Consider the following 70,803-nt stretch of genomic DNA (forward strand, 5'->3'; position numbering starts at 1 on the left):
ACTTTGTTTATGAATGAAGCTGAATTTAGAAAAAAATCTCAAACTGGAAATAGGTGGTACTAGCAGATTACAGCACTTCCTTCCTAAAATATATATGTGTCTCAGATAAATGGTCTACAGAATAGCTGTCAGAAATGTATGGTTGTGCATGGTCAAGACAATCTGCTGAAGTTCAAACTGAGCATCAGAAAGAGGACAAAAGACCAGCCTATCTGGCACCACAGCCATGGTACATTCAAAGTTTCTTAAATCACCTTTGTTCCCTGTTGTGATGCTTTGTTTGGACTCCAGCACATCATCTTGAGCATCTCTACATGCCTTCATGCAGTGTTTACTGTCATTTGATTTTCTTATCAGTCTTTCTTCTCAGCAGTTGAACAGGTGTGCCTAATAAAATGATCCATGAGTGTAAATCATTAACAATAAAGTTCTTAAACGCAATTTCTGTGGACGATAAACAGCTTATTCAACCCTTTTTAATTTGCCTTGTCCAACAATATCAACTTTAAATAGTTGAAAGTAAATCAGTGGTTTAACCTTGGATGAAGGACTAATGGGAGGTCTGCTAAAGATCCTTGGTCTGCTGAGGAAGCTGCTTCCACCATGACAATGAACACACAAAACAATCAATCAGAATGTATTTCTTTATTCTGCACCACAGTTTACCACATCACCACAAGAGACAGACAGAAGAGTGTTTGTGCTGAACTGGCCTGCCTGCAATCAGAAAACATTTGGAACATCATTAAGTGAAAAATCAGCAAAGAAGAACTAGGACTGTTGAGCAGCTAGAATCTGACATCAGATAAGAAGGAGACAACATTCCTCTCCCAAAACTCCAACAACTGGTCTCCTGACTTTCCAAATGTTTACAGATGGTTGTCAAAACAGTGAATGTTACACAATGGGAAACATGGCCCTGTCCTGAGTTTTTATGAGATGTGTTCCTGCCATCAAATTCAAATGAGATCATACTTTTTATGAAATAGTAAAATGTCATTTCAACATCTAATTAGATGAGAGCCATTAGAACTTTAAGGTGTGAAACTGTTACTTTTTTGGTTTGAAGTTCAGTTGCTTGGTGAGCATTGAGGCAAAGCAAGGTATCTGTTTCTTCCCAGCGATATTCTTGTCACTACTGTTAGCACTTCTCTTTGACACCATCATGTTGACCAGTGTGAGTAAATCTGTGAATTCAAGGGAGGTGCCGTGCTTTTGAAGCATCTCACACAGAGCCTGGATGTACCAGGAGCCGTCAGCCTTCCTGAAGGACACGTGACCTTTGCAAAAAAAAAAAAAAAAAAGTGGAGAAAATAGTTATGAAACAACAAGGGAAATCAAATTAGTAGGACTACTGTTTAATACCAAAATTATGAACTGAGTGTATCTTATTTAAAAAAATCAAGAGCAGGTTAACATCCCAGCCATCTCACCTTCAGCCACAGAGTAACACATGATGAAGTCTGCTCCAGCAGGGAGGGTGTATATGGCACACTCTTCTGCCACCAGCTCTGGTTCACTTTCTCCACCACAGGGTGTCACCACTGGATCATCAGCGATCTCTCCACGGCATGCCTGATGACAGACACATTCATGTTTACTTTGCCTGTATAACTAGGAAAAAGGATTTTTGTTTTTGTCTGCATGCACCTGTAATATGAAGATTTTTGGTTTTCCTATGAGGCTCTTGCACTTCTCTTCTTTAAATGGGGATGTGATGTCTTTAATGCTGATCTTGTCATCATAGGTAAAAATATGATCTTTCTCTCCATGACTCAGGAAGACGAGAACAAAGCAGTCTGCATCTGAATGGTCAGCATTGGCAGCTGTTGACACATCAAGAATGTATTAAGCTGAATAAAAGTTATTGTCTTATAGCACAAATCATGTTGAAATTCACTTTATTATTTACAATGGAAAAAGTAAACCCTCACCTCCTAAAAATGTTCTCATAAGTGCACGGTTGTGGTAGTGGGGTGTGAATGACTCCCAGTGGCCAAAATGGAGGGAGAGACCCTTATGGTATGTTTAGTTTTCTTTCTTTCTTTTTGGACATGTTGAGTTTGTATTTGAATTCTAACCTTCAATGCAAAGCATTAAGTTCAACACTATTGATACATGATTCACTAGTCTCTATCTTTCTCATTTACTGCCAGCATTGTTTGGGCAAAGCACCTGAATGGGTTGAGCCTATCAGTTGTGGGTTACCAGTCTTTCAAACCCCAGCGCAGCTCCAGCAAAAGACTGTCAACATGTCTGGGCTGCTGGAAATTCCTGCCCACTGAAGGGAAGATTTTTGTCGCTACTGTAACACAGCTAAGACTGCTAGCGCTGTGCTAATGACTATTCACGCTGGTCTTCACTTCACACAACAGAGAGCGGTATAGGCCTGCCCTCTCTGTAAAGTCTGTTAATGTATCTTCGGTTGTGAATTGGCACCACAAATACAAAGATTGATTCATTGTTTGATGGATTATTCTTGCACTGTGTTCAGTGCTCGGGCAGCCATTTTTGTTTCCATAGCATTTAAGTGGGACATAGAATGTTCGAGGACAGAACAGAATGTTGAAGAACAGTTAACCCTTTTCAACTGAGCTGGTGCTAGTGCTAGTTCCAGGCTAGTGCCTGGGTTAGCACCGGTTCTTACCGTTTCCACCAACAAAGCACTGTCTCCAGGTGCTAAAAACTGGTGCTTTGCAAGCACCAACTCTTTGCTGGGCCAGAGCAAGGGCCAGAGCGAAGCACCAATTACGTCGGGGGGCGGGGTTATCGTGACGCGGTGGAAACCAGTCATTCTGAACTCGGCCACAGACGGAGTACATGCTGGTCGGCTCCGTCCTGCAGACCACCGTTACTGATCCTGGTAAGTTTTATTTCATCCTGTTGTTCGCCTATGATGAATACGCTTGCTACAATATTCCCTCATCAATATTATGAACGTTACGCCAGCTAATGTGGTGCGTATTATTGTTTGCTAGCCAGTTAGCCGCTAGTAAGCTAACAAACAATAACAATGCCTGAAGAATTCTGAACAAAGCAGCAATATTTCACTGCAAGACCTGTATTCAAAACTTGACATGACACGATCTGTTTCTACAGAAATTTACTCGTCAGCCATTATTAGTAAATATCCTTTAAAAATGGGTTAAGACTGGCCGAAATGTTGCAAAAATGCCTAGAGTAAGGGATGAAAAGGGGTTAAAGTGGCAAAATATGCTTTGGAGTGGCACAAAGGGGCAAAAATATGCAGGAAAAGAGGTCAGAATGTGGCAAAAACAGGTAAAAGGAAAAGGGGGACAAAAGGTATAAAAATGGGTTATAAATGGCAAAAATAGTGCAAAAATTAATGAAAAGGGGTTAAACAGCAAAAATGCATACAAGAGTGGCACAAAGGGGATAAAACTTGCAGGAAAAGTGGTTCAAAAGGAGTTAGAGAATGACAATAAAAGAGGCAAAAAGCATCAAAAATGGGTTAAACAATTTATTGAAACAAGTCAAACAACAGCTGAGGGTACAAAACAAAAAACGTGAATGTCACAATAACTTGTCACGAGTCCTTGAGCATCAATTACAGCACCAACTAAAGGTGAACAGCATGATGGAGAGGACTGTTTAAATACAAATATCTGTACATCTCATCACAGTTTATTTGGATAGAACAGCATGCCTTCAGTCACACAAAGAAAATCACCGATCTGCATGGTTAAATATTATGGAGTACTGGGGAAGGTCAGCCACATTTTCTTGATCAGCTCCAGCTTGCAGTTACTTCTTTTAGAAGGCACCTCCTCACAGTCAGCCTGAAGACCATCTATAACGATAAACAAAGATATCACTGTCAGTTTATTACGTTTGTTCAACTGCTACGTACTTGATGCAAGCGTAGTCGAGCTAAGTAGACTAGCAAAGGCTAACACTAACACGTTCATTGTTATGAAGCAAAACGTCTTTGATAATTACCTGTATTCTCAAACGTAGTCGCTGTACCCTGTGACTCCGAAGAAGACGGATAGCCTGTAGCAGTTGTTTTATTTTTGGCCCTGGATCTTTATGCAGACTTGCAAAGCCAGGATCATCACTCCTCCATAGTTTCTTTGTTTACTTCGTCATGGTGCGAGCGTCCTTGGGTAAAATGCAATGACGTACTGACGTTTTATGGTGACGCAATGACGTGGCTCCAACTTGGCTCCTCGCCGGTGGAAAACCAAACCAGCTCTTATGAAGAACGTGATTAGAACCAACTAAGCACTGGCACAAGCACTAGCACTGAACGAGCACCTGGTTCTTTTGATGGAAAAGGGGTAACTTACCCCTGACATCAAAGGCACATTCTGGAACTCAAAGGCTTTAAAGTGCAGAGGCTTTAGATGGGCTGAACACTCTAAGACACTCACAGTTCACAGAGCAGTTGATCATCAGACCGTGAGACACTTCAACAACTTCTACTTCATCTACGAGAACAAACTTCAATCAGGAAGAATGACTGAAAATACAGAAACCAGTCACATGAGCTGGGGTGATCTCATGGATATGGAGGATGAGATGATGGCAAACACGATGCCAAAGGCCGACAGTGGCGACCAGACCCTGTCTGAAGCGATCCCCAACCAAACCCAATCTGATGCTCAACCACAAAGCCAGAATCTGGATCTCCATCCCTGGTTTCAGGAGCAGGCAGATCTGAAAATGAAGTTGAGAGACCGAACCGTCCGTCTCAAGGAAATGTCTCTCCAGCTGGAGGACATATCCTCTCAGCTGGTAGAGGAAAAAGCTCTGAGAGTAAAGGCTGAGAGCAATAATGACATTTATGAGCAGAAGATCCACGAACTACTGCAGAACCGCATTCATCCTCAGGAACAAGCATATCTCAAAAGTCATCTAAGAGATGTGCTCTTGCAGATAAAAGACGTGTCGCTTCAACTCAGGGAGGAGAAAGCCTTGAGGATCGAGGCGGAGAACAACAATGACGTCTATGAAAAAAAAATCTGCGAGCTTCTGCAGACGGTGATGGCAGAGCATGACAAGAGACTGGCGGGAGAGCGGCACATCAGGTTGCTAGAAGAAAAGCTGGAGCGCCTGAGTCCGTCCGCCAGTGAGCAGAGCTCGGCTGTTCAGGAGGAGGTCAGTACCACGCAATTGGAAGTATTAAAGACTGAGCTGCAGAGACTGATGGCCAAACTCGAAGCTAAGGGGGAGGCCAGTCTAGTGATGAAAAGAGAGATGCGAGCACTCCGAAAGCAGCTCCAAATGCAGACTTCCAGCATGGCGTCTCTCACTGACAATCCTCTAAAAGCTCCTAAAGAGACTCCTCAAGAGGTCCAAGAAGAGCCAAGTAACACTGCACAGATGAGAGAGCTCTTAGAGCTAGTTTCCTGTCAAAAAGACCGTCTGCAGGAGGAAATGAAGAGGTCTAACTCTCTCCAAAAAGAGGTCCAGGAAGTCCGGCAGAGGCTGACTGCAGAGATCGACTCCCAAAGGCAGGAGATATGGGACCTGCAGGTAAAAGCCTCCCGCAACACCTCTAACCTCCTGAAAGTAGAGGAATTAAATGATCAGCTGCTGCTCCAGAACAGCAGCATCCAAAAACTTCAGTCCAAACTCCAGGTGGAGAGAGAGAGAAATCAGACTCTGAAAAAGGAAGTCCAAAACACAACTGAGATAATTGCATGCCAGAACGACCACCTGCAATGTGAAAAACTGAGGGCTGACTCTCTGGAGAAAGAGCTGCAGAAGGTCAAAGGTCAGCTTCTCAAGGCAGCCGACAGAGATCGCACCATTGAGCAGAAGGTGAAGGACCTGCAGGATGAGGCCTTGTTAAACCGCCAGCAGCTAGAGGAGAAGACAACCTCCTGCATGGTGCTGCATAAGGAAGTAGGCGACCTCCAAAGAGAAGCAGAGGAAAATGTTTCTATGTGGAGGAAACTGAAAAAAGCCCTAACTCCATCATGGCGCCGCGAATATAAACTTCAGAGGAGGCGGCAGCAGCAGCAAGACCAGGACCAGGAGAGAGACGCCTCAGTCAGGCCTCTCCCGGCTCCAGACCCACAGAGGCTGTAACGGGCCGGGCGATGATGTGGACCACAAAAGTCCTGACAAGCAGAGAGGCACAACTTTGTGTCTGTCAGGATAACGTGTGATCTACTCTGTCTGCCTGGGTTTTCAATAAAAACTTCTACTAGAAGTTAATACACTTTTGTTAACAGTGTTTATTTTGAACATAGCTTTACTCTTTTCATAAAAATGTAATTTAGTTTTAGTCATGGATTTGTTTAAACAATTTAAAAATTTACAGGCGTCTCTTCAGTAAGTTAATTCATAGAGGTGTGCTGTCTGGTGTTCGAACTGAAGCTTCTAATGCCCTTGTTTTAACACATTTCTTCAGCCGATGCTCTCCCATACTCGTGTTTGATGATGACTTTACAATGCGCATCATCATCAACGAGCCAAACACATGGATCACATTTTATAATAACGTAAAACTGAGTAAAACTTGTCCAAATGCGAGTGTTTTATGTGATCTTAAATGTACTAATGATAAATACCGTCAAAAGGGCAGAAACAGAAAAATGAAAGCAACAAACTGGCAGAATCTGTGAGGGGGAGCTGCAGGTGTGAGGCAGGGCCAGTTTTAGCTATTTGGAGGCCTAGGGCAAAGACCAATATGGGGACCCTCCCCTTTAGTTAAAAGCCATTATAATGAGAGGAAACAAAATAGAAAGCATAACTTTAAGGTAACAGAGTCACAGAACTACAGTAAATGTCCAAATATGAAAAATAAATACCCAAACAGACACCCATGATTCACCAGCTCTTTGAAAAGCTTCTCATAGCTCTAAGTCGGCACATTCTGATATTAAAAAAAAAAAAAAAAAAAAAAAAAAACTTAAGTCCAGCTGGAACTTACAGAAATAAAAACATATGCTTATCATCAGTGAAATATCCTTTCTTCTGATACTGTACAGACATTTTTATTTAGCCTATTTCATCCCATTTAACAACACAATAATCCACCAGTTCACTGTTTCATTTCAACTATGGACTGATTGATCATCACATGCCTGGTTTTGGATTGAGGCTCTCACAACAGTATTTTTAAGACAATGTAGCTCCTGGGTAGAATAAGGTGGAGTACTGCTGTTTTAGGCTGTTTTCACATTAATCTGCTTAAAGTGGAAAGTTTCTCTGTGCTCATTGAAAGCCAAAATGATTAGTCAATGAATTGATTTGTTGCCATCTATTTTGATTATCTAATTGTTGCAGCTTTATACCAGTTTGTTTAATCATTTTTGTATTTTGAAATGACAAAAAATTATTTGTACTTTAATTAACTATATTTGTCATCCTATATTTTCTGTGTATTTTGTTACATTTCTAGCAAGTATTTGTAACAAGATACTTTCTGATGTATTTGTGCCCATCTCAACAGTACAAGTAATGCAGGATGGGAATCCCGACGTGAAAACCGGGGGCTAATTAAACAGTGCCGATCTGCTGCAGTTTAATACATAAATGGGAAACCCTGTAAAGGATCAATGAGCCAGGCAGGACATACTCAACTAAGCATCCCTGCTCTGCCCTGACAGAGAGGGGAAGGCAGGTCAACAAACGGGACACATTCTGGTCATTTTGCTAACAAGGGGGACATCATCCCCCCTCATCCCCACTCAAATCACCTACTGACTACAACTATAGATGTTCCAAACACTAAATACTGGGCAATTTCTTGTTTTCAATTTTAAAAATTGAACGTTTGTGATACGGTGGAAAAGACAGTCTCTTTACCCTTTGGGACTTAATACTATATCCTTTTTAATTCCCCTGTTTGAAACAACAAAGATGTTATTGTTTTAAAATGGTGTAATATAAAGCACAGTCTGGTTGCAGACTGCAGCTCTCAGACGCCCCCTCTCACAGACCGTGACTGTGAGACATTGTCTCAGTCCGTCTCTTCACTGGAAATCTTACTCAGCACTTTTATTTTCATTTTTCGACATTGGTGTGTTGTATAGTTGTCTCTGTGTTAGCACTATCCATTATCTACACTGCTTGACTCTTTAAGACGCCAAGGAAATCAAGAAAAAATTCCTTCAGGACACTCCCAGCACCTGATTTTGTCACTGATGCTTGTGTGGTAAGGGCATGCTATAATGGACACGTGGTTAAAGCAATATCCCAGGGTTGACTGAGGCTATTTTGGAGGGGCCCGGTGTGAATTTGCCAGAAATCCTCACAATCCCTGTCAAAATGTCTTATGTGATCATGCATGTGCTTACCTTCACTGATGTTTTTTAGGACAGCTGATGTTGTGCAGTCGTCGTAAACTTTCACTTCAAAGTTTAGATCCTTCAGGCTAAAGAAAAAAGTTTGACATGTTGAAAATGCAAAGCAAAGTTTTGCATGACTTACATTCTTAACAAATGACAAGATGTTGGACCTCTGGCTGTCTTTTACCATTATACAAAAGTCAACAGAGTTATAGCTGTATTGCCGTCTCCCACTACCCTGTTTTAGTATGATTCTCCGTGGGTGTGGTGAGTGTCATTTGTTTACTTTGGTTTGCTATTGCCATCAAGCCCCCTATTTATCACAGTTTTATTTAACTAATGTTTAACCCGATATGCTTCATTTCAGATGTTATTTTGCTACATTTCCCTGTGTAAAAGAGCTTAAATCAACACAGAGGTTCTTCCATGTTTATTAGAATAAACAGTGGTCAGACATAAAGTCCTAGTGTATAATGTACCAGCTTCTTTCAACCCATTATAGCACAGCAGGCCACTAGTAACACATGTACACTGTCTTTTTTGCAGCAGCTGACTAGTGATACCTTTTCTCCAAGTTTCTGCGGTCAGCTTGGGTTCCAGTCCTGTAACTGAAACGTTCCTCATCAAATCTTTTCTGATTAAAAATGAGTGCCATGCCTCGTCTCTTGTGGTCCATGTTGTACTCCTCTCTAGGATCCAGAGAGCTGCTTCAGGGCAAAAGGAACAAAAATAACAAAGACAATACAAGGTGGAAACAAAATTATAAGAATTTTAAGATAAGAATCAAGGAGTTTTTACCTGCTGGTCACAGCATCAGTCTTTTTAAAGCATTCTGTAGAAAACAACACATAATTGCACATAAATAACACACAATTAGGCTAGAAACAAACATTGATTATTCTGAGTGTTTTAAGGTTTTAAGCAGCACAGCTACAGATGCATGAATTGTTCTATTGCTGGCATTGGGTTGAGCAGCCATTGTTGCATCAGCTTTGAGTCTTCATGAGCTTCAATGGGGGCTGACAGCTGGAGAAATATTAACCTGACATGGCAGATAGACTACTTCACATATCCATGGCATATGGCATGCCACATCCATTGGGGTAACAGCCCATACATTGTGTTTGGGAAGGGCAACACCTTTCACAAAGATCTTCAAGAGTGATTTGACGAGTACATCATCTGTCACATTCATACGGGCGAAGTAACAAAACATGACATAGGGCTATCGCTGCCGCAGCGAATTAACTACATAATGTGAACTTGACAGGCAGCTGTTACTGTTGTTCATGATCTGTGGAGCTAGTGGATAAATTAATCTCTTGGCAAAGAGCAAAACACATTTTCAACCAAGAAAACCTTTTAGAAAGTTTCTTTGCTCTTACTCCGATGATGAAACATTTTAAGTTCGAATAAAACTGCTGCTATAGCTACATCAACACAAATTGACATTGAGGCCTGAACCATCCCGTCTTGCACAGAGCACCCCGACCTCGACGTCCCAACATGATGGCATAAAGTATTAAGTGTAGTAAAAATTTTTTACCTGTGTTTAGGTAGCAGGGGCAAAATGTACTTCTGTAGTTCAGTATTGTTGTTATAATTACACAAAATTACCTAGCATTTAGCTGTTTTGTATCAGCCTGAGAGAAACTCATTAATCCATGATGCACTGTGTTGTTGTTTGTAGCCCCTCCCTCCTTTGTTTTCTTCTTCGTTGGTCATTTGTATATATTCTTTTTGCCCCCCCCTCCTTTTGGATGAATCCCTGTGGGAGAGGTGGGTGTCCATTGTTTTGTTCAAGTTTATATCTGTTTCCATCCTTGTGTTCAACGTCATGTCTTGTAAATATTTTTAGTCCTTATAATATCCTTACTTATTTTTCCACCTGTTTAAATGTTTACATCATTTAAATTTCTTGTATCATCACTTTTATGGATGTTCGTTTGCTGCGCAGGTTGGACTAGCTCACATGCACATTGTACACAGCTAGCTTACGTGCACATTATTTCAAGCTAACATTTTATGTACTGTATTTCAGAGGTGTGGACTTGAGTCACGCAACTTGGACTCGAATCAGACTCGAGTCTCAATTTTGATGACTTTGGACTCGACTTGACAATATTATCAAAGACTTGCAATTCGACTTTGACTTTGACATCAGTGACTCGGGACTTGACTCGGACTTTAGTCCAATGACTTGAAAATACTTGAGATTTTCAGTGAGTGTGTTGAGTAAAATGTGCCCCCATTCAAAGTATTAAACTAATGCAGTGATACTCAACCCACGGCTCTCGAGCCGCATGTGGCTCTTTAGTGACCAGTTGCGGCTCTTTAAGGCTTACTTTAAAAATTCCTCTCGAAATCCTCTATAAATATAAGTCCACACAAAGAAGACAGACTTTAACTGCCAAATTCAAATGAAAACTTGTATTTTATCACCGTCGGGTGCACCCAGTGCGTAAAAGAGTGCAGAGGAAGTCTGCTGGTAGCGCGTCTCTTCAGTAAGTTAATTCATAGAGGTGTGCTGTCTGGTGTTCAAACTGAAGCTTCTAATGCCCTCATTTTAACACATTTCTTCAGTCACTCCCTGCCAGTGCTCTCCCATACTCGTATTTGATGATGACTTTTACAATGCACATCATCATCAATGAGCCAAACACACACAGATCACATTTTGAAATAACGTAAAATTGAGTAAAACTAGTCCAAATGTGGGTGTTTTATTTGATCTTAAACGTACTAATGATAAATACTGTCAAAAGGGCAGAAACAGAAAATTGAAAGCAACAAACTGGCAGGACTGAACGATTTGTGAGGGGGAGCTGCAGGTGTGAGGCAGGGCCGGTTTTAGCCATTTGGATGCCCAGGGCAAAGACCAATACGGGGACCCTCCCCCTTTAGCTAAAAGCAATAATAATGAGAGGAAAAAAATTAGAAAGCATAACTTTAACAGAGTCACAAAACTACAGTAAAGGTCAAAATATGAAATATAAATACCCAAACAGAAACCCATGATTTATCAGCTCTTTTTTTTGTTTATTCACTAGGAGGCAGTCATTGTGGTCACATAACTTGAGGTCTAATAACTTAACACATAACACATGACTTGATGTTAAGAACTGGTTATAACACCTTAGACCTAATGTTGACCAGTCAAACATGTTCACTTACAAACACACACAAACCCTATATATCCACTCACACACCTATACATATACACATACTCACCACACAGACACACACACACTCACATTAGATGAGTTAAAATGACTGTACGTCTTCAGAAGTTCATTTGTTGTTGCACCGCTTAGCACTGATTATATCTTGAATGCTATGTCAGCACTTTTTTTCTGTGTGATTAAGTTCTGTCACACTGGTCTTATTTTATTTAAAAAAAAAAAAATTCAAAATGCATTCATTGTATTTGTCAAATTTAATAGATTGTTACATTGTTAAAATATCATTTTATTTGGTACACAGTGCTCATGACTTGTAAGGACTCGAAAATTTCAAGCCTATGACTTTACTTGAGACTTGACTTGAGACTTGGGATTAAAGACTTGAGACTTACTTGAGACTTGCCAAACAATGACTTTCTCCCACCTCTGCTGTATTTTTGTTTTGTGTAGAATCTGGAGTGGGCTGGGATATTCACGGGAGTTTTTCTGTTTGATGTTATCTTTGCCAGGTATGCACTGTTTATTTTGTAAATATGTTGTTTTATTCCACGTGCCCTTTTGTACGAATCCCTGTGGGAGAGGATCTGAGGTGGGCTGAGACATTTAAGGGAGTTTTTCTGTCTTGTTATCTGTTGCCAGACATTAAATGTGGTCAAAAAGAGCGTTGCAGTCTCCTTCCCTACATCATAAACACAACACAGATATTTCCACCGGTTACATATATACAAATTAATACACTATACACATGGGGTACCTAGAAATTACATTAACATATTTAGGGATTCCCTAATGTCCAGAGTTTTCATTGCTTTTCTGTGTTTCATTCCATGTAGTGAGCTCATATAATATTCTATTTCCATTTTAAATTGTTGTGTCTTTTGTAACTTTTGAGTCCATTTACACTTAGGGATATAATATTTATCGAACAATGCAAGTAAATTCAAAATTTAAAGCTTTTGATAGTTTCCATTTTCATTGTCATAATAAAAAATGCAGCCTTTTCTTTCAACCAAACTTTGGAGCCGGTTTGTACATTATAGAGTTGCTCTACATCCAACCAAAATAGGCAACTATGGAGACACTTATTTTTCCCAACTTGTAGTGGATATGACAAACAGAACGCAAACAACTGGGAAATCCATATTTGCAATGGAATGTGATGTCATTCCCAGTTCCGACTTCCAACCTCCGAAGTAAATGAGTCTCCCAAAAAGCCTTTTGTCCCCACTTCCACCAGGTAGAGTCTTGTGTTCCACCTGCTTTCTCTGCATTCTGCAACACGATCAGAATACTTGAGCATCTTCCTTTCATTAGCTGCCTCCTCTCTTTCATCCCATGTGTCAGTCAGCTAAATCAACAGCCCTGATCTTTCACTTCAGGTCCACAGAACCATGTCTGGCTGCAGTGTAGTGCTAGAGATTTCACAGGTAAAAATACTGGCTAATACTGGGCCATTGCTAACTCAAGTTTTGGAGAGGTTCCCTGTAGGACATAAAGTCATAAACGCTAGTGTAGTTGATGATTAATCTCACCTTTACTGAATCAGCTGATTCCTTCATCGGTTTGACTTTTGCTTTGTGAAAAGCGAACATTTCCATTTGTAAACAGTTTGTAGCTTAATTTCAAACACATACATACCGTCCCTGTTGGTCACTGATTTGCTGTCTGTAGCAATAGGTAGGGGAAACAAAAGCATTAAGTCCTGTCACTGAGAACACTTCACTGACAAAGTTTTTTACATGCTGAACTAAAAGGGAAATTGACAGTAGAGTAAAAAGCAGTTATGTTGAAGCGTTATTTAATTGCACTTAAACATTCGCTAAATGGGGGCCTGAATTCAGTCTGAGGTTAAACTGAATTTTAATGTCCAATTTCAAAAATCCATTCACAGGAATCCACAGCCAAAAAGAAAAAAAGAAAAGAAAAAAATACCAAAAAACCCAAATTTACAGTAAATTAAGTTGTTACCTCCACTTCTGTTCTCAGCCATTTTAGACACAGTTGCAGGCAGTCCTCCCTCCTCCGCAAGGATGTCCAATGATCTATTGCATCACACATCTTCTACTGATAAAGCAGCCTTTATGCCCTCATTCTCATTGGCTGTCACTCCTGGAGAGCAACATCGATGTTCACTCCTGCCAGGTGGCACTGCCAGATCTCTTTGTTACTTGTTTGCCTACATTTCCCAGAGATCAACCAAAGTTTATTTCCCAAAGCCTCCTTTAACTCCTCCCACATTCAGGTTTTCAGGAAGTGTACTTAGCTAAATACTAAGTGAAAAACACCTAAAGGTTTATAAAACATTCAAACACACAGGTAAAATACACTCATGTCATTTTATTAGGTACACCTGTTCAGCTGCTAATGCAATATCTAATGAGCTAATCATGGCAGCAGTCAACACATTTCAAAACAGTCTGACTGCAGACCACATGTCTGAGACGCCAAATATCTCAGAGCAGTAAGGCATGCTAAACTTTAAAAATGAAATCTGACTAAACTTTTGGTTATGTTAGGGTAAGAGTTAAGGTAAGGGTTAAGTTACCAAAAGTTAAAAGTCAAAGACCTGCAAAGCCTGACAACAAAACATTTGATAAAGTGGAGTTAAGAAACAGGAAAAAAGCTTGTCCTCTTTGAAAACCATAGACTGTAAAAAGAATTGGAAAAGCCAGTGTGACATCAGCCATCTGCTCACAATAAGCGGACTCAATCTGCCTCAAAAGCCAATCCGCAGCGGCGTCCGTATTAAAATCGCAGTCTCAACCAAATATTGGATCAACGTAGCGGCCCACCCACTAAGCTCTTCCTCTCAGCTAGCTAGCTAGCATTCTGGTTGACAGAAACGTATGTTCTGCCTGGCAAGCTATCTGTCAATCAAATGAGATGCCCCAGTGAGGTTTTTCCTAAATATAATCTAAACGATTGTGGTACAAAAAAAATTCACCCCCCGTACAGTGAGAGCACATGAATACATTAGCTAACGAGACACGTTTGGTTTTTTGAACCAGGCTTTAAACCAGTTTATTTCTAGTGTAAAAACCAGCTTTTTAAGAGGTGTTCAGACAGGACTTACTTTCTTCCTGCAGCCAGCCTCAAGTGGACACTCGCGGTATTGCAATTTTTGCACTTTCACTTTGGCTTCATTTTTCAGGACTGGATGTTGCTACTTGGTGAAAACATTCACAGTCACTGTTTCTTATGTAGCTCTGTTAGCAGCATAGGCTACACAGATAATGGCGATATCTAGCTAACAGAGCTGTGTAGCTAAAGCAGCTACATAAGCTATGTATCTACATTATCTGCATGGCTAAGATAGCTTCAGCTTTGTTTTCTAAAGATTACGTTGCTAAAGTTAACTTAGCTATAGATATAGGAGCTTTGTAGCTAATGTACTTTAAGCTAAGCTTACAAAGCAGCTATGTAAGCTACATGTCTACATTATCCAAACAGCTATGTTAGCTTTAGCTACGTTAATTATCTTTATTCCATTAAAGAGCAGCTGAACAGTTGTACCTAATAAAGTAACCCATGAGTGTAAATCATTAACAGTAAAGTTCTTAAACGCAATTACTGTTAAAGATTAGCAGCTTATTCAACCCTTTTTAATTTGCCTTGTCCAACAATATCAATTTTAAACAAGTCAATCAATGGTTTAACCTTGGATGAAGGACTAATGGGAGGTCTGCTAAAGATCCTTGGTCTGCTGAGGAAGCTGCTTCCACCATGACAATGAACACAGAATGATCAGTAAGAATTTATTTCTTTTTTCTGCACCACAGTTTACCACATCACCAGAAGCGAAGACAGAAGAGTCTTTGTGCTGAACTGGCCTGCCTGCAACCAGAAAACATTTGGAACATCATTAAGTGAAAAATCCAACAAAGAAGAACTAGGACTGTTGAGCAGCTAGAATCATACATCAGAGAAAAAATGACACAACATTTCCCTTAACTCCAACAACTGGTCTCCTGACTTTCCAGATGTTTACAGATGGTTGTCAAAACAGTGAATGTTACACAATGGTAAACATGGCTCTGTATAAATTTTTATGAGATGTGTTCCTGCCATCAAATTCAAATGAGATCATATTTTTTTATGAAATAGTAAAATGTTGTTTCAACATCTGATAACAGTAGAGCCATTAGAAACTTGAAGGTGTGAAACTTACTCTTTTGGTTTGAAGTTCAGTTTCTTGGTGAGCATTGAGGCAAAGCAAGGTATCTGCTTCTTCCCATCTAAATCCTCGCTTTTACTGTCAGCACTTCTCTTTGACACCATCATGTTGACCAGTGTGAGTAAATCTGTGAATTCAAGGGAGGTGCCGTGCTTTTGAAGCATCTCACACAGAGCCTGGATGTACCAGGAGCCGTCAGCCTTCCTGAAGGACACGTAACCTTTGCAAAAAAAAGTGGAGAAAATAGTTATTAAAAAATAATGAGAGGGATATCAATAGGATTACTGTTTTTATACTAAAATTATGAACTGAGTGTATCCTATTTTGAAAATCAAGAGTAGATTAACATCCCAGCCATCTCACCTTCAGCCACAGAGTAACACATGATGAAGTCTGCTCCAGCAGGGAGGGTGTATATGGCACTCTCTTCTGCCACCAGCTCTGGTTCACTTTCTCCACCACAGGGTGTCACCACTGGATCATCAGCGATCTCTCCACGGCATGCCTGATGACAGACACATTCATGTTTACTTTGCTTGTATATCTAGGCACAAGGATTTTTTGTTTTTGTCTGCATGTACCTGTAATATGAAGATTTTTGGTTTTCCTACGAGGCTCCTGCATTTGTCTCCTTTGAATGGGGATGTGATGTCTTTAATGCTGATCTCGTCATCATAGGTAAAAAGATAATCTTTCTCTCCATGGCTCAGGAAAACAAGTACAAAGCAGTCTGCATCTGAATGGTCAGCATTGGCAGCTGTTGACACATCAAGAATGTATTAAGCTGAATAAAAGTTGTCGTCTTACAGCACAAATCATGTTGAAAGTCACTTTAACATATACAGTGAAAAAGTAAAAAGCTAAGAGTTTCAATCACAGTATTGATGTTGGCCTCACCTCCTTAAAATGTTCTCATCTAAGTGCATGGGTGCACACAAAGTTTGATTTTTTTAGAGCAGCCACTGGAGCAGAATTTTAATCTTCAATGCAATGTTAGTTCTAATTTAACAATATTGATAGATGATACAAACAAATACCAACATCCCAAACACTACATATTGGTCAATTTCTTGTTTTTAATTATAAAAAATTGAAGGTCTATCATGTGGTGAAATAGACACAGTCTATTTACACTTTGGGACTAAAATACTAATACTTTTTTAATTCCCTATTTTGAAAAAAATCCCTCAGAGATGTAAGTGTTTTAAAATGTTGTAATATAGAAAATTCTAACAACCTTCTTTGAAAGCTTCCCAGGCATCACACAAAACATGACACCATGTCCTACGAGGACACAAGCATAAAAACACTTCCCATCAGCACAGTCTGGCTGCAGACTGTAAACCTCAGACGACCCCCCTCATAGACCGTTACTGTGAAACACCACCCCCGTCGGAACAGAAGTGCCATCATTTGCTGATACAAAGTATTTCCAGTTTTAGAATTTTTTTTTAAATCCAGCTTTATTCATAAACAAAGTGTAGCAGTTACATTAATAAAATAACATTGCAAACGTTACAGACTAAACATTTCATAAATAAAAGACAGAAAAATGTCAGAGGTCTAACCCAGGGCTAAATTGCATAGAGACTTGTTTTTGAAGTAAATATGCAAATGTTGGCTTGTTTTAGCTTTGTTGGTTTTCACTAAAGCTAATATAGCTATGCTAGCTAATTTAGCATTACTATGTAAGCCCAGGTAGCTAAGTTAGCTTTATCAAGTGTAGCCAAAGCTAAGGTAGCAAAGCTTAGGTAGCTAAAGCAAACATAGCCAAAGCTAACATAGCTTACCTGTACATAGGGCTGGGCAATAAATCGATAAGTCGAGTTTTTGAAAATCAAGATTTTGAAAATTGAAAATTTAGATTTTCTGTTAAACTTTACTGCTGTTATACCAAAGTACCAGTTACTGTAAGAAACTTTAATTTTTTGTTAGTTCTGGAAACCCTGTAAACAAAATGATCTATTTTTTTTCTTACATATTGCTAATGAGTAACCACAGTGTTCTCACATAAAGAAAAACATCCTGCTCAGTTTTAATAATCATTCATTCTGAATACTTTCAGTAGAAATTGAAGTTAAAAGTAGTTTTGGTCTGCTTGACAACATTTTTTTTCTTTTTTTGACACTGGTTCTGCATCAGAGTAACCTCACATACCATCTGGATCAATAGGAAACATTTGAGAAAAGGCAGAGGATTTGAAAAAAACTTGGAGTGTGATTGGATGAACGTTCTGTCTGTCACATCTCTACGGGCCAATAAGAGCAACAAAACACATGATATAGCCGCTATCTAGCTGCGCGTGCGCAGCTGCTGAGGAATAACTGAATAACTGCACCAGCTCTTGCTGCTGCTTGTTTACATCACGACTCTGCTGTGCCTGAAAGTACTGCCCCTCGTCGCTGAATGGCCCTTTCACTTTCTAACCGGGCCCAAACGGTTCAGATGGGAGCTTTGCAAGATGGATTCACCAGTGGAAAAACAAGGAAACGGGCGTATCTATCTGGTTTGCAAGGTTAGTAGCAGAGACGACCAGAAATCAAATAAAGAAATAATCAGTATTTCTCTAATGCTCTTGTTTACTTGCATACATCATGGAGAGACTTTAGCATTACTTTCTGTCTGCTTCTTAAGCAGATAAGACTTTCAGAGTCTGGTAAATAACCCTCCACAGTGCACTTTTAAAGACAAGTTTACAGTTCACACTTTTACCTTTAAACAAACATTCAGTTCAATTTTGTTACAAATAAATATTATAAAAACATTATTATTTTTATTAATGTGGCGCCAGTGCTATTATTGCCTCCAGTTATGTTTAAATAATGTCATTATAGTCTTTAATTATCCTCATGTTAGTGTTACCTTGTTTCCGGAACTACGCAAGAGGTCGTTGTTTTTCTAGTTCCTGTTGTTGTACAGTTTCCTTGGTCCTGTTCGCTCGCCTGCTCCGGTGTGGACTTTGAAAGTTCATCTGCACTGGAGTTAGAGTGATCCATACTGTAAAAATGTCAACATTGCCATCTTCAGCAGTAAACGAAGATAAATGTTATCTCCTGTGTCAAGATTCATCCTTCCTCCTGCACGCAAACACCCCGACGGTCCTTGTTTAACTGAAGCTAACATCATTGTTATTGTTATTATTGTTGTTGTTGTTATTATTATTAGTATTATTATCGTTGTTGTTGTTGTTGATAAAAGTGAAAGCAACCCATTCAAGTGTTTTTCTTTTACATTTGAAAAAAAAAAAAATCAAAATCGTAAATCGAGTTTGGTTTGGTGAGATTCAGTTTTTTAACCATATCGCCCAGCCCTACCTGTACATATCTTATGTTACCGTAGACATCTATTAGTGTTGTAAGATTTAGCTACAATAGCTATGAAGCCCCATTGTCAACATAGATTACACAGCTAATAAAGCTACATAGGTCACGTCAGCTACATTGAAATATTGTTATGGAGAGCGAACTTTTCCCTGTAAGCAGAACGTTTACTCAGCTTTATCAAACGTTTTGTAACTAGGTTTTGTAGGTCAGCTTTTTAGTTTTTAGGGTTTTAGCTTTTATGCGTCGGTATGTATGTGCGATTTCGTCGTTTGCCAAATTGGGCTGACATCATTAAAAGAAATTCTTTCATCACCTCTGAAGCATCTTCACACAGACACTTTTTTTTTATAAACGTGCGCTTTTTTAAGCAGTACTGTCTTCATGACAGTGTCTAAAGCAATAACATGGCTGTTTATTAATACCCCGGCATATGATGTCACTCATTTCTAGCTGGAAGTGACTTTAAGTTGAAGCCTTTGCTTTCACACCTTACAGGCAAGAAGAGATAAGGCAGAATGAACCCATCCTTCGTCTCCTTTTTCCTCTCTCTCTCTCTCCCTCGCTCTATCCCGCGGGGTTATTTTGAAGGGCCCAGTGTAACAGTTTGTAAGAAATCCTCACAGCCCCTTGTCAAAATGTCTGATGTAATCATGCATGTGCTTACCTTTACTGATTTTTTTCTTGACAGCTGATGTTGTGCAGTCCTTGTAAACCTTCACTTTAAAGTTTAGATCTTTTAGGCTAAAGGGAAAAAAGTTTGACATGTTAAAAATGCAATGTAAATATTTACATCTCTGTCTTGTTACCATTATACAAAAGCTAACCTGATATGCTTCATTCTAGATGTAATTTTGCTACATTTCCCTGTGTAAAAGAGCTTAAATCAACTCAGAGGTTCTTCCATGTTTATTAGAATAAACAGTTGTCAGACATAAAGAAAGTCCTAGTGCACCAGCTTCTTTCATCCCATCATAGCTCAGCAGACCACCAGTAATACACATGCACTGTCTTTTTTTGCAGCAGCTGACTAGTGATACCTTTTCTCCAAGTTTCTGCAGTCAGCTTGGGTTCCACTCCTGTAACTTAAGCGTTCCCCATAAAATCTTTTCTGATTAAAAATGAGTGCAAGGCCTCGTCTCTTGTGGTCCATGTTGTACTCCTCTCCAGGATCCAGAGAGCTGCTTCAGGGCAAAAGGAACAAAAATAACAAAGACAATACAAGGTGGAAACAAAATAGTAAGAATTTTAAGATAAGAACTAAGAACAATTTTACCTGCTGCTCACAGCATCAGTCTCTGTAAAGCATTCTGTAGAAAACAACACATAAATACACATAAATAACAGACAATTAGGCTAGAAATACTCATTGGTAAACCATTGGTAAATTAAACTATTGCCAGGGAGCAAAAACATCTTTCAACAAAGAAAAGGTTTCTGATTATTTCTTTGTTCTTACTCCAATTAAGAAATTTTCTCTAGTTCTGATAAAACTGCTAATAAAGCTGGATCCACACAAATCAACATGGAGGCCTGCACCGTCAGATATTAAGGTTTCTAGGAAAGCATTTGTTGTGTCACAAAATATATTTAAAGAGATTTGACTGAACAGGTGGGTGTTGAGGTCTGCTGCACCCCCACCTCTATCGACCACCTTATCAGCTGGAAACCACCGCTCATACGTTTTTCATCCCTTAACCCAGGACATCTCCTGGTGGTGGGGCAGTGAACAGGGAAACTCCCTGCAGCTTACACTCTTCAGGGATTTCTTGCTCCACAGAGAGACAAGCGTGCCGTCTCAGCTCCCTCTGAAATCCCTGTTATTGTTTTATGCAGGCTGGCTCTTTCAGCAGATGTGTTACCAAGTATCCCAAAAATCCAATTGTCCCCACTTCACACAGGTCAGGGTACTTGAGCCTCTTCTTTTCATGAGCTGCCTCCTCTCCTTCTTCCCATGTGACAGCTAAATCAACAGTGCTGATCTTCCACTTGAGGTCCACAGAAGTATAGAAGAACATATTGGTGATTTTGAAGATTCCTGCTAAAAAACCTAATAAATACTAGGGGCTTGTTAATTGTAATTTACACTGATGTTATCTGATTGTACGTTACTCTGGTGACCAGTCGACAGTCAGAGTTACCCTGATGATAACTCAACATTCATGGGGTTGCTCTGATGACCACTCAGCTGTCACTGCAGTAACCTTGTCTTTGTTTCACTAATACACATTACTGACCCAGTTAACTTCATATTCCTCTGTTTATATTTTATTGATATGTTTACATTTTATTTTATTGTATTGCTATACAAACTTTGTTTATTCAGTAGAGGTCCATTTCACATCTCCCTGTTTACATGTATAATTTTTTTTCCAGTTGAAATCTCTGTCTCTTTGCACTATAACCATCCTTTGATTTAAGTTTTTACTGTAGTTGTACAGCTTGGGTCATATATATTTAAAGATCATTACTAAAAATATCTGAGAGCTATATTTAACATTGTCTGTTTATAGCATCCATTCTTGTGTATAGATCTACATATACTGCATAAATACTGGGCCATATACTCAAGTTTGGCAAAGGCTGCTTTAGGACATAAAGTCATAAATGCTGATGTAGTTGATGATTAATCTCACGTGACTGATTCCTTCATCGGTTTGTTTCGCTTTTGCTTTGATAAGAGCAAACATTTCCATTTGTAAACGGGTTGTAACTTGATTTAGGACACATACATACCTTCCCTGTTGGTCATGGGTTTGCTGTCTGTGGCAACACTTCCTGAGAAGGAAGTAAGAAAGAAAGAAAACCGTTAAATCCTTTCATGTACAATATTTCCCTGACAAACTTTCTTACATGTTGAACTAACAGGGAAACAGACAGTAGAGTAACAAGCAATTGTGTTGAAACATTGTTTAATTGAACTTTTATAAATGTGGGGCCTGAATTTAGTCTTAAGTTACAGGTAATTAATTTAAATGTCTAATTTTTAAAAAGCCTGTGGCTGATTATTTAAGAAAAAAACACGCACAGTAAGTAAACTACTTACCTCCATTTCTGTCGTCAGCCATTTTAGACACAGTTAGAGGTAGTCTTCCCTCCTCTGAGAAGATACTAAATTCTGTATTGCAGCATTTATCTCCTACTGATAAAGCAGGGTTTAGCCCCGCCCCTCATTCTCATTGGCTGAATGTCACTCCTGTAGATCAGTATAGGTGTTTACATGTGCCAGGTGACTGGTCACCAAAAGGATTTCTATGCTACTTTTTTAGCTTAGTCCCCATATTTAATGATCTCCATCTCTCAAATGATACAGCCGTCACCCAGATCGTCTCTTTACTGCATGTTTGTCTTCATTTCCCTGAGGTCAACTAAAGTCCAGTTCCAAAGCCTCCCCTAACTCTTCCCACATTCAGGTTTTTAAGGAAGTGTTCTTAGCTAAGTACTAAGGATTCTTCTTGGTTGATTAATAGGGCAACAGCTGCTTCTAAAACATTCAAGTACAGGGATAAAATACACTCAGTGATCACTTCATTAGGTACACCTGTTCAGCTGCTCTTAAAACTTTCTCACCAGCCAATCAGGTGGAAGCAGCCAGTACATTTAGGGTCATGGTCAAGACAATCTGCTGAAGTTAAAACTGAGCATCAGAATGGAGAAGAAAGGGGATCTGAGAGACTTTAAGCGTGCCATGATTGTTGGTGTACTGGCAGGCTTTAGTGTTTATGTTATTTAAATATTTGAATATGGTAGCAGAAATGGAGAGTTGTCAAAAGCAGTTATTGGGAGAGATTAACATCGTATTTAACATGTTTTTAATCTGCTTTATCCAATAATATTTGTTTAAAACAGTTAAAGGCTAAAGGTAAACTCTGGATGAAGGACTCTCCTAAGGAAGCTGCTTACACCATGATCATATACACACAGAATAATCAATAAGAGTGTATTTCTATTACCTCTGCCAAGGAGGTTATGTGATCGGGTGGGTTTGTTTGTTTGTTTGTTTTTTTGTTTGTTTGTTTGTTTGTTTGCAACATAACTCAAAAAGTCATGGATGGATTTTCATGAAAATTTCAGGAAATGTCAGAAATGGTATAAGGAAGAACTGATTAGATTTTGGGACTGATCTGTCTGGATACAGGAGTGTTTTAAAGGATTCTGTACTATTGGGAGATAGGGCTAATGGCGGAGGTCTGCACTCTCTGAGTGCTTTTCTAGTTCAGAATGCAATGATTTGCAAACCTCGGGATACATATTTAAGTCATATTAGAATAAAGACAACATATCAGCTGCTGAAACTGGGAGATTTTTATAAAATGATAACTCATTTTGAATTTGAAGGTAGCAACAGATCTAAAACAAATAGGAACAGGGCAACAAAAGGTTAGAAAACAAAGTGGCGCAAATGAAAAAAAACACAGCTGGAGGAGCGTTTTACAATAAATAACAGGTTAGCAACACTGGGCCTGTCTAAAGTAAAGATTTTCCTCACACAAAGTCCCAAAGAATATCCCACTATTTAGAGCACATAAAATCATCAAACATTCAAAGAATATGGAGAAATCTCAGAGCACAGTTTAACAGACTCTCATCCAAAGTAAAAGCAGAAGGAAATATAGTAAGTGTCAACATTGGCATGGTTTACACATTCAGAGAAAAGCACAGAAATGGCATTCAAAAATATTAACAAATAATCCAGCAATAAAAAATATCAATACAGGAAAATAGATATAGCAAATGTTTAGCATTAATATAGAAAATACAAGTGCAACTGACCAGAAACAAAGCTACAACAATTTGATCAGACTGTTTAAGTAGATAAGGCTGCACTATGTAAAATTCAAGAAATAATGAAAGCTAGCAAGAGCCATTAGAACTTTAAGGTGTGAAAGTGTTACTTTTTTGGTTTAAAGGTCAGTTGCTTGGTGAGCATTGAGGCAAAGCAAGGTATCTGCTTCTTCCCTTTGAGATCTTCGTTGTCACAGTTAGCACTTCTCTTTGACACCATCCTGTTGACCAGTGTGAGTAAATCTGTGAATTCAAGGGAGGTGCCATGCTTTTGAAGCATCTCACACAGATCCTGGATGTACCAGGAGCCCATTGCAATATTCCTGAAGGAATAGTAGCCTTTGCAAAAAAGAAAATGGAAAAGACACATTAACGGGAGGGACGTATTAGTCTCTTAAAAATCACAGTTAAAATGACTGAAAAAATCAATTAGATTAACATCCCAGCCATCTCACCTTCAGCCACAGAGTAACACATGATGAAATCAGCTCCAGCAGGGAGGGTGTATATGGCGCTCTCATTTGCCTCAATCTCTGAGTCACTTTCTCCACCACAGGGAGTCACTGGATCATCAGCGATGCCTCCACGGCACGCCTGGTGACAGACACATTCATGTTTACTTTGCCTGTATTCTAAGAATCTTTTTTTTTGTTGTTGTTTTTGTTTGTACCTGTAGTATGAAGATTTTTGGTTTCCCTATGAGGCTCTTGCATTTGTCTCCTTTGAATGGGGATGTGATGTCTTTAACGCTGATCTTGTCATCACTAGCATGAATGTAGTCATCTTCTCCATGGCTCAGGAAGACGAGAACAAAGCAGTCTGCATCTGAATGGTCGGCATTTGCAGCTGTTGACACATTAATAATTTATTAAACTGAATAAAAGTTGTCATGTTAAAGCCCAAAACATATTGGAGTCACTATAAAATTATTGATGAAAAGGTTAAAATACAAGATTCAATAGAAAAATAGATGTTCTAAACATTAGACATTGGGAAATTTATATTTTCAGTAATAAAGACTGCAAGCAAACGCCTGCACACTGTCGACACTAAAAAGTATACTGTTTTTGTACAGATTAAATTTTACATATTTGCTTGCTTTGTTTAATGGACTCATTCCTCTCTCTTAGTTCTGGCATGTAGTGTAATAGAAGCAGCCTATCAACGCTTTGGGACGCCCCCCCATTCTCACAGACCGTTACTGTGAGACACCATCTCTGTCAGAACAGAAGTGTGCTAATTTGCCAGGACAACGTTCCAGTTTGAGATTCATAAAATAACTACAAAGCAAACATTGCAAACATTCAGTTTTTCTCCAATATTTCCCAAGAATGTAGAGTTTTTAACACAGCTTTTCCAAACATCCTAGTTTTATTTTGGATGCTTAGATTATTTTACTTTACTGCAAGGTTACAGACCAAGAAAAACTCAACATTTGCAGAAGAGACCCCTTCAGGCCAGACTGAAGTCTGGCACAACCTGGAGAATGATTATGAATACTGGAAGTGTGTCCTTTGGTCGGATGAAATTAAACTAGAGTTCTTTGGCCACAGAGATGTTGGTGATGTTTGGAGAAAGAAGGGAGAGGCGTATCACCCAAAGAACACCGTACCCACAGTGAAACATGGTGGCGGGAGGATTATGCTGTTGGGATGCTTCAGTGCATCTGGAACTGGAAACCTTGTCCAGGTGGAAGGAACCATGAAGAAAGAAGGACATGTGGAGATTAAGAAAGAAAACCTGAAGCAGTCAGAAACAAGACTGGGTCCGGGTCATCACTTTTTCTTTCAGAACGACAACAACTCAAATCACACGCCACTCCTGGTGAAGAACTACCTTCAGAAGACCAAAGTGAGCGTTATTGAGTGGCCTGCACAAAGCCCTGACTTAAATCTCATTGAAAATGTGTGGGGTGAACTGAAGACCAAGGTCCATGCCAGAAGATCATCAAATCTGGAAGAGCTGGAGAGATTGGCCAAAGAAGAATGGACTGGGATTCCTCAGAAGATGTGTCTGCTACAACAAACAACTACAGGCTGTTATCCAGCAAAAAGGAGAAACTATTTACTATTAAAGCCAGGGGGGCTAATCATTTTGACCCTGGTAGTTTTTGGTTTTAATTGAATATTTTCATTTCTGTGTAAAAAGTGAAAAAAATGTCAGCATCCAAAATAAAACAAAGATGTTTGGAAAAGCTGTGTTAAAAACTCTCCACTCTGTTTAACAGCACTTGGGAAATATTTGAGAAAAACTGAAATTGTCACAGGGAGGCTAATAATTTTGTCCTCAAGTGTAAAGCCGTTTTAGAGGTGGATACCAAATGTTTTGTTACTGGATTTTACAGGTCAGGTTTTTAACTTTTAACTTTTGGTATCATAACCCTCACCCTAACCTAACCAAAAGTTTTATCTGATTTTATTTTTAAAGTTTTAGCATGTATTCCTATCTTGACAGGTGCAGAGCCTCACAGTGTCGGATCATGAGAAGCTGTAATGGAGACGGGTTAAAGCGATATGTTTTATGTGATCATGCATGTGCTTACCTTCTCTGATTTTCTCTTCAACATCTGACTTTGTGCAGTCATCGTAAATCTCCACATCAAAGTTTAGATCACGCAGGCTTAAAGAAAAAAGTTTGACATGTTAAAAACTGCAGTGCACAATCAACTAACAGAGACAAGAATTTACATCTCTGTCTTGCTGTTGTCATTATACAGAAGTCTGCAGCTTTACAGCCTATGTGACTGAGGAAACTCAAAGCTGTGTAGAGATCATCCCTCTGTATGTATGTTCTATAGTTCCTCTTTCACTTTTTAGTATGATTCTCTGAGGTTGTGGTGAGTGTGATTTATTTACTTTGATTTGATGTCCACATCCACCCCCTATTTATCACATAGCTGTATTTATTTACTTATTTGATTTTTCTATTTCCCTCAGTGTTACACCATAGCATGTAAACTACCAATTTATTGATTTCAGTCAACTGTAAGTTATGGCAGCTGAGTTAACAAATGTGATGCACCAGTGTAGGAGGAATAGTGGGTATTTGATTGAACGTGTTTTACCTGATGCTTCATACTATATGGAATTTTGATTCATTTTGATACCAACAGCCCAAATATTTACAAATGTTCAAATGAGCTGTAGCAGGCAGTAAAATTGATACTGACATTCTGTGTCATCATGTTAAAATAGCATCAGTAGTGGTCTACCATGAGACAGTTCTGATATGACTGCGTCTTTCTGCATACAGAAGACTTCTAGAAACAAAAGTGAGACCTTTTCTCCAAGTTTCTCCCGTCAGCCTGGGTTCCTGCCCTGCTTTTTAAAGTCACACTATCAAAGTGCTCCTGATTAAAGATGAGTGCAAGGCCTCGTCTCTTGTGGTCCATCTTGTACTCCTCTCTAGGATCCTGAGAGCTGCTTCAGGGCAAAAATGACAAAAATAACAAAGACAACACAAGGTGGAAACTAAATAATAATTTCAAGATGAGAACAAAAGAATGTTTTACCTGCTGGTCACAACAACAGTCTCTGTAAGGTTCTCCATGCCTGCTGTAGAAAAAAACACATAATTATGATAGAAATAATAAATATTTATTATGACTATTTATAGGTGTTTGATTCTGTTAAGCAGGACAACTACAGGTGCATGGATTGTTCTGTTGCTGCCAGTACTGAGCCAAGCAGCCATTGTTACATCTACTTGGAGTGAGCTATAATGGGTGGCTGGGAGCTGGAGAGAACTGAACCTGACATGCTAGATAGATCATTTTACTTATCCATGGCATGGGCTACTGTATATTTCACATCCACTGGGGCAACAGCCCATACATGGCGTTTGGAAAGGGCAGAATCTTTAAAACTCTAAAATACACTGATGGTCCATACTTAGAAAATGTTTCTGACTGAAGCTTTGCAGGATGGAGCAAACTGATGACAGACATGGAATCTGGCCAATCCACTGGCTATTCAATGGGGTATTAGATAAGTTAATGATTATATTTGACTAAAATAAATCGAATCAAAGCTCCTGCGTGGAAATTGTAACTCGTGCTGATTTTGGTGCCCGCTGTAGACAAAGTGGTGATTTTCACTCACTGCAAATTATTGCTATGGAAAATGTAAAAAAGAAGGGCAGCAGGGGTCAACATGTTGTGAATCTTCCTGTCTGACACCTAAACCACAGCAGTAGCTACAGTCATTGAGAGATACGATACAGAACTAAAGAGATGTGTTGCTGAAGCTCTTGTTTGCTTTTGCAGCTCATAAAAAGGCTTAATTATTTACATCTGTCTATCCCATGAAAACTTAAAACTCCCCACAGGGGCTTAAAATTACTCAGTAATTCATTAATCTTATAATAATACGTTTTATCTATGAGGTGTTTTCAATCAAAGTTCTGTACATGGAAATTTAAATAATAAAAATAGACCCACTTGACAATAAGAAAATGTAACAATCTACAAACATCTAAAAACATAAATCTCTGAAAAGGACATCAGAGAAACAAACAACAATTTAAGACTCATATGCAACAGTAAACAAGTAGGTTTTCAGTTCTGCTTTTAATACATCAATGGAAGATGTCTGCCTAATGTCTACAGACAGACTGGTCCACAATGTTGGTGACAGAAAAGCCCAGCTCACAAACCATCTTTTTATGGACTTCAGGGACACCCAGAAGTCCAGTCCTCGTGAAACATAAAGCACACGTAGGTAAATATGAGTTCACCAAATCATACAAGTATGACGGTGCAATGCTATTCACTGTTTTATAAATTAGAAGCAGCACCTTAAAGTCCTAAACTGACCAATGAAGAGAGGCCAGCACTGGAGAAACATCCTCATATTTACTCACACTCTGGTCAAACATGAGCTGCAGACCTCGAAAACTCAAGAAATTCGTTGGTAACCAGCTACTAGCTGCAGCCAGACAGGCCTCAAGTTTATTTGTATCAGATCCACTTTGAAGGACAACTAGCATATATAACTGTTAATCATCTGTGTAGCAATGAAAAGTGATCCTAAAGGAATGTAAAATTTGACCCAAAGGTGTCAGATTGAATTGAGTGATTGAATGAAAACCAAAGGTGGACCCAGTACAGACCCCTGTGGCTCCCCATGCTTAACGGCACATTGTTGTACATGATGAAATTTTCTGACAGACCTCAATCACTGGAGCACCTGGCCTGACATGCCAGAGTCAATAGCCAATAACAATCACTTTTGTAAGCTTATTTTCTGTGGAGTGATTGGCTCAAAAAGCTGACTCAAATGGCTCAAAAAGAATATTTCATGACAAATAATCTTAATGGTTATTACTTAGTGAAAGTAAAAAGTTAAATTTCTCTTCAAATGGCTTCACAATCATAATCAGATTAAAAATGTCCTTGGATGATGACTCGTTTATTGCCAGTAATGACAGGGTTTATGGCAACTTGTCCAGATTTACAGGAAACTGTGACCAAAAGTTCTGAAATTCTTCAACCGCTCATACGATTTTAATGAAAAATGTTGCATTGTGTCTCTATGATGGACTAAAACAAATCAAACCCTGACTTTTCAGCATATTATTTATAAATATCAACTGGCACATGAGGGACAACTTTAAAACAGGTTCCGATCATTTCTAAGAAATCTCTACATTCAGAGTAGAAGGCACAATGTTTTTCATTTTGTGTTGAAACACAGGAAACAATCACCTGACATGATAGCTCTTACACTTCTGGTGTCACAATCAGCAGATCTCACTGTGCCACTATCAGTCATCATTGACTTAATAAATGCACCACTCTAGCTCTTGTTACACATTTTAACTACACATTTAAAGTCCCATGAGCCTTTGCTCTGACCTAAAGGTTTTAACTCCACACTGTTTCTTTATTCTGGCACACATGGTGACCCACATTTGACCCACAGGTTGGGAACCACTGGATTAGTGACCTTTAACAGTGTGAGATAAAGCAACAATTTGCCTTCATTATTGGTGACTGATGATTTTTTTTTTCAGATTTAATAAGCTTATTACTCAGTCCTTTGCTCTTTGTCATAAAGGAACTAATCAAAGTCTATCTACAAAGACTGCTTGATGTGCTTTCGGTATTTAGGGTATGAAGTAATGAACGCTCAGCAGCTGATGATTCATCTCACCATACAGGAATAGACAGATCCCTTTATCTGTTTGTTTCACTTCTTGCTCTGATTGGTACATATTCTTCTAATTCTATACAAGTTTAATAAATGGTTTGTAACTTGATTTAAAACACATACATACCATCCCTGTTGGTCACTGGTATGCTGTCTGTAGCAACACTTCCTGAGAAAGTGAGACAAAGAAAACAGTTAAGTCCTTTCTAGGGGTTTAAGGGCAAACTTTCTTACATGTTGAACTCATTTTTAAATGGACAGTAGAGCAGCAAGCATCATTTTATGTTAGTTACAAACCTTATAAATTACATGGGGCTTAAATTTGGTGTAAACTTAAAGGTAATTAAATTTAAATGTAGCCTGTCTTCTTATTTTAAAATAAATGAATAAATAAGCAAACAAAACAAAAATCAAAAAAGAACAGTAAGTAAAGCTGTTACCTCCACTTTTGCCGTCAGCCATTCTAGACACAGTTGCAGGAAGTCTTCCCTCCTCTGTGGTTCTAGTCAATGATGTATTATATCACAAACCTCACACTGATAAAGCAGGGTTTATCCCCGCCCTTCTTTCTCATTGGCTGACTGTCACTGACAGGTGTTTATCTGCCAGCTCAATGCTCACAAAACAGATTTCAAACCTACTTTTTCAAACTAAATCCCTATTAGTAAAACTGTTGAATTACCTAAAACTCTAAATGACTAACCCGCCACCCAGATGATCTCCATAGTACAAATGCCAACATTTCCCTGAGGTGGACTAAAGTTCATTCTCTATAGCCTCCCTTAACTCCTCCCACAGTCAGGTTTTAAGGAAGTGTCCTTTGCAAAGTACTGAAAATCCTCTTGGCTGTTTAATATTTGCCTATAAAACATTCAAATACAGAGATAAAATACACTCACTGCTCAGCTGCTCCTTCAAACTTTCTCACCAGCCAGTCACATGGCAGCAACCACTGCATTTATGCACATGGTCAAGACAATCTGAGGTTTAGACTGAGCATCAGAAAGGGGATCTACATGACTTTAAACATGCCACAGTCGTTGATGGTCTGGCAGGGTACAATGTTGTTTAGGCTAAATTCTGACCCGACCATATGAATGTGACATCAGAAATGAAGTCATCAGACTAAGCAACATTTTATGAACTTTTTTCCAGTTCTGGTGAGCTTGTGTGAATTGCAGCCTCAGTTTCCTGTGCTTAGCTGACAGGAGTGGCTCCTAGTGTTGGTTTTTGTAGCTGTAGCCCCTCTGCTTCAATTGTTCATCCATTCTCATCATTGGCCTCTGATCTTTGCCGTCAACAAGGCATTTTGGCAAAGAGAACTGATGCTCACTAGATATTTTCTCCTATTTGGACCTGGAGATGTGCATGAAAAGCCTAGATCACAAGTACTCATACATAAACTCAGACCCAAGAAAGCTGTTGAAAGCACTTATTGGGAAAGATTAACAGCTTATTCAACCCTTTTAAAATGTTTCCTTATTCAACAATATTAACTGTAAATGGTCTTAGGTAAATCTATGGTTTAATCTTGATGAAAGATTAGTCAGAGGTTAGTTAAATATATTCGGCCTCATACAGATGTTGCTTAAACCATGATAGTGAACATACAAAATGATCCATGTAGTTCTTTATTCAGAAAATACAAGTGCAACTGACCAGAAATAAAGCTACAACAATTTGATCAGACTGTTTAAGTAGGTAAGACTGTAGTATGTAGATCAAGACACATCCAGACACATCCAACAAGTCCCAGTCAATCCCGCACCCAGCCTACCTCACTCTCACTACGCAAAGGACCACAACAGAGTTCTCTAGCTCCACCTTGTGGCTTGATGCTCTCACTTCATCACAGCTCACTGCAACCTTCTAACTCTGAGCACCATAAAGGTTCCCCTGAGAATGTAAAGAATAATAATGGATCAAAGGTGATAAAGCTGCCTCTTACAAACAACTGGTCAGGAAATAAGGGTGGTCTTGCAAATGATGTTTTAAATAGTACCATCTTAACACCTCTTACATTCAAATCAAGAAGACATGGGATGGGTTTGTTATGTTTAAATGCTTGAAGTTTACTACCTAAAATGGATTTTATTAGAATCTGGGCCTCTCAAACTGAACCTGATATATTTGTAATAACAGAGTCATGGTTATTGGATACAACACCAGACTGTGATGTTAACCTGGTCGGTTATAATATTTATTGATGTGACAGAAACGACGGGAAGGGGGAGTAGCAATTTATGTTAAATCACACCTCTCTGTAACAGTTTTATTTAACACCTCTGTCCCTAATCAATTTGAATGTATTGTTTTAAATGTCCTTACAGGATGTACAAAATTTGTATTGGTAGGAGTCTACCGACCTCCAAATGCTCTCACATCTGCAACTGCAAACTTACCTGGGATACTTTCAAAGTTTCTGAATTATTAGTTATGGGCAGAGGTGTCAAGTAACTAAGTACAAATACTTCGTTGCCTTACTTAGGTAAACATTTTGGGTATCTTTACTTTTCTGGAGTAATAATTTTTCAGCCTACTTTTTACTTCTACTCCTTACATTTTCAAGCAATTATCTGTACTTTCTAATGCTTACATTTTAAAAATAGCCTCGTTACTCCTGTTTCATTTCAACTTGTTTTCATTCCGGCTTGTCATTGTTCAAAAAAACACAAATAAAGAACCCAAAAACCTATCCGGATAAATTGCGAAATCCGGATAGAGTGAATTTGATTGTGGCTGGATGAGAAGTATAAACATAATACCATTCTGACACAATATTGGTTTGTACGTGAACCATCGCAACTGCGCACGACACAAATCACGTCACCCTCCAGCAAGGAAATAGCAGACGTACAGTGCTGAACAAATTTATTAGACCACCCTAACCCTAACCATAGATAAGGACACGTAGATGATGCGTCCACAGCTGTTAAAGGTGCGTCTGCCGGTCCGCCATCTTGGAATGGGCAGGATTAGCAAACGCTCAATATAAATAACCCACTTCGCCTGTAAAATCTGCCCTACCTTGCTTAAACCTGAACCAATCTACAAGAAATTTGTTTTGTTACAAAGCTGAAAGCTTGAACATGATACTGATTACTTACTGGAGTTAAATCAAGGTACTGATTGTGGATCTGATCAACTTTAAATTAAAAAACCTATTATGTCTTTGATATGTACAGGGAACATCAGGTGTAATTGAATATTTAGAATCTATAATTAGATAGTTTTTGTTTCTCCAAATAGATTTATATGGCTAGATAATTTCTCTCCCTCTCATCTTGCAACTGGCCTTTAATCTATAGGCAGGCATACACTGTGAGTCGTCACACCTTTTCTCACCTGATGATTTTTGAGTTTGCAGTGCATATTAGCCATGTGACACAAAGGCCGATCTCGGCTTAATTACTCATGCAGGGGATGAATTTCTGACTTAAACACTCACAGAGCCAGCAGATTCCAAAACGTCAGGGCATTTTTCCAGTAAAATTTTCTGAGCGGATCATCAGATGGGGGGCAGAGAGAGGGCTACATGAGGAAAACTAAAGTCTCAACAGATAAAAGTCCCAACAGGATGAGTCAAGTGATTTCTAATTTCTCATGATTTTTTCCTTTATGGTACAACAAAAAGTGGCAAAATAAAGAAGGAAAGACCAAAGTTAATGTTGTGTTTGTGACAACAATATTCAATAATGAAAAGGACACGGAGCTCAACTTTAGCGTGTTGTTTACTGCAGGACGGCAGGTCACAGACAGAGCAACATAGGTCTTACTGCGCACATGTAACTCCTATTAGGTGCACTGTAAACAAGGGAGGCTATAACTCCGCAATGAAAAGTAGGTCCATACACTACACTTCCTCCCCCTCTAGATGAATGCATCATAAAAATTTTATGCATTATAGAACACATTTAAACATGCCTTTTCTCAGTGCGCGCTCTAACAGTCAATAACAGTCCCTGTGTAAAACAAAAGAACATTACAAGTCCAGTCTTTTGGGGTGCACTCTGTGCCTCTCTGGATAACGCCTCTGGACCAGTGGAGTAGCTTTTGGGGTAGCACTGATTTAGTCTGGGGCAAGAGTCTCTGTTGCAGGTGACAGGCTGACAGTCGTTGAGTGATTGTCACTGGGGTGCTTCTGGAGATGGTATAATGTTTTTTTTTCGGTTGAGCATCCAGAATTTGATCCACATGACGTCTCCATGTTTGTTCTCCAACATTAACTGCATATGTCAGCGGTCCTGTTCTGGTAGCTATTTTTCCAGGGGTCCACTTGTCTCCTCTGTAGTCACGTGCCAGGAAGTCCTGTCCTATGTCAGTCTCTTGCTGTCTGAGGTTCCTGTTCAGCAGCAGCATAGCAGGCGTTTGGTTCGTTGTCACATGAACCGAATTTCTGTATGTAAAGAGAAAGTTGTCTACCTTGTGCTGCAGAGAAATGTCCTCTTTTTCCATGGCCTTTAGAGACCTCCTGAAAGTCTGAACAAGCCTCTCAGCCAAGCTGTTTGTTGCTGGGTGATGGGGTGCTGACTTGAAGTGCTTAATGCCGTTTTTCTTCATGAACAGGCTGAACTCCTCAGAAGTGAATTGCGGCCCGTTGTCACTCACAATCTGTTCAGGTAAGCCATTCCAAGCAATAATGGAACATGGAACATTGAGTTCAGAAATGGTCCAGCAAAATCCACATGCACTCTTTGCCATGGAGATGAAGGCAACTCCCATGGATGCAGAGGTGCCTGTGGTGGTGCATTTTGAACTTTGTGACACCCTGTGCAACCTTTGGTGAGATCTTCGATTTGTTTGTCTATTTCTGGCCACGAGACATAGCTCTCTCATTGTGACTGTGCCGAGGTGTCCTTCATGTAGAGTATCTAACACTCGTGCTCATAGCTTTTAAGGAACAACAACATGAGAACTACACAACAGTGTTCCTTGATACACTGAGAGCCGGTCTCGTCTGACTGAAAACTCAGGGAACGTGGGGTCCCTGTGTGAAGGCCATCCCTGCATTGTTATTTCATACATCTTTGACAGTGTGGGGTCATTTTTGGTTTGTTTTTGTATCTCAGTGTTGGTCACAGGCAACTGCTCCACTAGTGCTGTGTAGCACACCTCCTCTGGGTCTGGAGAAGTCTTTTCTTCCTCTGATGTCGACAGTGGTAGGCGTGAAAAGCCATCTGCATTGCTGTGTTGTTTAGTCCCTTTAAATTCAAAGTCATATGAATTGGCTCCCAGGAAAAGTGCCCAGCGTTGTAAGCGTGTGGCTGACATAACTGGAATTCCTTTTCTGGGGTTCAAGATGGACACAAGGGGTTGGTGGTCTGTCACAAGAGTGAATTTCTGTCCGTAAAGGTAGTGATGAAATTTATTGATACCCCATACAAGGCTGACGGCCTCACGATCGATCTCTGCATAGCTGCGTTCTGCACTTGTCAAAGATCTGGAAGCAAATGCATTGGGGTGTTCAGAGCCATTTTTCATGATGTGTGACCAATGCCATAGGGGCTAGTGTCACATGCCAGTCTAATTGGTCGTGTTGGGTCATAATGGGTAAGCAGTTCATCTGACGTTATGTCTTTTTGTTTCTTTGAATGCCCTTGTGCAAGCCTTGTTTGTCGATAACGTGTCCACAGTATGAGATTTCACTCTTGAAAAACACACACTTGCTTTTCTTTGCACACAGGCCATACTCACTCAGCCTACTGAGCACCTTTCTGAGGTTTTCCAGATGCTCCTCATCGTTTTTGCCACTAACAATGATGTCGTCTAGATAGCACTGTGTACCTGGGATGTCTTGAAGCACTTGGTCCATAGCTTTCTGCCAGACCGCCGGAGCTGATGCGTGTCGGTTCTTGCTCGTCGCCAATTTTGTTGTGTTTGTGACAATATTCAATAATGAAGCGGACACGGAGCTCATCTTTAGCTTGTTGTTTACTGCAGGACGGCAGGTCACAGAGCAACATAGGTCTCACTGCGCACATGTAACTCCTATTAGGTGTACTGTAAACAAGGGAGGCTAGTAGGTCCATACACTACAGTTAAAACCGTATGTTCCTGGCTTATTTGATCATCTTTATGTTGTCTAAAAAGCCTAAATCAAACTGATACTCAGACTGACAATACAGCACACCACACACTGACTCTCTCTTTCTCAGTGCATATAATATTAGTAATGCTTATCGTCAAAACGAGAGAATTTTCCTGAATTTAAGTCAAATACCAGTCTTCTGATGACTGATTTATGGGTCTTTGGGATAGCAGAAAATGAAGGCAATCATATTTTTGGAATGGGCGATAAGAACTGTGTGCTTTACTAAGCCCAATAAATTTATATGACTTAGGTGTTTATTTTAAGTATTGTACTTAATGACATTATTAAAATAACACTGAGTAAAAAAAAATAAATGCTTAAAGCAACAATGAGGTCCAAGCTTTCTGCCAGCGACATTAAAATGACCAGTCTGGCTTTCAACCATCAGATGACGGTCAGTACTTGCACATAGCGAGAGAAAGATTCCACATTTCCCTCCAAAACAGCGGGTGCGTTGTACTTTAAGTAAGATAACCATTTATAATAAACAACCCGGTCGGAAGTCCTGTACATATTTGAGGCCAGAGCACTAACACCAGAGGGAGGAACCCTGTGAGCGTCAGCACACGAAGTTGGCAATTTCAATGCTGGCTCGTACATAAAATCCACGTAGCATTCAACTTTAAGTGGGTCCTCTTCGTTTCAATCAAAAAGAGCAGAGCCGGTAGCCTTGAGTGGGCGATGTCCAAAGTTGGGCACCGCCCACTATTGCACACTGCATTTAGTGGCTTCCGGCGCGGCACCCCAGCATCCTCCTCCTTAACTCGCGGGGGACGTCAGGTCGCTCCTCGGCCGCACAGCTGTGTCACGCAGGGCAAGCAGCTGGTCCATACTGTAAACAATGGGAGCCACTGCCGCTCACGGACCCACAGACGGAATAGAAAAATTGAAAAAGTGATAAAAAGCAGCACCAGAAGCACCGTGCTTGTGTAACCCCGCTGTGTCTTTCTGCTGGACTGTGAAGGATGTGTCTCTGTCTCTCAATGTTTATGGTGCAGGAAGGACGCCACAATCGCACAGAAGTTGCTCTCACTCTGGTCTGCTCTTTAATTCTGGTGCAAAAACATCAGTGCACAAACATCAGTACTGCATCGTGCACCTGCATGGGCTCATTCATATCTGTGCAACGCAAACAAAAGAATCACCGTCTGTAACGCGGGGATAGCGGCTACGAGCTAGGCAGCCGACAAGGTAAGCTAGTTAGCATTAGCTTGGCAAGTAAACAGAGAGCAGCACGTGAATAAAGTTACTATTTCTACACATAAACGTCTGTAACTTTCACACAATGTTCTCATCATGTTTATAGTCAGAATACATGTTGGTAAAAGTTTCTACAACAGTTTTAAGCATTAAACAAGCTAACATCGATCTCAGCATTAGACACACACCTTTAGCATAGGAGCATTTTCCGTTGCTGAGGTACGTACGGTGGCCTGCTTGGAGCCCTACTGCTGCAGTAGCACGATTAACCCACCAGGTGGCATTAAAGTAACATAAATACGGCAAGAAAATTAATTTTGGAGTAATTCAACAAATAAGGCATTTTTAACTCTGTTACACTTGGTGTCTCGGGTGCACTGACGTTTTAAAAGCACAACCTAACAAAGTAGAGAAAAAAAGACATACAATAAACAGAAATAATCGTAGGTTACAGAAATATCGTCGTCCATGTTGTACTCCCCTCTAGGATCCAGAGAGCTGCTTCAGGGCAAAAAGAACAAAAATAACAAAGACAATACAAGGTGGAAACAAAATAATAAGAATTTTAAGATGAGAATCAAGGAACATTTTACCTGCTGGTCACAGCATCAGTCTTTTTAAGGCGTTCTGTAGAAAACAACACATAAATACTCATGAATAACAGACAACTAGGCTAGAAATACTCATTGGTAAACAGTTGGTAAATTAAATTCTTGCCAGAGAGCAAAAACATCTTTTCAACAAATAAAAGGTTTCTGATTATTTCTTTGCTCTTATTTATTTATTTGATTTTTATTTAACCAGATAAACCCATTGAGATTGAGATCTCTTTTACAAGGGTGACCTGGCCAAGAGGTCAGCAGCACACGTCATAATAAATAATACATATTCAAGAGGCGAATAATAAACAGTATGTTAGAACACACAATAAATAAGAGTGGAAAGTAGATCACATTTTAAAGTGCAGCAGTAGGAGTCACAATAACAATTTATAAATACAAGCACTGTACCCAGGTTTGGCATTGTCCATCAATTAAAATAGCAGAAAAGTTTTCCAGTGAAATAAGTTCTGACATTTTCAAATCGGACTGGAGACTATTCCAGGCTGATAGGGCAGCAAAACTGAACGCTCTTTTCCCCTGTTTAGTCCTGACACGAGGAACAAGAAGATGAATGGTATCACTAGAGCGCAGCAGCTTTTAGTTCTTTGCTGAAGAGTACATAAATAAGAACTAAGCCAAGAAGAGCCTTGTAAATCAGAGTCAGCCAGTGCGTGTACCTGCGAGCACTCAGAGAGGGCCAGCCAGATTTGGCTTAGTGTTCACAAATGAGTGAGTCGACTATAACCAGTGACAAACCTTAGCGCACAGTGTTAAACAGAGTTCAAAGACTGTAAGCATTTGGCTGGAGCAGTCATATATGTAGAACATCACCATAATCAAGTAACGATAAAAATGTTGCAGATACAAGGTATTTTCAAGCTCTGAGGGAGAAGCAGGATTTATTTCTTTAAAAGGAACCTATTTTTGTCCTGAGTTTGGTGACCAAACTCGCAATATGGGCCTTGAACGAGAGCTCATGACCAATAAGAAAACCCAAGTATTTGTAGTTCGAGACTAGCTCAGGGTAAACCTTGTGAGGTTAAGATTGAAGGGATGTTCCTTGGTAACTCACTAGAACTAGAAAACACCATGAGTTTGCTTTTGTTTGCATTTAAAACCAATTTAAGTTTTTGTAGACGAGACTGAACAACATTTAAAGCAGACTGTAAAAACTCAAAAGCCTGCACAATGAGGGATGACCAACATAAATAATGGTATTATCAGCATAAAATGATAAGAAGAATTTGACAATTAACACACATGTTATTAATATAAATAGAAAATAAAATAGGTCCTAAGAATGAACCTTGGGGCACACCTTTAGAGACCTCCAGAAAAGATGAGGTGGAATCAGCCATCTAAACACTCTTGGTTCTTTCATACAGGTAATTGGCAAACCACGATGCTGCCTTATTCCAATTAAGAAATTTTCTCTGGTTCTGATAAAACTGAACTACTAAAACTACTAAAGCTGGATCCACACAAATCAACATGGAGGCCTGCACCGCCAGACATTAAGGTTTCTAGGAAAGCCTTTGTTGTGTCACAAAATATATTTAAAGAGATTTGACTGAACAGGTGGGTGTTGAGGTCTGCTGCACCCCCACCTCTATTGACCACCTCATCAGCTGGAAACCACCGCTCATACATGTTTCATCCTTTAACCCAGGACATCTCCTGGTGGTGGGGCAGTGAACAGGGACACTCCCAGCAGCTTACACTCTTCAGGGATTTCTTGCTCCACAGAGAGACAAGCTTGATGTCTCAGCTCCCTCTGAAATCCCTGTTGTTGTTGTGTTATGCAGGCTGGCTCTTTCAGCAGATGTGTTACTAAGTATCCCACTGTCCAGTCGACAGTCAGAGTTACCCTGATGATAACTCAACATTCATGGGGTTGCTCTGATGACCACTCAGCTGTCACTGCAGTAACTTTGTCTTTGTTTCACTAATACACATTATTTACCCAGTTAACTTCATATTCCTCTGTTTATATTTTATAGTTATGTTTACATTTAATTTTATTTTATTGCAATACAAATTCTTTGGTTACTCAGTAGTGGTCCATTTCACATTTCCCTGTTTACATGTATAATTTTTCCAGTTGAAATCTCTGTCTCTTTGCACTATAACCATCCTTTGATTTCAATTTTTACTGTAGTTGTACAGCTTGGGTTATATTTAAAGATTGTGACTGTAAATATCTGAGAGCAATATTTAATGTCTGTTTATAGTGTTTGCTCTTGTATATAGACCTACACTGTATAAATACTGGGCCATATACTGAAGTTTGGAAAAGGCTGCTTTAGGATATAAAGTCATAAACGCTGATGTAGTTGATGATTAATCTCACCTTTACTGAATCGACTGATTCCTTCATCGGTTTGCTTCACTTTTGCTTTGATATGAGCGAACATTTCCATTTGTTAACGGCTTGTAACTTGATTTAAAACACATACATACCTTCCCTGTTGGCCACAGGTTTGCTGTCTGTGGCAACACTTCCTGAGAAGGAAGTAAGAAAGAAAGAAAACCATTAAATCCTTTCATTTACAGTACTTCCCTGATAAACTTTCTTACACGTTGAACTAACAGGGAAACAGACAGTAGAGTAACAAGCAAATGTGTTGAAACATTATTTAATTAATTTTACAAAATTCATAGATGTGGGGCCTGAATTGAATCTGAGATGATATTTAATTATGTATTACATCATTCATCTCCTACTGATAAAGCAGGGTTTAGCCCCGCCCCTCATTCTCATTGGCTGAATGTCACTCCTGTAGATCAGTATAGGTGTTTACATGTGCCAGGTGACTGGTCACCAAAAGGATTTCTATGCTACTTTTTTAGCTTAGTCCCCATATTTAATAATCTCCATCTCTCAAATGATACAGCCGTCACCCAAATCGTCTCTTTACTGCATGTTTGTCTTCATTTCCCAGAGGTCAACTAAAGTTCATTTCCAAAGCCTCCCCTAACTCTTCCCACATTCAGGTTTTTAAGGAAGTGTTCTTAGCTAAGTACTAAGGATCCTTCTTGATTGATTAATAGGACAACAGCTGCTTCTAAAACATTCAAGTACAGGGATAAAATACACTCAGTGATCACTTCATTAGGTACACCTGTTCAGCTGCTCTTAAAAGAAAGGGGATTTGAGAGACTTTGAGTGTGCCATGGTTGGAGAGATGTTGAAAGTAGTTACTGGGAGAGATGAACATCTTATGAAACTTCTTTTAATCTGCCTTATCCAGTAATATTTGTTGAAAACATTTTAAGGTAAATCTATGGTTTAACCTTGGATGAAGGACTCTCAGTCTCCAAAGGAATCTGCTTACACAATGATCATAAACACACAGACTAATTAATGATTGTATTTCTTATTCTGCATTATAGTTTGTCATAAGTTGTCAGAGTAGTAGATTTATTTATTTTCACTTCCCCAGTGCTATCACCTCTGTGAACCATCTTACCCACGTAACCCGTGTTACCCAATTACTGCTCTATTACATGCTATAGAGACAACCATCGTTTAATAAGTTCAAATATATTCCTTAACTGTCTTGGCCATTTTTTTTCTCATTAAATTTAAACACCAATTTCAAAAAAGTTGGGCCGCTGTGTAAAATGTAAATAAAAACAGAATGCAATGATTTGCAAACCTCCTAACATATATTTGATTTATAGAAGAACAAAGACAACATATCAGATGCTGAAACTGGGAGAGTTTCATGAAAATGTTAACTAATTTTGAATTTAATGGACGCAATAGATCTCAAACAGTAGGAACAGGGCAACAAAAGGTTAGAAAAGGAAGTGGTGCAACTAAAAAACACTAATGACAACAGGTCAGCAACACTGGGCCAGTCCAAAGTAAAGATTTTCCTCAACACAAACTCCCAAAGAATATCCCACCCAAAGCACATAAAATCATCAAACACTCAAAGAATCTGGAGAAATCTCAGTGCATAATTTAACAGCTACTCTTATCCAAAGTAAAAGTGTAAGTCAAGTGAGGGCAAAAGGAAATACAGTGTCAACATTGGCATGGTTTACACATTTAGAGAAAAGCACAAAAATAGCATTCAACAATGAACTAATAAGCCAGCAAAAACAATATCAATACATGAAATTGGATATAGAAAATGCTTCAGCATTAATATAGAAAATACAAGTGCAACTGACCAGAAATAAAGCTACAACAATTTGATCAGACTGTCTAAGTAGGTAAGGCTGCAGTATGTCAATCAAAAAAATAAGCAAAGCTCATAACAGAGCCATTAGAACTTTAAAGAGACATATTATGCAAAAATCACTTTTTCAGGCTTTTCCAACACAAATATGTGCCCCTGACCTGTCCACAATCCCCTCAAATACCAGAAAAATCCATTCCCTTTCTCCCTCTCTTTCTCCACCTTTCAGAAATTGTTGAAACAAGCCGTTCTCAGATTTTACACCTGGAGCGTAAGCACCCGCCCCCAGGTTTGGTTGGCCCTCTCCCACTTGGAGGAAAGTTCCTCCCTCCTCTACTGATCCTCTCAGCTACCAGCTGAGATGCTGGATAGCTCAGTGGGTTATCCTGCTGACTGCGGTCTGGGAGGTTGATGGTTTGAAGCCCAGTCAGGTCCTAAAATCTGGATAAAAGTTTAGACGTACAAAAAACCTATACTGGAGTGTTTTGTAGCAATAAATTTCACAGGCATGTTTAGGGGACCTCTGAGACCAATATAAACTTGTCTTAAAAGGGTAAACTATGTCTCCTTTAAGGTGTGAAACTGTTACTTTTTTGGTTTTAAGTACAGTTGCTTGGTGAGCATTGAGGCAAAGCAAGGTATCTGCTTCTTCCCTTTGAGATCCTTGTTATTACAGTTAGCACTTCTCTTTGACACCATCCTGTTGACCAGTGTGAGTAAATTTGTGAATTCGAGGGAGGTGCCGTGCTTTTGAAGCATCTCACACAGAGCCTGGATATACCAGGAGCCGTCAGCCTCCCTGTAACCTTTGCAAAAAAGAAAATGGAAAAGAGTTATTAATAGGAGGGACATGTAGTCTTTTAAAAATCACAGTTACAATGACTGAAAAAATCAATTAGATTAACATCCCAGCCATCTCACCTTCAGCCACAGAGTAACACATGATGAAATCAGCTCCAGCAGGGAGGGTGTATATGGCACACTTATTTGCCACAGTATCTGGTTCATCTCCTCCACAGGGAGAAACCACTGGATCATCAGCGATGCCTCCACGGCTCGCCTGATGACAGACGTATTCATGTTTACTTTGCCTGTATTCTAAGAATCTTTTTTTGCTGTTGTTGTTTTTGTCTTTACCTGTAATATATAGATTTTTGGTTTTCCTATGAGGCTCTTGCATTTGTCTCCTTTGAATGGGGATGTGATGTCTTTAATGCTGATCTTCTTATCATAGGTAAAAAGATGATCTTTCTCTCCATGGCTCAGGAAGACGAGAACAAAGCCGTCTGCATTTGAATGGTCGGCATTTGCAGCTGTTGATACATCAAGAATGTATTAAGCTGAATAAAAATTGTCATGATAAAGCCCAACACATATTGGAGTCACTTTGAAATTATTGATGAAAAGGTAAAAATACAAGATTCAATAGAAAAATAGATTTTCTAAACATTAGACATTAGGCAATTTATATTTTCAGTAATAAAGACTGCAAGCAAATGCCCACACACTGTTGAAACTAAAAAGTATGCCGGCACTGTTTATGTACAGATTAAATTTTACATATGTGCTTGCTTTGTTTAATGGACTCATTCCTCTCTCTTAGTTCTAGCATGTAGTGAAATAGAAGCAGCCTATCAACGCTTTGGCAGCCCCCCCACTCTCACAGACCGTTACTGTGAGACACCATCTCTGTCAGAACAGAAGTGGCTAATTTGCCAGGACAATGTTCCAGTTTGAGATTCATAAAATAACTACAAAGGAAACATTGAAAACATTCAGTTTTTCTCCAATATTTCCCAAGAGGGGAGAGTTTTTAACACAGCTTTTCCAAACATCCTAGTTTTATTTTGGATGCTTAGATTATTTTACTTTTCACACAGAAAAAACATTATTTCACTTAAACTAAAAACTACAAGGGTCAAAATTATTAGCCCCCTTTAGAATCGACCTTTTAGTCGGGCCATAGCAAAAACCACTGTTAGTCAATGATGTGCCTTAACTTTGCAATGCACAAAGCTTGTAAAATCAAGTTAAAACCAAGAGTTATTTACCAGTTTACACACAGAATAAAAGCTTCAGAAAGGGTTTGAGCTGTCACTTGAGAAGGCACCATGCCAAAAACAAAAGAAATCGGTTTAGTCCTGAGAAAAAGAATTGTTGATGCTCACAAAGCAGCAGAATCTATAAAGTTATCACAGCATTTCCAAGAGTCAAGAACTAGAGTGAGAAATACAATCAAGAAACTCAAAGAGAGCCACACAATCCTGACCAAGCCTGGCAGAGGTAGGAAGAGAAAGATTTCAAAGACCCTGGGAAGAAAATTAGTGAGAGATGTGTCCAAAGACCCCAGAACAACTGCCACGACACTAGTTAATGACTTAGCCAAGCCAGAAACTGTAGTCTCAAAGAAGACCATCACTAGAGCCCTGCACACAAATGGACTGCAAGGTTACAGACCAAGAAAAACTCAACTTCAGCAGGAGACCCCTTCAAGCCAGACTGGCGTCTGCTTAGGACAACCTGGAGAAGGATTATGAATACTGGAAGTGTGTCCTTTGGTCGGATGAAACTAAACTAGACTAGAGTTCTTTGGCCACAGAGGTGTTGGTGATGTTTGGAGAAAGAAGGGAGAGGCGTATCACCCAAAGAACACCGTACCCACAGTGAAACATGGTGGTGGGAGGATTATGCTGTGGGGATGCTTCAGAGCATCAGAAACTGTTAACCTTGTCCAGGTGGAAGGAACCATGAAGAAAGAAGGAAATTCGGAGATTTACAAAGAAAACCTGCTCTGGCTCTGTGAATCATATTATCTTTACCTTCAGCCTCGGAGGAGTGAGAGAGGGACTCTGCAGCTGTGCCATAGGTAAAGTTATCCTCAGATTTCACACGGCTTTAACCTCTTTATCCTCTAAGATGAGCTGTGAAAAGTTCTTCCAAACTTTGTAGTAGCTCCCATTGGTTAAAAAAGTAGTCCAGTGCTGAAGTCTGTGTCGAAATTGGCACAAAAAGACGCTAATTTGCATACTTAACAAACTAACTTGCGGTTGTGTGATGATGCGTTCAAGTTGGCTGGGAAATTTGTTTTTAAAGAATGGGTATAAGTATGTCAATATATCAGTGAAAATAACCTAGTTATTCAAAAATTTATTTATTTATTACTATTTTTAATCATTGAAGAACTTTTGGAGGGAGGTTGCAGCATTATTTATAATTTAAATGTAATTTATTCAGTCTATTTATTTTATTACAATTTAATTAAAAAATAGAAATTCAATTTTATTTATCCGCTTCAATCACTGTACCGAAAATGTACCAAACCGTGACTTCAAAACCGAGGTACACGCTGAACAGACATTTTTCTGTACTGTTACACCCCTAGTAGCCCCATTATCTACATACAGTGCTTAACAAATTTATTAGACCACCTGTCATATTTGTCTCAAAGACCATCCAGCATCATGAAGTGCTTTAATGCAGACTCTCTCATTTTCAGTGAGCTCTCCACGTTTTACCATTTTGAACAGGAATGAGGAATTTCAAACTGAATTCATCCAAATTTGAGCCGGCTCACTGGGCTTCTCTGAGAAGTCACAAATTAATCAAGCGTAACATTCAACCACTAAAAATAATTTTTCTCTTCAGGAATGCAAGTAAATAACTATAATTTTACATATTAATCAAGAAATAATAATGCGCTTTACTATTTTTCAGTTCTTTTGTAAATCAGTCAATTTGAAAATTCATGGATAACAATAATAATTATAGTTTAGCATTAAAATATAATTAGGGTTAAAGAGTGTCTACATATTGGTGTATTAACCATTGTAGAAAGATAAAAAATGATTTTGGTAATTACCAATGCTGTTAATTTAGGGTAGCTGTGGCATAAACCTTACTTTGGTTAGGGTTAGGGTGGTCTAGTTTGTGCCACTAACAGAGCTACATAAGCTACATTTGCTGTGTTTGAGTGTTTCCATGGAGGTTGAGCTTTTTTGGAAACAGGCTGCTTACTTTACCAAATGTTTTGTTGTTTTAACTTTTGGTATTTTAACTGTCACCCTAACCTAACCAAAAGTTTAATCCGATTTTATTTTAGTGTGTATTCCTGTCCTGACAGGTGCAGAGTCTCACAGTGTCAGTCAGAAAGGACATCAGAGGGCTTTATTTTCAGCGAGACCCGTCTCCTTCACATCAACAACATCAGATGTTTTCATAAGTATTTACTTCTCTTCACTGAAATTATGGAAATCAAACCGCTGCACCACTGTGCAGTCCTTATCACAAACAGAATACAAGATTTAACACATATATTAATTTTATCAACATAACACATTCTCCACTTCTTAAAACAAGCTCTGTTGAGAGAGAAAAGAGAAAGAAAATTCAGAAAATCTTCCTGCAGGGAAACTTCCAGCACCCTGTGAATCTCCCTCACTCATTGTTCTTCATCCAGGTCAGTGCAAGCAACAGAAAGGTAAGCACACCATGTCCTAACCACATCTCTCTTACAGCTTCGCCCTGCTTTGCTTATAGCCTGTTTCGATAATGTAACAAGAATGAATGTAAGCTAATTTTGTCACTCATGCTTGTGTGGTATGCTGTTAGGACAAGCTGTAATGGAGACGGGTTAAAGCGTTATGTTTTATGTGATCATGCATGTGCTTACCTTCTCTGATTTTCTCTTCAACATCTGACTTTTTTTTGTCATTGTAAATCTTCACTTCAAAGTTTAGATCTTTCAGGCTAAAAGAAAAAAATTGACATGTTAAAAATGCAATGCACAGTCACTGAACAAAGAGACAAGAATTTATATCTCTGTCTTGCTGTTGTCATTATACAGAAGTCTGCAGCTTTAAAGCCTATGTAACTGAGGAAACTCAAAGCTGTGTAGAGATCATCCCTCTGTATGTATGTTCCCCTCCCACTTTCACTTTTTTAGTATGATTCCTTGAGGTGGTGAGTGTGATTTATTTGCTTTGATTTGATATCCACATCCATCCCTCTATTTATCACAAAGCTTTATTTTTTACTTATTAATTCATTCTATTTCCCTCAGTGTTATACCAAAGAATGTAAACTGCCAATTTATTGATTTCAGTCAACTGTTAGTTATGGCAGCTAAGTTAACAAATGTTTTGTACGAGTGTAGGCGGAATAGTCAAGAGGGTCTGGCTGCAGCCCTTGAGCAAACCTCTGGAGACCTCTACGAAACCTCTTCGCTGGGGCGTGACGTACATTGCAGGTACGGGTCTACGCTGGACCGTGCAGTAGCTATTAAAACCCAACTGCTTCGGTTTAGGTGTTTAAATCCGACTGGTTAGATTTAGGCATTTAAATCCGACTGGTTACATGTAGGCATTAAAACTCGACTGGTTAGATTTAGGGTCAGCCTGCTGGCAAGCGGATAGAGCTGAAATTTCGTCGCGGGTAATATACGTCACGCCCCAGTGTAGAGGTCTGCCTGCTCTGGCAATATACGTAACGCCCCAGCGTAGAGGTCCATGGCTTGGGCAATGTACGTCACGCCCCAGTGAAGAGGTTTCGCCCCACCATAGAGGTCTCCAGCCGAACGCCCCAGCGTAGAGGGCTGCAGCCAGATGCCTCTCGGAATAGTGGGTATTTAACTTGTTTTACCTGATGCTTCATACTATGTGGAATTCTGCCATATTTTGCCACCAACAGCCCTAATATTTACATTCCTTTCAGTCATGTCAAAATCGAATGAACAGTGGTCTACCATAAAGACAGTTCAGACATGACAGTGTCTTTCAGCAACACAGCAGACTACTCGTAACAAAAGTGAGACCTTTTCTCCAAGTTATCCCGGTCAGCCTGGGTTCCAGGCCTGCTTTCTAAACTCTCAAAGTTCTCCTGATTAAAGATGAGTGCAAGGCCTCGTCTCTTGTGGTCCATCTTGTACTCCTCTCTGGGACCCTGAGAGCTGCTTCAGGGCAAAAATAACAAAGACAACACAAGGTGGAAACTAAATCATGATAATTTTAAGATGAGAATGAAAGAATGTTTTACCTGCTGGTCACAGTAACAGTCTCTGAAAAGTTTTTCATGCCTGCTGTGAAAAAGAACACATTATTATGATAGAAATAATAAATACTTATTGTGACTTTTTATAGGCTTTTTATTCTGTTAAGCAGCACAACTACAGGTGCATGGATTGTTCTGCTGCTGCCAGTACTGAGCCAAGCAGCCATTGTTACGTCTACTTGGAGTGAGCTGTAATGGGCGGCTGACAGCTGGAGAGAAGTGAACCTGATATGCTAGGCATTGCGTGCATGCATGCATTTTACATATCTGTGGCATGGCTACAATTCACGTCGATTGGGGCAACAGCCCATACATGGCATTTGGGAAGGGCAGAACCTTTAAAAATCTTGAAGGGTGAATGGACAAACGCTGTCTGTCACATTCATACAGACCAATCAACAAAACACATGGGGCATGTGCTGTCCCAGCGAGGGAACTACAAGATGTGATTTTAAAAGTCAGCCGTTAACATTGTTCACTATCTGTGGAGCCAGCCAAAGAGCAAAAACATCCTTCCAACCAAGAAAAAATTTGGAAATATTTCTTTGCTCTTCTTTGAATTAAGAAATGTTTTCCAGTTCTAATAAATCTGCTGCAAAGCTGTATCCATTCTATTTTTTTCATCAGCAGCCATTGTTTACATACTTGCAGTAAAACTGAGGCCTTGTCCACACAGAGACGAGAATGATAAATTTCTGCTTTGTTTTGAAAATGTTTTCCGTAAACACAGGATTGTTTCAGGAAATGTCCATGTAAGCATGGAACCACTGAAAATGACAGGAAATGCTGTAGTATTTATGCCAGGCCTTTAAGTGGCGCTGTAACGCTGCCATGGAAATGCACCAAAAAGAGAGAAGAAGATTACAGAGCATGCGTATAAAGCTTCTATAGAGGTTCTGCAGTACAAACACAACCCTGTAATCTGCAGCTGATGTTTTGGCTTGACCCCCGCATGCAGCTTAAGTGGGCTATGCTATATATGACATAATCATTTCAAGAAAGATGCGGTTTGCTGTCCACATGTATGAGACACCAGGCATATACAGAATTTTGTTCACTCTGGGACCCGATATTAAAAAAGCAACGTTGACGGCCTCCCAAAATGCAGATTCTGTGTGGATGAAATGCCGACACAACAAAAAAATTTTGCGTATACTCCTGAATTCGTCTCTGTGTGGACGGGGCCTAAACTACACCAGCTACAGCCTCATTCTCCTCAAATTGCACTGATGGTCCATACCTAGAAAATGTTTCTGACTGAAGCTTTGCAGGATGGAGCAAACTGATGACAAACATGGAATCTGGCCAATCCACTGGCTATTCAGTGGGGTATTAGATAAGTTAATGATTATATTTGACTAAAATAAATCAAATCAAAGCTCCTACATGAAAATTGTAACTTCTGCTGATTTTGGTGCCCGCTGTAGACAAAGTGGTGTTTTTGTCCTCTACATGGGTAACTCCTGTTTTCTATTAAAAATCAAGTCCTGCTGTCACTCACTGCAAATAATTGCTATGGAAAATGTAAAAAAGAAGGGGAGCAGGGGTCAACATGTTGTGAATCTTCCTGTCTGACACCTAAACCACAGCAGTAGCTACAGTCATTGAGAGATACGATACAGAACTAAAGAGATGTGTTGCTGAAGCTCTTGTTTGCTTTTGCAGCTCATAAAGAGGCTTAATTATTAACATCTGTCTATCCCATGAAAACTTAAAACTCCCCACAGGGGCTTAAAATTACTCAGTAATTCCATTAATCTTATAATAATACATTTTATCTATAAGGTGTTTTCAATCAAAGTTCTGTACATGGAAATTAAAATAATAAAAATAGACCCACTTGACAATAAGAAAATGTAACAATCTACAAACATCTAAAACATAAATCTCTGAAAAGGACATCAGAGAAACAAACAATTTAAGACTCATATGCAACAGTAAACAAGTGGGTTTTCAGTTTTGCTTTAAATACATCAATGGAAGATGTCTGCCTAATGTCTACAGACAGACTGGTCCACAATGTTGGTGACAGAAAAGCCCAGCTCACAAACCATCTTTTTATGGACCTCTGGGACACTCAGAAGTCCAGTCCTCGTGAAACATAAAGCACACGTAGGTAAATATGAGTTCACCAAATCATACAAGTATGACGGTGCAATGCTATTCACTGTTTTATAAGTTAGAGGCAGCACCTTAGAGTCCTAAACTGACCAATGAAGAGAGGCCAGCACTGGAGAAACATCCTCATATTTACTCACACTCTGGTCAAACATGAGCTGCAGACCTCGAAAACTCAAGAAATTTGTTGATAACCAGCCACTAGCTGCAGCCAGACAGGCCTCAAGTTTATTTGTATCAGATCCACTTTGAAGGACAACTAGCATATATAACTGTTAATCATCTGTGTAGCAATGAAAAGTGATCCCAAAGGAATGTGAAATTTGACCCAAAGGTTTCAGATTGAATTGAGTGATTGAATGAAAACCAAAGGTGGACCCAGTACAGACCCCTGTGGCTCCCCATACTTAATAGCACATTGTTGTACATGATGAAATTTTCTGACAGACCTCAATCACTGGAGCACCTGGCCTGACATGCCAGAGTCAATAGCCAATAACAATTACTTTCGTAAGCTTATTTTCTGTGGAGTGATTGGCTCAAAAAGCTGACTCAAATGGCTCAAAAAGAATATTTCATGACAAATAATCTTAATGGTTATTACTTAGTGAAAGTAAAAAGTTAAATTTCTCTTCAAATGGCTTCACAATCATAATCAGATTAAAAATGTCCTTGGTGATGACTCATTTATTGCCAGTAATGACAGGGTTTATGGCAACTTGTCCAGATTCACAGGAAACTGTGACCAAAAGTTCTGAAATTCTTCAACCGCTCATACGATTTTAATGAAAAATGTTGCATTGTGTCTCTATGATGGACTAAAACAAATCAAACAAAGCATGACTCATTACCCTGACTTTTCAGCATATTATTTATAAATATCAACTGGCATATGAGGGACAACTTTAAAACAGGTTCAGATCATTTCTAAGAAATCTCTACATTCAGAGTAGAAGGAACAGTGTTATTCAGTTTGTGTTGAAACACAGGAAACAATCATCTGACATGATAGCTCAGCAGATCTCACTGTGCCACTATCAGTCATCATTGACTTAATAAATGCACCACTCTCGCTCTTGTGACACATTTTAACTACACATTTAAAGTCCCATGAGCCTTTGGTCTGACATAAAGGTTTTAAGTCCACACTGTTTCTTTATTCTGGCACACATGGTGACCCACATTTGACCCACAGGTTGAGAACCACTGGATTAGTGACCAATCAAAGTCTATCTACAAAGACTGCTTGATGTGCTTTTGGTATTTAGGGTGGAGTAATGAACGCTCAGCAGCTGATGATTCATCTCACCGTACAGGAATAGACAGGTCCCTTTATCTGTTTGTTTCACTTTTTGCTCTGATTGGTAAACATTCTTCTAATTCTATACAAGTTTAATAAATGGTTTGTAACTTGACTTAAAACACATACATACCATCCCTGTTGGTCACTGGTATGCTGTCTGTAGCAACACTTCCTGAGAAAGTGAGACAAAGAAAACAGTTAAGTCCTTTCACTGAGATCACTGGAAAACTTTCTTACATGTTGAACTCATTTTTAAATGGACAGTAGAGCAGCAATGATCATTTTATGTTAGTTACAAACCTTATAAATTACATGGGGCTTAAATTTTGTGTAAACTTAAAGGTAATTCAATTAAATTTTAATAAGAGGACACAGGTAGACTATGTCTTCTTACTTGAACAAAAAACTAAACAAAACAAATTAAAAAAAAAAAAAAAAAGTACGGTAAGTAAAGCTGTTACCTCCACTTTTGCCGTCAGCCATTTTAGACAAGGTTGCAGGAAGTTTTCCCTCCTCTGTTGTTATATTCATTGATGTATTACATCACAAACCTTACACTGATAAAGCAGGTTTTATCCCCGCCCTTCTTTCTCATTGGCTGAGTGTCACTGACAGTTGTTCATCTGCAAGGTGAATGCTCACCAAACAGATTTCAAACCTACTTTTTCAAACTAAATCCCTATTAGTAAATTCTGTAAAGCTTCCCTTAACTCCTCCCACAGTCAGGTTTTAAGGCAGTGCCCTTTGCAAAGTACTGAAAATCCTCTTGGCTGTTTAATAGTTGCCTATGAAACATTCAAATATAGAGGTAAAACACACTCACTGCTCACTTTATTAGGTACACCTGTTCAGCTGCTCCTTCAAACTTTCTCACCAGCCAGTCACATGGCAGCAACCTCTGCATTTATGCACATGGTCAAGACAATCTGAAGGTCAGACTGAGCATCAGAAAGGGGATCTACATGACATGCCACGGTCGTTTATGATCTGGCAGGGTACAATGTTGTTTATGCCAAATTCTGACCCGGCCATATGAATGTGACATCAGAAATGAAGTCATCAGACTTAGCAACATTTTATGATCCCAGCCTCAGTTTCCTGTGCTTAGCTGACAGGAGTGGCTCCCAGTGTTGGTTTTTGTAGCTGTAGCCCCTCTGCTTCAATTGGTCATCCATTCTCATCATTGGCCTCTGATCTCTGCCGTCAACAAGGCATTTTGGCAAAGAGAACTGCTGCTCACTAGATATTTTCTCCTATTTGGACCTGGAGATGTGCATGAAAAGCCTAGATCACAAGTACTCATACATAAACTCAGACCCAGGAAAGCTGTTGAAAGCACTTATTGGGAAAGATTAACAGCTTATTCAACCCTTTTAAAATGTTTCCTTATTCAACAATATTAACTGTAAATGGTTTTAGGTAAATCTATGGTTTAATCTTGATGAAAGATTAGTCAGAGGTTAGTTAAATATATTCTGCCTCATACAGATGTTGCTTAAACCATGATAGTGAACATACAAAATGATCCATGTAGTTCTTTATTCAGAAAATACAAGTGCAACTGACCAGAAATAAAGCTACAACAATTTGATCAGACTGTTTAAGTAGGTAAGACTGCAGTATGTAAATCAAGACACATCCACAGACACATCCAACAAGTCCCAGTCAATCCCGCGCCCAGCCTACCTCACTGTCACTACGCAAAGGACCATAACAAAGTTGACTAGCTCCACCTTGTGGCTTGATGCTTTCACTTCATCACAGCTCTCTGCAACCTTCTAACTCTGAGCACCGTAAAGGTTCCCCTGAGAACGTAAATTGTAATAATGGATCAAAGGTGATAAAGCTGTGTCTTACAAACAGCTAGTCAGGAAATAAGGGTGGTCTTGCAAATGATGTATTAACTAGTACCATCTAAACACCTCTTACATTCAAATCCAGAAGACATGGGATGGGTTTGTTATGTTTAAATGCTTGAAGTTTACTACCTAAAATGGATTTTATTAGAATCTAGGTCTTTCAAACTGAACCTGATATATTTGTAATAGCAGAGTCATAGTTAATGGATACAACACCAGACAGTGATGTTAACCTGGTCGGTTATAATATTTATCGATGTGGCAGATACAACGGGAAGGGGGAGTAGCAATTAATGTTAAACTAAACCTCTCTATTACAGTTTTATTTAACACCTCTGTCCCTTATCAATTTGAATGTATTGTTTTAAAAGGCTCTTACAGGATGTACAAAATTTGTATAGTTAGGGGTCTACCGACCTCCAAGTGCTCTCCCATCTGCAACTGCAAACTTAACTGGGATACTCTCAAAGTTTCTGAATTCTGAATTATTAGTCATGGGCAGAGGTGTGAAGTAACTAAGTACAAATACTTCGTTGCCTTACTTAGGTAAACATTTTGGGTATCTTTACTGGAGTAATTATTTTTCAGCCTATTTTCAAGCATGCTTTCTAATGCTTACATTTTAAAAATAGCCTCGTTACTCCTCATCATTTCAGCTTGTTTTCATTCCGGCTTGCCATTGTTCAAAAAAACACAAATAAAGAACCCAAAAACCTATCCAGATGAATCATCCAGATAGAGTGAATTTGATTGTGGCTGGATGAGAAGTATAAACATAATACCATTCCGACACAATATTGGTTTGTATGCGAACCATCGCGCCTGCGCACGACACAAATCACGTCACCCTCCAGCAAGGAAATAGCAGACGTACAGTGCTTAACAAATTTATTAGACCACCTGGAATCACCACCCAGAATGTTATGCTTGATTAATTTCTGACTTCTCAGAGAAGCCCAGTGGGCCAGCTCAAATTTGAGTGAATTCAGTTTGAAATTCCTCATTCCTGTTCAAAATGGTAAAACTTGGAGAGCTCACTGAAAATGAAAGAGTCTGCATTAAAGCACTTCATGATGCTGGATGGTCTCTGAGACAAATATGACAGGTGGTCTAATAAATTTGTTAAGCACTGTGTGTAGCCTGGTATGAAGATGTCTGTGGCAGAGACTCAAGAGAACTGGAGCTAAATGTCCCAACCAAGCACCAGCTAGGAGGGTGGTAGTAGACATATATGGTTCTTGAATGTATTTGCATTGTACTAGAATGCGTTCCTTTTCAGTGGGCGTAAATGCGGCTGAAACAGGTGCATCCCAAATTTTTCAACATTGACATTTTAATATAACATTATAGTCATTATGGCCTTTAGAAAAATGTTTTTTTGGTGAGGTGGGTTAGCGCACTATAGGCTCCTGTGGCGTAAGCTTTTGTCTTTAATGGCATTTTTTCCCCCTTACATTACTTTTACTTTTATACTTTAAGTAGTTTTATACTTTTATACTTTTACTTGAGTAAAAAAGCTTGAGTTGATACTTCAACTTCCACAAAAGTCTTTTTAAACCCTAGTATCTATACTTCTACCTTAGTAATGAATGTGAATACTTTTGACACCTCTGGTCAGGGGAGACTTAAATCTGGACTGGTTATCATTTGCTTCTGATGGTATTAAGTCAATGTGCAACGACTGCAATCTCACACAGTTGATCAATGAACCTACTAGACCCAGTAAGAAAAACCCAGCAAAATCAACTCTCATTGATGTCATTCTGACAAACAGCTCACATGAATGTTTACTCAGTGGAGTATTTCCACGGGACATCAGTGACCACTGCCCTGTTGCATGCATTAGAAATGAAAAGTCCATCAAAGCCCCATCCCATTTTATAACTAAAAGAAATTTTTTAAGATTTTAGCAAAGAGAGGTTTTTACATGACTTATTTTTAACCGACCTTTTAAGTGTAACCTACATCCCTGATCCAGACCCAGCCCTGAAGCACTTTTGCACAATTTTTAATTCAATTTTAAACAAGCATGCCCAAACCAGACAATTAGGGCAAAAAACAGTTCTAATCCCTGGTTTAACAATACTTTATCTGACAAATTATGCATTCGAGACAAGGCATGGAAACTTGCCAGAGAGACTGGCTTAGACAGTGATTGGTAGATGTTTAGAAAGCTAAGGAACAAATGTTCTCTCATTAAAAATGCAAAATCCAAATTTTTCATTTCCTTATTTACTCAGGACTCAACTCATTACTCTCCATAGAAGAGACATATTTTACCCTTCTAAGACAAGTTTATATTGGTCTCAGAGGTCCCCTAAACATGCCTGTGAAGTTTGTTGCTGAAAAAACACTCCAGTATTGGATTTTTGTACGTCTAAAACCCCCTCTTTGTCAGCCCTTCTCAGAACGAGCCGTTTCTGTCTGTGGCTTTAAGTGGTAATTAGCTGTTTGACTCCGCCCTTGACCACACCCCTCTCAGGAAATGGATGCAGCACTCCTGGTGCTACAGACACTTTTATCCAAATTTTAGGACCTGACTGGGCTTCAAACCATCAACCTCCCAGACCACAGTCAGCAGGATAACCCACTGAGCTATCCAGCATCTCAGCTGGTAGCTGAGAGGATCAGTAGAGGAGGGAGGAACTTTCCTCCTAGTGGGAGAGGGCCAACCAAACCTGGGGGCGGGTGCTTACACTCCTGGTGAGGTGACCAGGTGTAAAATCTGAGAACAGCTTGTTTCAACAATTTCTGAAAGGTGGAGAAAGAGAGGGAGAAAGGGAATGGATTTTTCTGGTATTTGAGGGGATTGTGGACAGGTCAGGGGCACATATTTGTGTTAGAAAAGCCTGAAAAAGTGATTTTTGCATAATATGTCTCCTTTAAATATTAAAAAATCTATGGAGAAGACCAACTCCCCCCGAGTTTTTGCGAGACTGGCTGCCCCTTTAATCGTCAAATCATCAACTGCGCACCTACCTAGCTTCAAATAACATTCTCTCTCCCCATCAGTCAGGGTTCAGATCAGGTCACAGTACAATTTCAGCAGCATCTCTTGTCATAAATGACATTATCACTTCAATTGATAAAGGTCAGAAATGTGTTGCCCTGTTTGTTGATCTGTCAAAAGCCTTTGACACGGTTGACGATTCTCTTCTGTTGTGTAAACTTTTTAAGAATGGTGTTGATGAGACAGCATGTACCTGGTTTAAAAAGTATTTAACAAATAGGACTCTACCTTTAAGGTGGTCAGCAAAGGAATCCCCCAGGGATCAATTTTGGGTCCGCTTTTATTCACATTATATATTAATGGCATTGCAGGAAAATTACAATACTGTAAGGTTCATCTTTATGCGGATGATACAATACTGTACTCCTCAGCACCCTCACACAGTCAAGCTTTGTCCCAGCTACAGTCTGATTTTAATGTATTCCAACAGGCACTAATTGATCTCAAACTAATGCTAAACTCCATTAAGACCAAATTTATGATTTTCTCAAGGCAGACCATTGACAATCCTGATGCCACCTTTTACACTCTAAATAATGTAAAAATTGATTGTGTTCATCACTTCAAATATTTGGGTATATGGCTAGATCACGATCTGTCCTTTAGGTCTCATATCTCAAATTTAATCAAGAAACTAAGACCACAACTCGGTTTTCTGTACAGGAATAAGTCCTGCCTGTCTGTGAGAAACAGAACAAAGATTGTCCAGGTGACTATATTGTTTTGAAGCCATTAGATATCACTGTGCTCTTTATTTTATTACTGGTTATAGTTTTCATACTCATCACTGTGACCTGTATCATGGCCCATGTTAAGTCAGCGTAGAAAGCAGCACAGTATCTTGTTTATTCACAGAGCTCTTGTTAGTAAACTCCCTCCCTACCTGACTTCTCTCTTATCTATGAACATCTCAACCAATACTACCAGATCTCAGAGTTGGATCACTTTAAAAACTCTAAGGTTTAGAACCAAATGGGGTAGGACTGGTTTTAGTGTTGCTGCACCCACTTTGCCGTCTTTGGTATCATACAGCGTTTTTAAAGAGCTTGTGTCTAAACTGTATAAGGAAGGTGATTGCAGCTGCTTTAAACTGTGATTCATAAACCAGAGCATGTGTTTAAAAATTGAACATGTGTTTATGAATGTATTTGTAACTGTTTTAACCGTGTACACATATTATTTTAGTTCTGTATTGTATTGTATTGCTGCAGGGCACCCCTGGAAAAGAGACCTTGATCTCAGTGGGTTGTCCCCTGCTAAAATTAAGGATAAATAAAAATAAAATAAAATAAAATAAAATAAGAAATAAGCAAAGCTAGCAAGAGCCATTAGAACTTTAAGGTGTGAAACTGTTACTTTTTTGGTTTAAAGGTCAGTTGCTTGGTAAGCATTGAGGCAAAGCAAGGTATCTTCTTCTTCCCATTGAGATCCTCGTCACTACTGTTAGCACTTCTCTTTGACACCAACCTGTTGACCAGTGTGAGTAAATCTGTAAATTCAAGGGAGGTGCCATGCTTTTGAAGCATCTCACACAGAGCCTGGATGTACCAGGAGCCCACTGCAATATTCCTGAAGGAAGAGTAGCCTTTGCAAAAAAGAAAATTGAAAAGACAGTTATTAACGGAAGGGAGGGACGTGTAGTCTTTTAAAAATCACAGTTAAAATGACTGAAAAAATCAATCAGATTAACATTCGAGCCATCTCACCTTCAGCCACAGAGTAACACATGATGAAATCAGCTCCAGCAGGGAGGGTGTATATGGCACTCTCATTTGCCACAATCTCTGGTTCACTTTCTCCACCACAGGGAGTCACTGGATCATCAGCAATGTCTCCACAGCACACCTGATGACAGACGTATTCATGTTCACTTTACCTGTATTGTAAGAATCTTTTTTGCTGTTGTTTTTGTCTGTACCTGTAATATGAAGATTTTTGGTTTTCCTATGAGGCTCTTGCATTTGTCTCCTTTGAATGGGGATGTGATGTCTTTAATGCTGATCTTGTCATCACGGGCATGAATGCAGTCATCCTCTCTGGGAGGGCAGACCGTCCACACACACACATCTGAAGTAAATCTACATGCCTCGCTAACTACAGTGGTTTACTTTTTGGTAGTTTGAAGTTTCAGAGTTAAATTAAGGAAAAGATAAAAATAAATACAGGTGCTGAGTGAAGAAAATATGAGGAAAGGACAGATATACTCTTACAGAAGAAGATTCTCCAGGAAGGAATGAAACAACAGACATTAGAAAAAGAAAACGGGAGGACATGTGTGATGAGCCAAGAGAGGAGAAGAGGAGAATGATTACAGAAAAGGCTAGGGTTGAATTCAGATTTGAGGAATCATGAAACATGACGTAAAATAAAAAGTAAAAAGAGAGAGGGCGTGAAGACACTACTGGTTTTAAGAGCAGGTGAAGATAAAGAGAGGCAGAAGATGAAACTGTTGATCAGATGATAGAGCTTTGTTACAGAAAAGATATCAGAGGTGCCAAGAGTTGACATGACTACGATACATCTAAAACTTGATCTTTTAATAGTAGTATTATGGTCCTAAATCTAAAACTTCTTTTTATATTTTATTCTTTCAGTGCAGCAAAACTTCAATCCAGGAGAAAATGAGTGAAGCAGAGATAGAAAGTGAGAGAGTTAAAGATTAGAGGAGGAAGAGAGAGCAGAAAACAGAGTGAGTCAGAAAGGAATGATCAGATAGTACCTATAAATAATCAGTCGTTAGTTATGTTATGCTGTTTGCCCTTGGGAATTTTAAAAACATGCGTAATATGGTTACAGGTGTAAACTCAACACTTATGTGTTTATTATTAGATAAGGTATACTCAATTCATTTAAAAGAAATTGTTTTTAATGGGTACGTCAAGTTCTCCGAAATAAAATATGTGCATTCCATGAATACAAATGGCGTAAATGAACGAAAATGGCATCTGTAAAGCAGGAAAAATCTCACCAGGCGAATGGCCCCAGACTTCCCTGGTCTTGGGCTAAGCCCCTCATGTTGACAACACCTAGCTCCGCCCCTGTATAAAACACTCCAGTTATATGAGGTTATTTGGTAAACCTGTTCAGCTGCTCTAAAAACTTTCTCACCAGTCAATCACATAGCAGCAACCAGTACATTTAGACATGTGAACATGGTCAAGACAATCTGCTGAAGTACAAACTGGTCATCAGAAGGGGGAGAAAGGTGATCTAAGTGACTTTAAACATGCCAGGGTTGTTGGTGGTATGGCAAGCTTTATTGTTGTTTATGCCAAAGTCTGAGCCTAACATTTGAATGTGGCAGCAGAAACAGAGTCATCAGACCAAGCAGCATTTTCACAATCCTCTACTGTCCAATGTTTGTGAGCTTGTGTGAACTGTAGCTTCAGTTCCTGTTCTTAGCTGACAGGAGTGGCACCCACTGTGGTCTGCTGTCATTATTATTGTATCTACATTAAGAGATGCTCTCCTTCTGCATACCTGCAGGTTTTAACACGTTTTTTGGCTGCCTTTCTCTAAGCATGAGCCAGTTTCCTCATTCTCCTCCAACCTCTTTCATCAAGAAGACACTTTAGCCCTGAGAACTGCTGTTAACTTGATATGTACTCTTTTCCTCATCATTCTCTGTACTGGAAATCACTGCATGGACCCAAGAACACTTCTAGAAATCATGTCTGTCAGCAACAGTTCAGTGACCTCTAGAAGTAAGTTAAAGCTGTGCCATGCATAGATGAAGCCATATGTGAACACGATCCAGAAATGATGTCTTCTTTGTGAGAAAACAAATTTAGAATGGACTGAGGGGAAATGGAAAACTGTTCTGTGGGCAGACTGATCAAAATTCAACGTTATTTTTCAAACCATGGAGGCCATGTTCTGCAGACTAAAGAAGAGAGGGACCATCCTGCGTGTGGTATGTGGTTTATCCGGATTCAGATTCAGACAACTTCATTTATTCTAAAGGGTAATTCAGTTTGGGATTATCTTGCTGAAGTGTGCAAGACCTTCTCGAAGAGGGACTTTGTCTGGATGGGAGCATGTGTTGCTCTAAAACCTCAGCATTGATAGTGCCTTTCCAGATGTGCAACCCCATAACATCAGAGATGCAGGCTTTTGAAACGTGCGCTGATAACATCCATCACAACAGCATGGTTTCGCAGTAGGAGAGTCCGGGTGCTGTACTGGTCCATCTGCAGTCCAGACCTTTCACAAATAGAAAAACATTTGGAGCATCATAAAACAAAAATCTGTCAAAGAAGACCCAGGACTTTTGGTCGGCTAGACTCCAACATCAAACAAGAATGAGACAACATTCCTCTCCCAAAACTCCAACAACTGATCTCACTTCCTAGGCACCGGCAGACTGTTCATGAAAAAAGGGGAAATGCTACACAATGGTTAACATAGCCCTTATGTATATTTTACTACTGATGAAAAAAACTCAAAGCCAGATTTAAGATGAATTATCTTTATTGAATTAGCTCAGAACAATGTCAGTTAATCATTTATTGGAACTTTATCCAGTTTAAAGATCAGGCTAATTGATTAATTTGTTCAATAAAATGAAACAAGGCAGTTTTATTTGTCACACAAACACAGAAGCAGGTCAAATTTCTTTCATTTCTACAGTTTCAGTTTGCAGACACTTTTGTCCAAAGTGACATTCATCTGAGAAAAAGAAAGCTACAACACAATTTAGGCACCAGACCAGGGGTGTCAAACTCAATCACAGCAGGGGCTGGATTCTGGATTCAGGTCTGACCTGAACCCTTACAGGGTCACCTTTTGAACCATAAACTGTCAACCTCATTTCACCAGAAATAAAACATAACTGTTCCACGACCGGATTTGGCCCCCGGGGCTTGAGTTTGACACCTCTGCACTAGGCTGAAGGGAATATAGTAAGTGTCAAGAATTGTATTATTTACACAATCAAAGAGAGGCATTATAATGACATTTAAAAAGAACAGATTAGCAACTTAATCTAAATAACATCAGCCAAGACTGAATAGAATTGGATTAGCTGAAATTTTTTTTAGTTGATTTAGAAAATTAAAGACAACAGAGCAGAAATAAAGCTACAATGAAGTTACAGTGCTCCAACTGATCAAGTAGGTAAAATTGCAGTACAGATTTTGATTGAAGAACCACACAAGCCTCACAGCTGAAGCATTAGAATACAAAAGGTGTGAAACTGCTACTTTTTTGGTTTAAAGGTCAGTTGCTTGGTAAACATTGAAGCAAAGCAAGGCATCTGCTTCTTCCCATCAAATTCTTTCTGTGACACCATCATGTTGACCAGTGTGAGTAAATCTGTGAATTCAAGGGAGGTGCCATGCTTTTGAAGCGCCTTACACAGATCCTGGATGTACCAGGAGCCGTTTTTGGTACTCCTGAAGGAAACGTAACCTTTGAAAAATAAGAAATAAAGTGGAGAAGATAGTTATTAACAGAAGAGGGACGTGCAGTGTGTGAAAAAGGCACAGTTGTTCGAATGACTGTTTTTGTATTGAAATTATGAACTGAGTCTGCCCATTGCAATATTCCTGAAGGAATAGTGGCCTTTGCAAAAAAGAAAATTGAAAAGACACTTATTAAGGGAGGGACGTGTCATCTTTTAAAAATCACAGTTAAAATGACTGAAAAAATCAATCAGATTAACATTTGAGAAATCTCACCTTCAGCTGTAGAGTAACACATGATGAAGTCAGCTCCAGCGGGGAGGGTGTAAATGGCATACTCTTCTGCCACAAACTCTGGTTCACTTTCTACAACATAGGAAGTCACTGGAACATCAGCCTTCTCTCCACGGCACGCCTGGTGACAGACACATTCATGTTTACTTTGCCTGACTTCTAAGAATCTTTTGTTGTTGTTGTTGTTGTTTTTGTCTGTACCTGTAGTATGAAGATTTTTGGTTTTCTTATGAGGCTCTTGCATTTGTCTCCTTTGAATGGGGATGTGATGTCTTTAATGCTGATCTTGTCATCATAGGCATAAACGTAGTTATCCTCTCCATGGCTCAGGAAGACGAGAACAAAGCCGTCTGCATCTGAATGGTCGGCATTTGCAGCTGTTGACACATCAATAATTTATTAAACTGAATAAAAGTTGTCATGATAAAGCCCAAAACATATTGGAGTCACTATGAAATTATTGATGAAAAGGTAAAAATACAAGATTCAATAGAAAAATAGATGTTCTAAACATTAGATATTGGGCAATTTATATTTTCAGTAATCAAGACTGCAAGCAAATACCCTCATACTGTCGACACTAAAAAGTATGCCGGCACTGTTTTTGTACAGATTAAATTTTACATATGTGCTTGCTTTGTTTAATGGACTCATTCCTCTCTCTTAGTTCTGGCATGTAGTGAAATAGAAGCAGCCTATCAACGCTTTGGCAGCCCCCCCACTCTCACAGACCGTTACTGTGAGACACCATCTCTGTCAGAACAGAAGTGTGCTAATTTGCCAGGACAATGTTCCAGTTTGAGATTCATAAAATAACTACAAAGGAAACATTGAAAACATTCAGTTTTTCTCCAATATTTCCCAAGAGGGGAGAGTTTTTAATGCAGCTTTTTCAAACGTCCTGGTTTTATTTTGGATGCTTAGATTATTTTACTTTTCACACAGAAAAAAGTTATTTAACTTAAACTAAAAACTACAAGGGTCAAAATTATTAGCCGCATTTAGAATCGACCTTTTAGTCAGGCCATAGCAAAAACCACTGTTAGTCAATGATGTGCCTTAACTTTGCAATGCACAAAGCTTGTAAAATCAAGTTAAAACCAAGAGTTATTTACCAGTTTACACACAGAATAAAAGCTTCAGAAAGGGTTTGAGCTGTCACTTGAGAAGGCATCATGCCAAAAACAAAAGAAATCAGTTTAGACTTGAGAAAAATAATTGTTGATGCTCACAAAGCAGGAGAAGGATCTGCAAGGTTATCACAGGCTTTCTAAGAGTCAAGAATGGAGTGAGAAATATAATAAGGAAATTCAAAGAGAGCCACACAGTCCAGACCAAGCCAGACAGAGGTAGGAAGAGAAAGATTTCAAAGACCCTGAAAAAAAAACTAGTGGGAGATGTGTCCAAAGACCCCAGAACAACTGCCACGACACTAGTTAATGACTTAGCCAAGCCAGAAACTGTAGTCTCAAAGAAGACCATCACCAGAGCCCTGCACACGAATGGACTGCAAGGTTACAGACCAAGAAAAACTCAACTTCAGCAGGAGACCCCTTCAAGCCAGACTGATGTCTGCTTAGGACAACCTGGAGAAGGATTATGAATACTGGAAGTGTGTCCTTTGGTCGGATGAAACTAAACTAGAGTTCTTTGGCCACAGAGGTGTTGGTGATGTTTGGAGAAAGAAGGGAGAGGTGTATCACCCAAAGAACACCGTACCCACAGTGAAACATGGTGGCGGGAGGATTATGCTGTGGGGATGCTTCAGTGTCTGCTACAACAAACAACTACAGGCTGTTATCCAGTAAAAAGGAGAAACTATTTACTATTAAAGCCAGGGGGCTAATAATTTTGACCCTGGTAGTTTTTGGTTGTAATGGAATGTTTTCATTTCTGTGTACCGAGTAAAATAATTTCTGCATCCAAAATAAAACTAGGATGTTTGGAAAAGCTGTGTTAAAAACTCTCCACTCTGTTTAACAGCACTTGGGAAATATTTGAGAAAAACTGAAATAGCTATGCTAGCTACATACTTAATGCTATGTAAGCACATGACCTACGCTAGTTTGAGCAATGCTAGCTTTAGCAAATGTAGCTAAAACTAGCAAACTTAGCTGACATTAGCTACATTGCTATTGATATCCATGAGCCACTTGAGCTTTAGCTTAGAATTAGCTATGTAGCCCCATTATCTACATAGCTTCTGCTGCTGAAAGAGCTACATTTGCTGTGTTTGAGTGTTTTAATGGAGGCTGAGCTTTCCTTTTGTAGGCAGGCTGTTTACTTGACTTTACCAAATGTTTTGTTACTGGATTTTACAGGTCAGGTTTTTAACTTTTAACTTTTGGTATCATAACCCTCACCCTAACCTAACCAAAAGTTTAATCTGATTTTATTTTTAAAGTTTTAGCATGTATTCCTATCCTGATAGGTGCAGAGCCTCACAGTATCGGTTCATGAGAAAGGACATCAAAGGGCTTTATTTTCAGCGAGACCCCTCTCCTTCACATCAACAACATCAGATGTTTTCGTAAGTATTTACTTCTCTTCACCGAATAATGGGAATCAAACCACTGCACCACTGTGCAGCCCTTATCACAGAGTACATGATTTAACACACATTTTTATTTTATCAACATAACACCTTCTCCACTTCTTAAAACAAGCTCTGCTGAGAGAGAAAAGTGAAAGAAAATCTTCCTGCAGGGAAACTTCCAGCACCTTGTGAATCTCCCTCACTCATTGTTCTTCATCCAGGTCAGTGCAAGCAACAGAAAGGTAAGCACACCATGTCCTAACCACATCTCTCTTACAGCTTCGCCCTGCTTTGCTTATAGCCTGTTTCGATAATGTAACAAGAATGAATGTAAGCTGATCTTGTCACTCATGCTTGCGTGGTATGCTGTTAGGACAAGCTGTAATGGAGATGGGTTAAAGCGATATGTTTTATGTGATCATGCATGTGCTTACCTTCTCTGATTTTCTCTTCAACATCTGACTTTTTTTTGTCATTGTAAATCTTCACTTCAAAGTTTAGATCTTTCAGGCTAAAAGAAAAAAATTGACATGTTAAAAATGCAATGCACAGTCACTGAACAAAGAGACAAGAATTTACATCTCTGTCTTGCTGTTGTCATTATACAGAAGTCTGCAGCTTTAAAGCCTATGTGACTGAGGAAACTCAAAGCTGTGTAGAGATCATCCCTCTGTATGTATGTTCTATAGTTCCTCTTTCACTTTTTAGTATGATTCTCTGAGGTTGTGGTGAGTGTGATTTATTTACTTTGATTTGATATCCACATCCATCCCTCTATTTATCAAATAGATTTATTTATTTACTTATTTATTTATTCTATTTCCCTTGATGTTATACCATAGAATGTAAATTGCCAATTTATTGATTTCAGTCAACTGTGAGTTACAGCAGCTAAGTTAACAAATATGATGTACGATAGTAGGAGGAATAGTGGGTATTTAACTTGTTTTACTTGATGCTTCATACTATATGGAATTTTGATACATTTTTCCACCAACAGCCCAAATATTTTCATTCTTTTCCGTCATGTCAAAATAGAATAAAATCTTGGTCTACCATAAAGACAGTTCAGACATGACAGTGTCTTTCAGCAACACAGCAGACTACTAGAAAACAAAAGTGAGACCTTTTCTCCAAGTTATCCCGGTCAACCTTGCTTCCAGTCCTAGTTGGTAAATGTTTCTCATCCATAAAGTGCTCCTGATTAAAGATGAGTGCAAGGCCTCGTCTCTTGTGGTCCATCTTGTACTCCTCTCTAGGATCCTGAGAGCTGCTTCAGGGCAAAAATGACAAAAATAACAGAGACAACACAAGGTGGAAACTAAATCATGATCATTTTAAGATGAGAACGAAAGAATGTTTTACCTGCTGGTCACAGCAACAGTCTCTGTAAGGTTCTCCATGCCTGCTGTAGAAAAAAACACATAATTATGACAGATATAATAAGTATTTATTGTGACTATTGTTAGAATCCCGTTCTTTTGTTGGAAGCTCCGAAGAAAGACAAGAGAGGGATCGGTCTCAAGTAGGCGGTGGGGAGAGACATGCAGTAAAGGGCCACTGGACTGGACTCCAACCCGGGCCACCCACGCACATGGGTAGCACCTTGAACCACTCAACTATCTGACCATCACCAATTTGTTTTTGCTTTTTTTTACAAGGGGGATGCATCTTGTTATTGTTAACATCCCCCTCCTACAGAAAATCGCTCTCCCTCTAAACCTACTAGTACAAAGTAACCTGCAATCACTTTACTGCAGATTTATGTCAAGACAGTTTATCAACTACTATCAATGACCGGTATAGACTGATTAACTATAATGTTCTATATCAATTATACCTTACCACAGAAAAATACATTCATTCAAATCTGACCTGTTGGAGATGTGCTTCAGATGTGATACTGGTTCCTTTCTGCACTGTACCTGGCATTGTATCAAAATTGTATCTGCTCCACTTTAACCAGGATCACAGGAGTTAGTGTTCTACTGGACCCTGAACTGTGTTTATTGGGGAACTTTACATGCATTCCCGGTTCTCTGAATGATGCACAACTCAAATTCATGAAACTTGCTCTATGTGTGGCAAAGAAGTGCATTGCAGTGTCATAGAAATCTGATTCCCCTCTTATTATTGACAGGTGGTCTTTCAAGATGAATAGTTGCATTCCTCTGGAAAAAAAAAATCATATACTGTCTCAGAAAACAAAATATTACTTTTTTGAAATTTTGGCAGCCATATTTAGACCATATCAGTAAATCTCTTACTCCAAGTAGTTAATATAGTAGTTTGTATTGACTTTGCACATTGACTGCTTTTTGGGAGGGGGGGTTCCTTTTACTTTTCTCTTCCTTTTGATAGGGTAAGGAAGTGTAACCTTTATGCCTTACCTTATGTTTTGTCTATATACTGTTGGTATATTGATATGTATACATTGCAAAACTGAAAATAAAATAGTCCAAAAAACAAAAACAAAAAAATGGCTTGGACAAACAGGTTTGGACATTCCTAAGAAATCTCTACACTCAGAGTAGAAGGAACAATGTTTTTCATTTTGTGTTGAAACACAGGAAACAGTCAGCTAAAATGATAGCTCTTACAATTCTGGTGTCACAATCAGCAGATCTCACTGTACCACTATCAGTCATCATTGACTTAATAAATGCACCACTCTAGCTCTTGAACACATTTTAACTACACATTTAAAGTCCCATGAGCCTTTGCTCTGACATAAAGGTTTTAACTCCACACTGTTTCTTTATTCTGGCACACTTGGTGACCCACATTTGACCCACAGGTCGAGAACCACTGGATTAGTGACCTTTAACAGTGTGAGATAAAGCAACAATTTGCCTTCATTATTGATGACTGATGATTTTTCTTTTTTCAGATTTAATAAGCTTATCACTCAGTCATTTTCCCTTTGTCATTTAAGGAACTAATCAGAGTCTATCTGCAAGGACTGCCTGATGTGCTTTCGGTATTTATGGTATGGAGTAATGAACGGTCAGCAGCTGATGATTCATCTCATCGTACAGGAATAGACAGATCCCTTTATCTGTTTGTTTCACTTTTGCTCTGATTGGTACATATTCTTCTAATTCTATACAAGTTTAATAAATGGTTTGTAACTTGATTTAAAACACATACATACCATCCCTGTTGGTCACGGGTTTGCTGTCTGTAGCAACACTTCCTGAGAAAGTGAGACAAAGAAAACAGTTAAGTCCTTTCACTGAGATCACTGGAAAACTTTCTTACATGTTGAACTCATTGGTAAATGGACAGTAGAGCAGCAATGATCATTTTATGTTAGTTACAAACCTTATAGATTACATGGGGCTTAAATTTGGTGTAAACTTAAAGGTAATTCAATTTAAATGTCTTACTTTAAAATTGCAATACACAGGTAGCCTGTGTCTTCTTACTTGAAAAAGAAAAAACTTAACTAAATAAATTTTTTTAAAAAGTACAGTAAGTAAAGCTGTTACCTCCACTTTTGTTGTCAGCCATTCTAGACACGGTTGCAGGAAGGCTTCCCTCCTCTGTGGTTATAGTCAATGATGTATTATATCACAAACCTCACACTGATAAAGCAGGGTTTATCCCCGCCCTTCTTTCTCATTGGCTGACTGTCACTGACAGGTGTTCATCTGCCAGGTGAATGCTCACAAAACAGATCTCAAACCTACGTTTTCAAACTAAATCCCTATTAGTAAAACTGTTGAATTACCTAAAACTCTAAATGACTAACCCGCCACCCAGATGATCTCCATAGTACTTGATTGCCAACATTTCCCTGAGGTGAACTAAAGTTCATTCTCTAAAGCCTCCCTTAACTCCTCCCACAGTCAGGTTTTAAGGATGTGCTCTTTGCAAAGTATTGAAAATCCTCTTGGCTGTTCAATAGTTGCCTATAAAACATTCAAATACAGAGATAAAATACACTCATTGATCACTTTATTAGGTACACCTGTTCAGCTGCTCCTTCAAACTTTCTCACCAGCCAGTCACATGGCAGCAACCTCTGCATTTATGCACATGGTCAAGACAATCTGAGGTTTAGACTGAGCATCAGAAAGGGGATCTACATGACTTTAAACATGCCACAGTCGTTGATGGTCTGGCAGGGTACAATGTTGTTTATGCCAAATTCTGACCCTGCCATATGAATGTGACATCAGAAATGGAGTCATCAGACTAAGCAACATTTTATGAACTTTTGTTCAGTTCTGGTGAGCTTGTGTGAATTGCAGTCTCAGTTTCCTGTGCTTAGCTGACAGGAGTGGCTCCCAGTGGTTTTTGCAGCTGTAGCCCCTTTGCTTCAATTGTTCATCCAGTCTCATCATTGGCCTCTGATCTCTGCCATCAACAAGGCATTTTGGCAAAGAGAACTGTTGCTCTCTAGATATTTTCTCCTATTTGGACCTGGAGATGTGCATGAAAAGCCTAGATCAGTGGCTCTCAAGTGGTGTGGCAAGGCCCACCAGTGTGCCTTGAGGCACATCTTGGTATGCTGTGGACATTTGTACAACCACACCTGATTACCACAATAATACAAAAACTAAAAATATGTTTAAATGTGTTTTCACTGGTATTTTTGATACTTGAAAATTGTTTTAAAACTTGCAATATCACATAAAATCAAAATAAAAATAAGGACAACCTCTTAAAAAGCTCTTCTTTTTTACCACTGGATTAGCAGGATTTTCTAACTGCACTTTTATTTCATAAGCAAGTATTTTTGATAATTTATTGTAAAAATGACAACAGGTTAGAAAAAAGTTTGAATATGCTGCAGCAGATTGCTTTAATCAACAACTGCATGACACATGTATGAGTAGGTTGTTCCCAAATTGTGTTGCAATACATGTCTTGGTGTGCATTGTGAAAAACTATGCATTACTACAACTAAACATAGGGGAAAATGTAATTTTGCATGGACATAAGCATAGTGTGCATTGAGAATCTGGGTTGGTTTTAGGTGCCCCTTGAATAAAGAATGTCTGAAAACCACTGGACTAGATCACCAGTACTCATGCATTAACTCAGACCTGTCTGGGACCCAGCCATGGCACGTTCAAAGCCACTCAAAGTCACCTCTGTTCCCTGTTCTGGTGCTTGATTTGAACTTCAGTATATCATCTTAAACATTCTACATGCCAACATACAGTGGTTGCTGCCATGAGATTTTCTTATCAGATATTTTCATTAATGAGCAGTTGAACAGGTGTAACAGGGAAGCTGTTGAAAACACTTATTGGGAAAGATTAATAGCTTATTTAACAATACTAACTGTAAATGGTTTTAGGTAAATCTATGGTTTAAATCTTGATGAAAGATTATTAAGAGGTCAGTTAAACATATTCGGTCTCCCACAGGCGCTGCTTAAACCATGATAGTGAACACACAGAATGATCCATAAGAGTGTATTTCTTTATTCTGCATCAGTTTACCACAAGTTTTCACAGTAGTACATTGTTTAATTTCACTCCACCAGGGCCTTCACTTCTGTGAACTATCTTGCACATATTGTTGAGAACTGCAGCTTTATTAGATGCTATGGATACAAACATTTTTGACTATATTAAAAATATATATGTATGTGTGCATGTATTATGTGGTATTAAATATAGTGCATATTTTTGTTTTTTACTTAACTGTTTGTTCAACTGTGTGCTTGTCAGTAAAGAACATTCACATTGTGGAAGTTCAACTAACCTGCAGTATACTAAATCCTTAGAAAGAACAAAAACTCTCACTTTAGCTTCTAAACCATTTAATTTAAATTAATCAAGTGAAGTGTTCCACTTCAACAAGCAACAATATATAACCCAACATTTTCAAAGTGATTCTCTGAGAAATAAAACCCCATAAAAAGTAGTATATGGCAGCCTGAGAGTCCAAACATGAGGAAAAAGTTGCACACCTTGTCTTCAGTGCAACACTATTGCACAGTCAAAACATCTACAAATTATAAACTTCATTACAGAAATATTGATTCACTCCTCTCAAAACTCAAAACAAATGTTTGCAGTTTCAGACTCAAATAGATGGAAGCAGAGGGGCAGAGTCAGCCCAGGCCAAAGACACTTAATCCCTGAGAAAACCTGAGGGAGAGGTGTATTGCTGGCACTGTATTATTCAGTGTTGTTATTCTTTACCAGTAGATCCAGATCTTTTTTTTGTGGCTGTGTCACAGATCCCTCTTCATTTCATACTGACACACACATGAGTCCCTCTGGCTGTCCAGGTACGGCTTACATCCCAAGTGCATAA

General features: G+C 39.1%; 6 protein-coding genes across 10 annotated transcripts in view; all 6 read right to left on the reverse strand.

The window, feature by feature from the left end:
• Positions 1-1,050: 1,050 nt before the first annotated feature.
• Positions 1,051-9,421, reverse strand: LOC121508834 (caspase-6-like). Its single transcript, XM_041785935.1, has 7 exons — positions 9,307-9,421; positions 9,063-9,096; positions 8,828-8,968; positions 8,274-8,350; positions 1,651-1,826; positions 1,434-1,575; positions 1,051-1,280 (listed from the first exon to the last, which is right to left on the reverse strand). The coding sequence occupies exons 1-7, from the start codon at positions 9,311-9,313 to the stop codon at positions 1,051-1,053; spliced, it is 807 nt and encodes a 268-aa protein (XP_041641869.1). The 5' UTR covers positions 9,314-9,421.
• A 6,189-nt stretch (positions 9,422-15,610) lies between these two features.
• Positions 15,611-20,246, reverse strand: LOC121508822 (caspase-6-like). Its single transcript, XM_041785916.1, has 6 exons — positions 20,217-20,246; positions 19,981-20,124; positions 19,608-19,684; positions 16,202-16,377; positions 15,984-16,125; positions 15,611-15,840 (listed from the first exon to the last, which is right to left on the reverse strand). The coding sequence occupies exons 2-6, from the start codon at positions 20,091-20,093 to the stop codon at positions 15,611-15,613; spliced, it is 738 nt and encodes a 245-aa protein (XP_041641850.1). The 5' UTR covers positions 20,094-20,124; positions 20,217-20,246.
• A 2,984-nt stretch (positions 20,247-23,230) lies between these two features.
• Positions 23,231-30,413, reverse strand: LOC121508629 (caspase-6-like). Its single transcript, XM_041785611.1, has 8 exons — positions 30,315-30,413; positions 30,002-30,043; positions 27,237-27,279; positions 27,004-27,147; positions 26,268-26,344; positions 24,396-24,571; positions 24,181-24,319; positions 23,231-24,064 (listed from the first exon to the last, which is right to left on the reverse strand). The coding sequence occupies exons 1-8, from the start codon at positions 30,334-30,336 to the stop codon at positions 23,832-23,834; spliced, it is 876 nt and encodes a 291-aa protein (XP_041641545.1). The 5' UTR covers positions 30,337-30,413; the 3' UTR covers positions 23,231-23,831.
• Positions 30,414-42,341: 11,928 nt separating this feature from the next.
• Positions 42,342-51,925, reverse strand: LOC121508805 (caspase-6-like). Of its 2 annotated transcripts, none has more exons than XM_041785895.1 (8): positions 51,885-51,925; positions 51,554-51,595; positions 47,988-48,030; positions 47,767-47,901; positions 46,627-46,703; positions 43,095-43,270; positions 42,879-43,017; positions 42,342-42,763 (listed from the first exon to the last, which is right to left on the reverse strand). In XM_041785895.1, the coding sequence occupies exons 1-8, from the start codon at positions 51,904-51,906 to the stop codon at positions 42,543-42,545; spliced, it is 855 nt and encodes a 284-aa protein (XP_041641829.1). In that variant the 5' UTR covers positions 51,907-51,925; the 3' UTR covers positions 42,342-42,542. The 2 variants fall into 2 exon arrangements, with proteins under 2 accessions (XP_041641829.1, XP_041641828.1); XM_041785894.1 differs by having other exon boundaries at positions 47,767-47,904; positions 51,885-51,918.
• An 8,854-nt stretch (positions 51,926-60,779) lies between these two features.
• Positions 60,780-68,289, reverse strand: LOC121508465 (caspase-6-like). 4 transcript variants are annotated; one of them, XM_041785344.1, is made up of 8 exons: positions 68,016-68,289; positions 67,679-67,720; positions 65,890-65,929; positions 65,651-65,794; positions 64,959-65,035; positions 62,190-62,365; positions 61,971-62,109; positions 60,780-61,701 (listed from the first exon to the last, which is right to left on the reverse strand). In XM_041785344.1, exons 1-8 carry the CDS (start codon positions 68,035-68,037, stop codon positions 61,490-61,492), a joined length of 852 nt encoding a protein of 283 aa, XP_041641278.1. In that variant the 5' UTR covers positions 68,038-68,289; the 3' UTR covers positions 60,780-61,489. The 4 variants fall into 4 exon arrangements, with proteins under 4 accessions (XP_041641278.1, XP_041641277.1, XP_041641276.1 ...); XM_041785343.1 differs by having other exon boundaries at positions 65,651-65,797; XM_041785342.1 differs by having other exon boundaries at positions 65,890-65,932.
• A 1,657-nt stretch (positions 68,290-69,946) lies between these two features.
• The window catches only part of pla2g12a (phospholipase A2, group XIIA), a 2,853-nt gene continuing 1,996 nt past the window's right edge, over positions 69,947-70,803 (reverse strand). The window contains exon 4 of the mRNA XM_041785428.1: positions 69,947-70,803. This exon is cut by the window's right edge and continues 36 nt beyond it. Within this exon, the coding sequence (XP_041641362.1) occupies positions 70,721-70,803 (83 nt within the window). The 3' untranslated portion in view covers positions 69,947-70,720.

Source organism: Cheilinus undulatus, linkage group 4, assembly GCF_018320785.1.
Source record: "Cheilinus undulatus linkage group 4, ASM1832078v1, whole genome shotgun sequence".
NCBI classification, from domain to species: domain Eukaryota; kingdom Metazoa; phylum Chordata; class Actinopteri; order Labriformes; family Labridae; genus Cheilinus; species Cheilinus undulatus.

Bases quoted from the DNA above. Each gene is read 5' to 3' on its own strand.
- LOC121508834 (XM_041785935.1), bottom strand. The intron at 8,969-9,062 runs GTAAAAACTCCT...GCCCTGAAGCAG, and splicing joins ACTGATGCTGTGACCAGCAG to CTCTCTGGATCCTAGAGAGG. The intron at 1,281-1,433 runs GTGAGATGGCTG...TTTTTTGCAAAG, and splicing joins GTGTTACTCTGTGGCTGAAG to GTCACGTGTCCTTCAGGAAG.
- LOC121508822 (XM_041785916.1), bottom strand. From the start codon at position 20,093: ATGGACCACAAGAGACGAGGCCTTGCACTCATTTTTAATCAGAAAAGA. The intron at 16,126-16,201 runs GTACATGCAGAC...GTCTGTCATCAG, and splicing joins CAAAAATCTTCATATTACAG to GCATGCCGTGGAGAGATCGC. The intron at 15,841-15,983 runs GTGAGATGGCTG...TTTTTTGCAAAG, and splicing joins GTGTTACTCTGTGGCTGAAG to GTTACGTGTCCTTCAGGAAG.
- LOC121508629 (XM_041785611.1), bottom strand. From the start codon at position 30,336: ATGGCTGACGGCAAAAGTGGAG. The intron at 27,280-30,001 runs GTATGTATGTGT...TTTTTTCTACAG, and splicing joins ACCAGTGACCAACAGGGATG to CAGGCATGGAGAACCTTACA. The intron at 24,572-26,267 runs GTAAGCACATGC...ATGTGTCAACAG, and splicing joins TGAAGAGAAAATCAGAGAAG to CTGCAAATGCCGACCATTCA.
- LOC121508805 (XM_041785894.1), bottom strand. From the start codon at position 51,906: ATGGCTGACGGCAAAAGTGGAG. The intron at 47,905-47,987 runs GTAAAACATTCT...TTTGCCCTGAAG, and splicing joins ACTGTTACTGTGACCAGCAG to CAGCTCTCAGGGTCCCAGAG. The intron at 46,704-47,766 runs GTCTCACTTTTG...TTTTTCTTTTAG, and splicing joins CGGGATAACTTGGAGAAAAG to CCTGAAAGATCTAAACTTTG.
- LOC121508465 (XM_041785341.1), bottom strand. From the start codon at position 68,037: ATGGCTGACAACAAAAGTGGAG. The intron at 65,933-67,678 runs GTATGTATGTGT...TTTTTTCTACAG, and splicing joins ACCCGTGACCAACAGGGATG to CAGGCATGGAGAACCTTACA. The intron at 62,110-62,189 runs GTACAGACAAAA...GTCTGTCACCAG, and splicing joins CAAAAATCTTCATACTACAG to GCGTGCCGTGGAGAGAAGGC.